We start from the raw sequence: 72089 nt of genomic DNA, 5'->3' as shown, positions 1-72089 counted from the left end.
TGGCTCTGCCAGAAGGTACTGAAGATTTTGTAGTCTTTAGTGACGCGTACCACTCCGGTTTGGGATGCGTACTAATGCAACGCAAGAAGGTAATTGTTTACGCCTCTCGTCAATTGAAAATACACGAAAAGAATTACACGACTCACGATTTAGAGTTAGGCGCCATAATCTTTGCACTTAAGATTTGGAGGCACTATCTCTATGGAGTACGATTTACTGTGTACACTGATCATAAGAGTTTGAAACACATCTTTGATCAAAAAGAGCTCAACATGCGCCAACGGCGATGGATGGAGACTCTTAACGACTATGATTGTGAGATTGTGTATCATGAAGGCAAGGCCAACGTCTTGGCCGATGCCTTAAGTCGCAAAGAGCATGAAAAACCCAAAAGGGTTCGAGCTTTGCGCCTAGAACTTTAAATTGATCTCTTTGAGCAAATCAAATCCGCGCAAACGCAAGCAATCAATGAAAATCAAATCTCTGATGAAAAACGCAATACCATTGACTCGCTAGTCAAGGGTGACGATGGTATCCTAAGACTCGGTAATAGGATTTGGGTACCAATCGTTGGAGATTTGCGTGAGAAAATCTTGAATGAAGCTCACAAGTCGAAATACATGATGCATCCCGGAAGTGATAAGATGTACCACAACCAAAAAGCGAACTATTGGTGAAATGGGATGAAAAGAGATGTCGCTTCGCATGTTGCGAAATGTTTGAATTGTTTGAAAGTCAAGGCCGAACATCAAAGGCCTTCGGGATTGCTACAGCAACCCAAACTTCCCATATGGAAGTGGGAGTTAATTACTATGGAATTTATTATAAAACTCCCGAAGACGACTCGACAACATAATGCTATTTGGGTGATTGTGGATCGCTTAACAAAATCCGCACACTTCATACCCATCAATGAGTCGTATTCTATGGATAGATTAGCGCGAATCTATGTAAACACCATTGTCTCTTTGCATGGAGTACCGATGTCTATAATATCTGATCGAGATAGTCGTTTTACGTCTCATTTCTGGAAAAGCTTCCAACAAGCTCTCGGTACAAGGTTGACCTTAGCACTGCTTATCATCCACAAACCGATGGGCAAAGCGAAAGGACGATTCAAACGTTGGAAGACATGCTCAGCGCTTGTGTGATCGATCTAGGTGGAAGTTGGGATGACCACTTACCCGTAATGGAATTCTCGTATCATGATAGTTATCACGCAAGTATTCAAACCGCACCGTTCGAGGCGTTGTATGGAAGAAAATGTAGAACGCCCGTGTGTTGGTCTGAAACCGGAGATAATCAATTGTCTGGACCCGAGATAGTCCAAGAAACAACCGACAAAGTCATTCAAATCCGAGAACGACTTAAGACGGCACGTGATCGTCAAAAGAGTTACGCCGATGTCCTTCATTAGCCGTTAGAGTTCAATGTCGGCGACAAAGTTTTATTGAAAGTCTCGCCTTGGAAAGGCGTTGTTCGCTTTGGTAAGAAAGGAAAATTAAGTCATCGATTCGTTGGACCTTTTGAGGTACTCGAACGAATCGGCACTGTTGCATACCGGTTGTGAATGCCTGAGGAAATGCAAGGGATACACGATGTATTCCACGTCTCGAATCTACGTAAGTGTTTGACCGATGAATCCTTGGCTATGCCATTAAAAGACGTTGAAATAAATGAGAACAAAAAATTCGTAGAACGTCCAATTCAAATTGAAGATTCGAAAACAAAGAAGTTAAAGAAAAGAACTATGAAAATAGTGAAAGTTAAATGGGAGTCGCGTAGAGGGCCCGAATATACTTGGGAACTCGAATCGGAAATGAGAAAGAAATACCCCCACTTGTTCGAGTAAAGCAATCTCGAGGACGAGATTTGTTTCAAGGTGGGGAGGATGTAACAACATAAAAATTTCGAATTCAAAGTATCAACTTTCTAAAGTATAGGGACTAAAATTGCCAAATTCCAAAGTTGAGGGTTTAATTTGAAAATTTTGTTTTCCTGACCCATCGCGCTACGCGATGAGTCAGAGGAGACACCCAACGCGTATCGTGATGGGGAGTCTGACACAGTGTGACACGTGTGCCACGTGGCACACGGTGGCACTATGTGCTGCCACGTGGAGCGGTGACCGCCACGTGTCGACACGTGGCAGACCTATCCTCTGCGTCATCAAGCCTATATCCCGATACGCGATAGGCCTGCTCAAGGACCTATCGCGTAGCGCGATGGGAGCCAATATTTTTCCTATAAGTAGCGGCCAAGGGCTGCTCATTTTCATCATCCCAAACTCAGTTTTCACTTCTCTCTAGTCTCTCTCTAAAAACCCGACAATTATATAAACGATTTGCCTTGATAAGTGTGCCACGATCCTTTGTTTGTGTACACCGTTTCCTCGAAGTTTGTGCCACCCTCCACCCTCAATCATCAAGAAGGCGTTGGTATGGCAATGAGTCCCGAAAGACGTGCCGACGTGTGTTGAAGTTGGCATATCAAAGTTGATCGAGAAAAGTAAAGCGGCGTCGGAGTGCTGCTCAATTCTCTAGGGTTTCTATACGCCACTTAAGGTTAGGCGTAATATCGAATTCAATATAATTTAATATTATATTCAAGGCTTAAGCCTTAAGTCGAGGATATACTCGATACCTCGATAAAAGAAAAGAAAAGAAAACATAACAAAGAAATGATTAAAAGATTGATTATGAATATTGTTGAATACGTATATATGTGTGTAAGTATATATGTAAATATTCTTTGTTATGAAATATTATTTAATGAATAAAGAGTATTCTTAAATAATAAAAGAAAAAGAATACGTTTCTTGGAGAAGAAGAAACGTCGGGTTTCGATATAAACTAAAGGTTTATAATTTACTTTTAAACTAAAGGTTTTTAAGTAAACAAAGAATTGAACTAAAGGTTCAATCGAGGATTGAGATATAAGACTAAAGGTCTTAAGCCGGATCGTGTATCCGACTAACAAATATTTATACTCGTACTATAGGTGCGAGATAAAGAAAGGAAAAGACCCTTGGACGGTGAGTGAAACCGATCCTAAAGAGACAAGGTGAATACGCCCCCAAACTTTTACTTATTTAAAATGAGTCAAACTTGTTATTTGAGATTGTTTACAAGGAACTATGTGTTCCTAAAACCGTTATGAATAAGGGTATAAACCTAGCCCTCAGACTGTGGTATACGTATGTCTGGATCCTTGCATAGGTGGTACTATGCGATGTATGGGCATGATCGCACCACCCTTGGTCGTAGGACGCTCTCCTGCAGGGAGTACGACCTTATGTGTATATTTACGGGTACTTAACTAAGTCGAACGCTGCGGTGTTTGCTGAGGTGACCTAGAGTAGAGGCTCATATTTATAATGTGTTATTTGACTTTTTTATTCCTAAGCCACGTTGGGCCGAGGAAGGCGTAGTCTCGAGGGGTAATAAAGTAAAAGAGTTATTTTTACGTCAGCGTGCTCACCAGCATTCGTTGCTGACGTATTTACTTACATTTTGCAGGTGAACAAAGTTAGAGCTTGGCATGACGAAGTACTATGATATCCGATGACTCGGATTCTTTTTGTGAACTTAATGTTTTAAGGTGGTGGTTTTGTAAATATAAACAAATAACCTTTTGTTAACTTAAACGGGTGTTTATAATCCCGTCTTTTGAATATATATAAATGTTACATTTTCGATCCTTAAAGTTATATGAGACTTCCGCAAACTAACGCAACTCTGATTTATTTACAAACACGATACCAAGTTGTGGGTCGCACTCCTTGGGCCCTGGATGGGGGTGTGACAATCGGGTTTTTTTAAACGGCCATTTTTTTAATAATTCAAACGAGTCTGAATACGACGAAACGGGCCGTTTTTCAGTAAACTTTTCGTCCGAATACGACGAAACGGGCCGTTTTTTAGTAAACTTTTCGTTCAAAAACGACGAAACGGCCCGTTTTTTAACAAACTTTTCGTTCAAAAACGACAAAACGGGCCGTTTTTTAGTAAACTTTTCACTAATAAAAGACGAAACAGGTCGTTTTTTAGTAAACTTTTCACTAAAAAATGACGAAACGGCCCGTTTTTTATTGTAGTTTTAGCTCAAAAACGACGAAAACAGGTCGTTTTTTATGTTAATTTTAGCTCAAAAATGACAAAACGGGTCGTTTTCTAGTAAACTATACCCCCGAAAACACCGAACCGACTCGTTTTTTAGTTATCCCCAAACCCGAGCCCGAACACACAATGAACACAACCATTCTTTTATATATATTACACAATACATAAACACATAAACACATACACAAAACATAAACACAATACATAAATACAATACATAAACACCATGCATAAACACATATATCAAAACACCCGTATTATAATCTTCGGGATTTTACGCGCCGAACTCGACCTCGAACACCCCGAACACTACGGTAGGAGAAGATGGTCGACATTCCACGTTCTACGGAATGCCAACTGGACTAGACCGGCGACATTAACAACAACGCGAACGGAAATTCGACGAATCCAAAATCGGATTCGGAGACTAATTACAAGTGGGACTCCGATTAAACATGTGAACCGAATAATGAACACGAAAACCATTGTACGGCGGTGGATGGCGGCGTGGCGTCGGTGGTGGCGTCGGATGTGGATGGGGATGGCGGCTAGGCGTCGGTGGTGGCGGCGTGGGTCGGTGTTGATGATGGAGATGGAGATGGAGAGAGATGGCCTCGGTGATGGTGACGGGCGTCGGTGATGGTGATGGTGACGGACGACGGTGATGGTGTTGGTGATGGGTGATGGTGTCGTGTATATATAAAGATAGTGGGGAAATTGTGAGGAAATTGTGGAGATTGAGTTGGGTAAGAAACGAAGGAAGGAAAGAGGAAGGAAGGAGGGTAGAGAAGGGGGAAGAGTATGGAGGAAGGAGGAAAAAGATAATACCCGGTGGTCGGACTGTCATTTTTCCCGGCAAGCTGGTTTTTTCAAGCTTTTAAAAAATATAACTAACAGAGTGGCACAGATGTGACCGGCCAAAATTATATTTGTAAAAAGTCTAAAATACCCTTCAAATCAACGGACTTTAACGAAAATATTTAATGGAAGGAGTCAGATTGACCCGCCCAAATATCACAATGGTCCAAAGTTCGCAAAATCTTTTTCAGTGTTTAACCTGTCGAATTGGTCCATATACCAGGGAGACAAAATGCAGATTTCTCGCTAAAAATTATTGTCTTTTTCTACCAAACCTATTTGAATATATTAAAAAACAAAGCAAAAAAACACAACCTGAATATTGTCAACATTATCACATCTATCATATGCAAAACACACTTTTTCGACAACTATCTACCAACACTGACGTTTATTTTTGAAAGGAGGATATTAGACATTGAATAGATATGCTAGAAGGGTGACTTAGCGAAGCGGCAAGAAATACAATCTTTTTTTCCTAACGGTTAACGAATATTTCAAATAAGCTATAAGCTAAATTCACCACATCAAGATACATTCGTTTTTAGATATGTGGAAAACCCTCAGCTAAGGCCAACGCCCGTGAACCCTCATCCGAAGGCACAATAATGCGGTGAGGTAAAACACGTTCAATTCAATGATCCAACTAGTGAACAACACTTACTCGCCTAGTTTGTCGTCACCACCTGATGCCTTCAAAACTAAATGATGAAGGCACGAATCAAACTTAGGTCACATAATCTCTTTCTTACCGCTTTATTCCAAGCTCATGAGAAAAAATTACAATACTTGCATGGTGATTTATAATATTGTATTTCAATAAAAGAAAGAATAAAGCATTACCAATTAAAATAAGGAGTTGGGGCCAATCATAATAAATTGAATAGATATACTAGAAGGGTAACTTAGCGAAGCCGCAAGAAATAAACATTTGTGTCGGTGATTTATAATATTGTATTTGAATGATAAAAAAATAACTAGAAAAGTTATATAATACTAGGCCATCAGAATAAATAGGCCTAGGAGTGGGTGGGCTAGCCCACTCTTGGAGCCGACCCTGATAACATGTCAACCTTTTTTCTTTTGTTAGCATCTAAATCATAAAATAAAAGGAAAACTTTTTAGCAACGTTTCTTCTGATGTTTGAGAAGACAAGTGTTGTATTAATTATTAATAATGCATGTGATTCACTTATGTTGACATCTCACATATGTAATCCGGTCGATAGGTTTGATTTACATGATATATCTTAATCTCTAATCGATGTCTTTTATCAAAGGTTCATGCATGCATGTCAGTAGCATCTTTAATGTGTATCATGCTTTTACGTCTCTTTAGCGTCTCCCCGTGCCAAGTTGCCCAAACCCACACATGACTTGTTGTCAGTAGATATAACATATTTGACGTATACGTCTAAACTACTTTAAATGATTGAACGTATCTACATAGAGCTGCAGATGTATAGGAGCATTTACAAAGCTAAACTATCATGAACCGCCATCTTAGCTGCCACATCATAATTCATATTCCATATCTACCTAGAAACCACCCATTTCTCCTGCATCACTATAAAAATTTCAAACACTATTAAAAAAATATTATCATGTATAAACATATTTGATAGAGAGGAATGGGCTATGGAGTGAGCAATTGCAAAAGATGTTTGAAGGTGGTTTGTGATCTTGAATGGGTATTACCAAATAGTGTTGTGGATCCTCTAAGCTAATTAAAGCACCACAATGGCTTCGAAGTCCAAGGTGTGGATACATGTAGCATTGGGGCGGAGAAATGCTATATAAATTCCATCATTGTGTAGTCAAGTCTTTCAATAAAAATTTGCAGAATTGAAAGAGCATACACAATGGCGATGACCATAGTGGGCCCCTTGCCATTCTCACTCACATAAACATATATATTATATGTATTTATACAAATTTAATATTTTTTTATTGTGTTTCGTAAAAGTTTGTTGTTGTAAAAGATAATACAAGTTTTTAAGAAAAATTTAAAATATGATGTGAAACTGATATGACGGTTTGTAAACGCCCGGCATTGCTGATGCTCCGAGTGATTTTAGAATATTTTCTATACGGTTGTCTGAGACTTATATATCAAGTATAAAATATCAAAAATTTCACTAATATTGTCGGACAACAAAACCCGCAAGATCGCGACTTGCTAACAAGAATTTGACCAATCAAATCCTATGCATGAAGACCTCTGGTTTGTTTATTATTTTATTGTTAATGAATAATAGTGTTACGAATTTTAATTTCAATCACAAATTCATAGATAAAAATTAACAATATAACATTTATTAAAGCTTTTGATAAAAGCTATAGCCATTTCCTTTGGTAAATTGTGGAAATATAAATTAACTTTTTGCTTTTTCACTAATCCTTCGCCTTCTGTCCTTACGCGCCATTTAAAAAATTAGCTTTCTAATCGTGGGTCATATGGCACAACACATCACGTCTGTTTCGTTTTCTTCTGTGCCATTCTCTTATGTGTTATTTTACAACGAGACACAATAAAAAAACATTGTCTCTTACACCATCCTTTTATTTCCCACCATTCTCCCATGCCATTTTTTGGTCTTACATTAAAAGAAGACGTGTTAATATGTGATTAAATGGCAATTTAACAAATTCTACGGCTATTTTGATAGCAATTTTAGTCACCATGCATATTATGGTTATTTTCGCTATTTTAAATATTTGACATGTTCTTTAACTGATCAATCTTTCATAGTACAACTTATCATGCTTGTGAATTGTTTTTGACGGTTTGCTTTTGGTATATGTAACTATATGCTTAATTTGGCATGTCGTAAACAAGTTGACATATAGCGATCACAAATCTTTGAAAGACGGTAATATTATATTTCGCTAAAAAGCAGTCCCAAACTGGACACCTGAGTTGAGATCAAAATGTTCATCGCTAAGTTGCAATGTATTTTCAGGTCACAAAGTTGTCACAAATTGAGATATGATTGTTTGTCGCTAAAAGTCTTATAAAGATTAATTTTAAGATAAATAAAAAAAATATATAACCGGGTATAATTTTCTATGCTCGGCTTAATTTCTTTAGATATATCAATAGGAAATAAAGTCGTCTTCCACCAATAAAATTGAGGCACCACTTTGAAGACTTGCGAAGTTACGTGCTTCCTTTTGATTGTCATCATCCCATGCAAAATTAAATATATATTTTTTTTTAACAATCAACGAATAAAATCAAGCTAACTTAGATAACACAATGATATATAAAAAAACAATCCAATATTATCATACTTCACTTCTCTCTAATTCTAGTTAAGCTAAAGCCCATTAACATATAAAATTAAATATGATCAACCCATAACACATTTGAAAACTAATTAAAATACAAACGACCATGTGACCAACATAAATTAGTTTGTGGCATTTCTCAAATGAGTATCTACGGAGATACGTACACTCTAAATTGACATAGAAGTTTCTTTCCATACCATAACAATTCAGGGCCGGCCCGGGGGTGTGCGAGCCGCACCTTCGGGAGGGACACGTAATTTTTGGAGGCCAAAACTTTTTTATTTTTATGTATATATATATTTGTAGGTGAAAGATCTTGAATCAAACGACACCGTCAGTAGGTCGATTTGATAGTTAATTGTGGTGTTTAAAGCTCACCGGAAAATTAGCCTCGTTGGAAAAATATGCCGGAAATTCAACAAGTTTTAAGGTTGAAGATGACTCAGATTTCTAAGGAAGGGCAAAAATGGCCCTATACTTTTATAATTTAATCTGTTATTTACACACTCACCCCTTTTATTTTGTTTTAATAATACATCACCTTTAACTCAATAACTTTTGATTCAACAACATACCATTTCGGCAATTAATCTATCAATGTTTCGAAAATTGGGGTATTACATTAATACTATATTTTTGTTATGTTTATTGTTATAACATTAATTGTCGTTTATAAATATTAGCTTATATTTTTCATTTTTCGTTAAGGCCTGTGGGCTTTTTTTTTCAGATCGTATTTAAATTTCGGAGACGCCTCTGCATAATATGTTAAAAATCATAAAAGGTTAAAAACATATAATGGCTGTATACATGTTACTTTAAATTTGAAGTAGAGAATCGTTTTGTAATCACCGGTGTTTCTCTCTTATTACTTTTGATTATCTTTTATGCACTATCTAAATTTATCTTTTATGCACTATCTAAAGTGTATGTATTATATGGTTCTTAACATATTATTGCTCTAAAACACATAAAAATTTAAGCTGTGAAAGCCGTGTAAATTTTCAAAACCTTTTGTACATTAAACGGTTATATATCATTCTCAAAACGTTCTTAGCATACATCTAAATTCTATAAACGGAGTAGTACTTTCAAAATCATTGTATGAACAAGCTACGTTGTGGATTTTTTCAAAAGTCGTGGTTTCAAAGTTCATAATATTAATTTCTGACCTAACACTATTAATTTTCTAAAATGGCAACCGATTTATATCTGTTAGCCTCTTTATAATTGCAAATTTGAAATAAACTATTAAACACTAGGATAGTGGCTTGTGTATCATACGGACGAAAATTAATAAATTCGTCTTGTAAAGGTAAAAATTCTAGATTGCTTATTTGAATAAATATAAAATTATGAATTTATGTGTAAAGATGATTTAGGTGGTTGATTAATATTATGTTTTTTCGTAATTAGAATAAGTTGGATGAATAGAAAATTATGAGAATTGTAGGTTCACTATTTAACAATTTAACGTACTTGCTAGTAAATTTGTTAGGTGCATAAGATTAGCATATCACATAATCGTTAGACGTAAAAATTTGTATGAGCAATTAAAATATAGTATTGTAAAATATTAAATTACAAAATATAGTGAAATCGTATAGTATAATGAAATTTATTGGTCGTATAATATATGAAATTGCATTTTGTAAAAATATATGAAAGCCGTCATGTTTGATCATATTTTGTGAAGAAGCTTGAAAATGAAGGAATAGCTTATCAATATCGATTGTCTTGTATGGTGAAATGACTTTTGATTTTCTATTTTGGCTATTTAGTAACATAAGTTATAATTATAAGTAATTAAAAATATAGGTTACATCCATGTTATTAACTGACTAATTATGAATGAAATGACAAACGAAGAAACATATTAAAACATATTTATTTTTAATTCTAATTTAAATTATTTAAATAAATATTTTTAGAATTGGTAAGAGTCTATGTGGCTTTCTATGTGGAAATGCTAGAGTTGTAGCATGTGTTACTTTAATAGTATAGTAAGAGTTTTTTCCTTGTAATAGACAAATAAATGAAATTTATAAAATTCCTATTAGCAAGTAGCTAAAGAGAGAAAAAAAATGGAAAAATGCATCACTAATATGTATTTTAGCGGGATTACTCTGTTAAATGGTAACCAAGTTTCAGGATTTGTTCCAATCAAGTCACTGGTTTAAGTTTTTGTTCTAATTAGGTCACTTAACTTTTAAATTTGTTCCAATCATAGATATTTGACCTGAATAACAGGTAATCCAATTCATTAACACTAAGATTACCAAAATACCCTTTAATAATACAATTTCTAACATATTATATATATATATATATATATATATATATGTGTGTGTGTGTGTGTGTGTGTGTATAAATACATATATATTCAACCCTCTCTCGTCTCTACACTCTCACTCTGTTTCTTCACACCATCACCGGACCATAGCACCACAACACCGCCTTCCGTCGACATCCCCCGACCCTTTTTTCCTTGTACTTTGAAAGAAAACCAAAACCACCCGCGGGTGTAATGGGAGCAGCACAATCGGTGGTGTTTGGGTATACCCGCGGGTGTTTGCAGGTCGTCGGAAACCAAAACTAAAGGTGTAATACACGATCTGGTCGTCGGAAACCAGCTACGATATCAACACAAGATCGGAGCACGCGCCACAAGGTGGTGTTTAGGTGGCCGGAAAAACGAAATCCGCTCTTTTCCTCTCGTCATCCCCGCACAACCCCACCCCATCGGATCCTCGTTTTTGGAAGTGAACAAGGTGCAAAGTATTATGGCAACGGAGACGAATATCGGGATATAGATGGTGGCGAAGTTTAGGCATTGGACGGTGACTTGGTTCGAGGGTGGTGGCCGCAGTTACAGGTGGCCGGGGTTGGTGTCTGCAGTTCCTGGTGGCTGCGTTTACTCGATTTATCTTATTTGTTTTATTAATTTATATAAATCTTAAATAACCTGTTATCTCAGGTAAATTACTTTTAAAAACACTTAAGTAACATGTTATTCAGGTCAAATATCTATGATTGGAACAAATTTAAAAGTTAAGTGACTTGATTAGAACAAAAACTTAAACCAGTGACCTAATTGGAACAATCCTGAAACTTGGTTACCATTTTATAGAATAATCCCTATTTTAGCCAATCAACTATACGTATTCTATCTAGTATTCCACTAGAATGCCATAAAAATAATTAAGCATGTCATGCATATGCCTCAAAAGTCAAAATCAAAGATTGGCTATAGGGGATGTTTGAAGGGTGTGTGAGCAGCACCAACGGCCGGGACACATAAGTTTCGGGAGCACAAACTTTCTTATACATATTACCTATATATGTGCTTTGGTGTTTAAAATAAAGTTATTTGCAATGGTGTATGAGATAATTACATGCTAATAATGAATTCCGCTTATAATATATCAGTCAGTAAAAGTTTTATCCATGTACATTAACGAATAAAAAATTTTCGTTAAGGCCTACGGGCCTTTTTATTTTGGTTCGGCCGTGGTATTTAAATTCTCGGAGACGGCTCTGATTGGCTACCGTCAATGTACCGTGTTTACTAAAATTAGTAAAATCAAACCAATAGGTCATCTCCGAAGGCACCAATGATGAAGGGAGGTTCACCTCAATACGTCTTCTTCGAATTACTTACTGCTACCTTACACATCTCCAAGACGTGATAAGTATTTTCAGGATGTTTCAAACAAACCAATAGAAAGTTTTAACTTTGTAGGAATTTGGTTCAAAGGCACTCTCTAGGCCAAAAGATTTACTTTCTTAGGCATACACCGGGTCGAAGTGATACTGTTCGGATAACTTGTAAAACCATAACGTTTGGAACCGACATAACCGAGAACTTGCTTTCCATATCCAACAACCATTTAAACCCATTTGAATCATCATTTAATGCAACATGTTGAACTATATGGCATAAGACTATCAGGTGTGCTTATCATTTTGCCTCTCAACCTACAGTACCATATCATACCTCACTCTATTCCACTTTTATTAACAATATCAAGGAAATGGTCATTAATTCATCACTCACATCTCTTTTCAAACAAGAAAATAATAATAATTATATAACTAAAATTAACTTAGTTTAATTATTTTAAAATTATTAATATAACTAAATTTAAAAAGAAAAACTAAATATTGGATATATTTATAATATTACATTACACTTATCAAATCAAATTAAAAAAAACATTCCGTTTAAATACTAATTAAAAACATAATATTATTATTAATATAATAAAAATACAAAGAAATGAACACATAAACATTTTTTTTTTTTAAATTAGCCCTTCAAAAACAAAAACATAAACAATTAAACATAATATTATTATATATACAATTTTTTATTTAACCCCTCATCTTCTTAATCCCTCACCTACTTCTTCTTCTGCAACTTCTCGTCCCCATCTTCCTCTCAACTTCTTTTTCTCCCTAATTCTCTTTGCCTCTTGTAACTCACCAAAACCCCTAATCTTATGTTTTGAAATACATTAAAGAAAAAGCTTTAAAGCCTTCACCGCCGGTGTTTTCATCGTGAAGAATTCACCGTTTTCTTTACCCCTTGGTGGCACCAACGGGGGAGGGGTGGTGTTTACCGCTGGCACCGCTGGCCACGTGTGCTGGTTGGACGGCAAATCGGCACCCACTTCTTATAGTCTAATTACTCAAAATAATTGTGCTTCTTCCCCCCTTCCCTAATTAAGGGCCGCCTCCGAGAAAGCAAAAAAAAAAGGTCGAAGGTGAAAAGTTTTTGGACCTTAATTAAAAGGAGTATTTTGTTGAATGACCATTCGTAGTCCACCGCATTGCGGCGTTTAGAAGGTAAAAACGCCGGAGGCACACCACCCCCTCCCCTTTCCCGGCGTTATGGGGTGTTTTTTTTAACAGGCATCTTGTACAAAAAGCTTTCATGGCACAAACTTTTAAACAAAATCAACAATTTAACCGTTGAAAACAGTCATAATACCGTTTTAAAAAAACAATTTTTTTTATATATAATCATCTTTATCCCGAATCAAAACTCACCAAATTTATAAACCTTTTATTCTCAAACTCTATATTTCCTCACACCAAATTCCATATAAAACTTAATATGTGGATTCTCCCACTTCTATATATAACCAATTTTTTGGGGCCCGACCAACAAGCCGAAGACGACGCGGAGGAAGAGGCGGTTACGAGTGCGATTGTGCTCACGACAACTTATATGAATTCTATTAGCTCTCCTCCACCCACCGTTTCAAAAAGAACATATATCGAACGAGACCGTATTTGCGCCAACGACCAGTTGATGACGGATTACTTCAACGCCTCGCCGAAATACAAGAACCCGAAGACTTTAGGCGTTGTTTTCGGATGTCTGAGAATTTATTTATGCGCTTCACCAATGATTTGGAGCTTGAGCTTGATTACTTTCAGCAAAAACCGGACAGTTGAGGGACGCTAGGATTCACAGCTATTCAGAAGGTTTAAGGTTACGCCAGTTGTGACATTCGCCAATTTAGGGTCCGATTCGTATTCGTTATCGCATTCGTTTATCTTATAAACCGATCCGTTTTGTAAATAGAAACTTATGATATAATCAAAATGATGGATTTTATGTTACAATATTGTTTTATACTTGTTGGGTCTTAAAAACATCCTTTTCGGTCCTCAAAATGCCTTTAAAACGCTTTAAAACCAACTCCAGGGGTCAAAGCTGTCAAAAAGCAAAATTGGTGAGGCTGCCCAGCACCCCATCGCGCCACGCGATGGGTGAGGCTAAAGCCCCGTCGCGTATCGCGACAGGCATCAGACCAGAATGTTGTTTGTGTTTTATCCAAATACGAATTTTACCCACTAAATCTGTTGTTTAACCCTCTTGATCTTATCCTATAAATACATGACCCTCTCCTACATTAATCCATGCTCACACTTCATCCTCTCTCTCAAATTCTTAAGATTTAAAGCTTGTTCTTCATGTTCTTGGCAGTTTGACTTTCAAAAGTCAAACTGACCATAGTCTTTCTTTTTAATTAGCTTATATAGTCTTATTAATACTTGAATATGGTTATACAACTTATATATACTATACACCCATTTTTACCTTTGGTGGTCACTTCCCCGGTCTCTGTCGGTGGAGTGTCGGGCCTCGTAAGGCAAGGCTACATGGAGGACTTTCGTAGTCCTTGATATATATATATATATATATATATATATATATATAACTTGTTTATACATATTAACCATGCTTAACTTCTGCTCATTTTAGTTTCTATATCGTATTTATGAAGTTCCGTGGTTATGGGTTTGTAGTGACTAGCCTCGGTTTAACCGTAAATAGCTCTAAACCGTAAACCGAACTTTGTTTTCTAGTTTTGTTAAATAGTTGTTTAAACATGCTTCTTGTTGGATTTAAGTTTCTAAAATCATTTTTATAAGTTCTATGGTTATGGGTTTGTAGAATCTTACCTTGGTCTTAACCCGAAACAGGATCCGAACCGAAAAACCAAACTTTCATTTAAAGACTTTATTGTTAACTTTTTGGTTGTAAAACTTATCATAATTTATAAATTATTATACAAGTTCTTTGATATTTGGGCATGTGGCAACCATCCATGAACTTATTGTGATATGGAAACCGAACCAAATCGAACTAAACCGATTTTCACTTGCTTAAGACACACAAGTATGTTTCTAGCTATCAAGACTTGTATATTCCTTTAAAAATAGTTTATAAACTGATTTTAAATGTTTTCTCAAAGTACTTGGAATTTTGAATCCAACTTGATCTTATAACAAAGTCTGGACCGAAAAAACCGAACACTCGCTTAACGGACGTTGTTAGTTCTAAAATAATAGAACTACATACTTGGTTAAGTCTTATTAAATTTTAATGAGTTATCTCATGACATTCATTATTTTGGAAAGTTGACTTTAGGTTTGACCAATTATCAAGACCCGAACCAACAACCCGAAACACTTGTTAAAACCCGTTTTAGTATCTATATTATAAAGGGACTTTCATTCTTGTATTTTTACCCACCTTATTACTTAACATAGGTTGAGTAAAATTAAGGGCTATATACTTTAACCTGGTTTCGAGCAAACTTATATTTTTAAAGACTATTATTATAATTTATTAAATATTTACATTTTAAACCTTAAACTTTAAATTGTTTGCATTTCTTATCATTTGTTAAAGACTTTATAGACAACCTTTCTAATACAAGACTTCCTTTCATCTAGACCTTGCTCGTTAAACCTTATCCTTCCGGTTACTCATCATTTTACCAATCAAGTTTATTACTTGAATGTGAGTACTTTCATCCCCCGTTTTCCATCTTTCGTTTTGGGGGTGATATTGCATACTTATTCAAATTAATGTTTTATACTTGAGTCTTAAACCACAAACTTGATTCTATACTTTACTTAAATAAATGCTCGATTTGGTGTTATATGCTTACATGCTTACATGCTAATGTGTTTACCGCTTTTGATTGGTTGATTCATAAATCCTTAGCTATTTGATATTCTCTTATAGCAAGGTGTCGTTAATGTATTCTTATTAACGATTTCATACAAAATCCTAGTCTATTCGGTATTCTCTTATAGCAAGGTGTCGTTAATGTATTCTTATTAACGATTTCATACAAAATCCTAGACTATTTGGTACTCTCTTATAGCAAGGTGTCGCTAATGTATTCTTATTAGCGATTTCATTTATCCTAATAGTTTCTATTATTTATCGCTTTGTATACAAGTTGTGGCATTTCCTATTATATAATTATTGTTCAAAACTATGAAATTGCTCACCAACCTTTGTGTTGACAAATTCTATATTATGCAATGTTACATGTTTGAATTTAGGTTGACTCGAGAACTTGAAGGAAAATGTTGTCAAGACTATTAGGATATTAGCGAAACGAACGATATATTATTTGCTATGTTTGAATTTGGTTATTGTATGAACAAGTTATGTGACGTGTTATCATTTTATGAATTTAAATGAGTTGATTAAATATTGTCACTTTAATAGTGTCTTGTGTTTTGGGCATTCCGTTGCACCCCGGCATGTTCCGCCGCTTTTGGTCGGGGTGTGACATCAGCCATAAGCGTGCTCACCTACGGAAACACGTCCGACATCAGCGACGAGTATTTAAAGATGGCCAATAAAACAACTCGGGACACCTTGGAGTATTTTTGTTACGATAGATTTCATTTTTTTAAAATAATTATATCACTTATTTACTTTAATTAATTATTTGATAAATTGTAAAAAATATAGGAATATTAAAACTATATGGACCAAATTATCTAAGAGAGCCCAACTGGAACGATCTACAACGACTTTTCGAGGCACATGCAAGGGTGCATGGTTAACCGGGCATGATCGGGAGTGTAGATTGTATGCATTGGGAATGGGCTAATTTTCCAACTACATGGCGAGATCAATACACCCGAGGTGACCAAAAGGGACCAACGGTCAGTCTTCAAGCGATTACTTCATACGACCTTTGGATTTGGTCGGCATTCTTTGGTGTTCCCGGTTCCAACAATGACTTAACCGTCTTAGAACATTCGCTTGTGTTGAAGAGTTACATCTCTGAGACTTTTTCCGTCGCTTCATTTTGGGCTAACGATAACTTCTACGATCATGGGTACTATCTGGCGATGGAATATATCCAGAGTATGCGATTATCGTGAAAACATTTAGAGACCCGTTGGATGAAAAAAAACAGCATTTTAAGAAATTACAAGAGTCTGCGAGAAAATATATTGAGAGGTGTTTTGGGTTCTTCAAAAACGCTGGTGTTTTGTTAAAAATCCTTGTTATCTATGGTCTTTAGAAAGAATGAAATGTAACATCCCCAAAATTTTGGTCCAAATTTGACAACTTATTAAAGTTGCAGGATCAAAATTATTATTCAAAATAAGCAATGAGAAAATTTAAATAAGGAAATAAAAAATTATTAATAAGGAAATAAAAACATAAAGAAAATCCATCTTATGTAAAGGATATGGAATAAAGAAAACCCATCCCACATGGAAGATGTAAAAAAGTTGAAACATTCCACTTGGGTATAATAAGGAACATGGAATCCATCCCACGTGGAAAGTGGTAAAGAAATGGAAGCTCTTTATATGAAAGAAAGTTTCCATAGTAATATTCTTTAATGCTAAGCATGCACCAAGTGGTTCTAGCGGAGCACCCGATGCGCACGCTGACGTGCTCGGGCGAGGACGAGGACGATGACGATGAAGATGGCGATGGCGGCAGTGAAGGGAGTTGGGCGCAATGTGGCGCTTTGAAGGCGCACTTTGCCCTTCTCACGCTCGCATTGCCGCAACTCGATGACATGGTCTGACGAATCATGACGCGTGTCCACCACGTGGAAGACTTCACACACTCTGAATTACAAGAGTCATCTCGATACGCGATGACCATAAGAAAGGGTCCATCGCGTATCATGATGGAGTCCGATTTAAGCTATAAATAGAGGGGGTCACGGCTCATTCATCACTCTCTCTCTAGAATTACTTTCTCTCTCACATCGGTTTCTGTGCCCCGACCCAACAAATCATAACCTCGTAATACGTGCCAATTACCCGACGTTCCTCGAACTACGTGCCGACAAATCCCAACGACCGGCAAACCTTGTTTTATGTGCCGATCTCGTAAAGTGTGCCAAGCTCTGAAGTTCCACTAATTAAAGCCCTAGTACGCGACATAGAGTAGAAGTGTTGCTCGTACAAGATTAGGAATATAAACTCCGTATACCCGCGTAAGGTAGGGGTTCTGCCTAAGTTATTATTTTATTATATTTTAAGGCATAGACCCTAGTCAGGGGTATAGCCTATATCTTGATCAAGAATTATAAATACAAAGATTAAGTTAAAATAATGTTTCTTTAAAAAGTAAGAAAGACGGAATTTTACATACATGAGGATATAGTTAGTATATTGTTTCTTCATTATTAAGAAACTTAAGATATTATACAAAGGATATAGATAATTGACGTTTCTTCTTGAAGAAGAAACATATCATAGACATTTCTTCTTGAAGAAGTAACATAGCACATGACTAGCAAATAAAGAGAAAGATATCTATAAATTTTATTCAAACAAAAAGATCAAACAAGGTTTTAAGCTATCAAAACCAGACTAAATGCCTGTAGCCGGATTAAGAGACGATCCGGGTATTTAAATAAACCAATTTTATTATAGGTCAATCATTCATTCATTCAAAGGTTTTCAAACGAGATCACCACATCATTAAGAACAAACAGTCACAGGTGAATACGTTAAAAATTTTTCAGTCAAGATAAACCTTATCTTAACAAAGTCAGTCAAATATTTTAAGAGATTGCATGATCTCTAACATAAAGATTTAAGGTATTACGTGATCCCTAATTTACAAGATAGAATATAAAAGCAACTCAGATCAAGTACACATATGTTTGGATCCAAAAATAATTAATCTAATCTTTCAATCAAGACTACGTGGCCGCAGACTAGAGATCATAATAAAAGTTCTCCAATGGGCGTCAGTTCCCGGAGAACCGTAATTGTGTGCGTATGACAATGGCACAAATCCCAGAAATAAGAGACGTTTCTGCTGAGATTGTCCAAGAAAACTATCTTGTCAGTCAATGAAAGATTTATTAAATGTTTTTTTTAGAGTCAACGATTCACCAGCATATCGCTGGCGTATTTTTCCCTCATGTTACAGGAAATAAAAGTTAGCACAGGTAGCAAGGAATTATAGCCACTCATGGAGATAGATGCTCGCAAGGTAGAGATGACTCAGCTTTTAATTATTAAAATATTGCAAACAATATTTAAACAAGGTTTATAAATTGAACACTTGGGTATTTATTATCTGAGAAGCTTTCCAAATAAATTAAATATTTTGTTTTTTTAAATATAGGTTTATAAATAAACTAATGTTTCAAAAAGATATATTAATGTTTTATTTTTAAACAAAAGACTTCCGCTAAATAACCACAACTCTGATAAACAGGTACCAACTATTGGTCACACACCTAGGCCCTAAGTCAGGGTATGACAGGTTGGTATCAGAGCCATAGATCTTAGCGAATTAGGTATTTGATTATACCTAGGCTTTGATCAAATTCGAGTTTATAATAGTCATTAGTATTCAATTAAGAATATTAAAATAATCATTAAGTGATTATAAATTAATACAGATAAGATATAACAAGTACAAATAAGATAGGAAAACACACTCCTATTCCTAATACAACCTCGTACAGATGTTCGATTGTCAATCTAGCTAAGAATCAGTTCAGCTTCGATCTGGTAAAGGAAAAGGATATATGGGAACCTCTTTTCTCCCAATTCCTATATCTAGCGACGAAGATTCGTATCAGACACCAACGGAAGAAAATTCGAATTCATTTGATTCTAACATCCCACTAGCTCTGATTATTCCAAGTTGGAACGCATATGGAATCGGATCAAGTAGATCCAAGAAACCAATGATGTCAAAAGGAAAAGAAGTAATGACTTATTCAAAAGAAAATCCTCAGGGACATGAATATATTAATTATTCTAAAATACAAGGTCCTTACTTTGCTCACACTGAAGGTGAACGTCAGAACATGGAAATGTATAACATTAAGGATGATTCAATTCATTATGAAATCAATGTCAGAAAACTATTTGAAGCAATGCTCAAGGAAGAAATGGATGCCGAAGAAAGGCGAAAAGAAACGGAGAAAGAAGAAAACACTGAGAAAGAAAACAAGTTCGGGAAATTGATTATTCGATGGAAGAAATAAGAATTTTAGTAGTTGTAAACAATGCAATTGTAATAAATGTCGTGCAATCTTGTAACAACATAAATAAAAGATATATTTAAATTTTCTCGAAATTAGTAATGTATCTTTTAAAGAATTGAGTCAAGAGATTGCACAAACTCTCAAGATAATTCTTTCAGTACATCTGGAAGTAAGAGAATATTATCTTGAAAATTTAAGGAAAGGTTCAGGTGAACAAAATCCAAAAAAGATGACTAACCCCAAGTCAAACTACATGAAAGAATTAAAAGAAACAGACCTAGAAAGAGAAGTATAGAAACTCTCGTGGTCTATATGTACAAAAGGTATGTACTAACCATTTCAAGAATATACAACAAGAAAGTATTGATGCCTCACAATAGACGACTAAATTGTGCTATGTACGAAACGAAAAAGCTAAAAAAATAGAATTATATCCCTTCGAAATACAACAAACTTAAACAAATCAATCTTTTGTACTTATATGAATTGTTCAATGTCACACATTTGTTGCAAAACATTCTATCATTAGTATAAAGATAAGAAATTTCGTTCATACTAAATTAAATTTTGCTCACAGATTGTCGAGCCCAAACAATCAAGAGAATAATTACGAAGCTTCAATTCGAAGAAGCAACAAAGATATGACAAAACCTGCACAGGAGATTCCTGATAAGTATCTGGTCAAAATTCAAGAAATGATTCATAACGCAATGACTCCTCTTATCGATGCATGAAAGAAGGGTCACACAAAAGTAAAATACAGCATTCAAACAAATCTTCTAGAACTCATCCATATCGAAATCCTTCTCATCATGAAGAAAGTGTTCACAGCTCCAACGCTGAGAGCAAATTCAATCATAAATTCAAGAAACAATTAGTAATCCAAGGTTGTAGTTTCAAGAACTTTAAAGCCTATGGATCAAAAGAATTCTATGGCGATAAAGGTGTCATATCAAATTTACGATGGCTTGAAGAAATCGAGTCCATTGTTATCATCAGCCAATGTACTGAGATTCAAAAGATTCATTACTCCTCTCAATACTTTAAAGGCGAAGCTTTAGAATGACGGAACACCCTAATCGTGTCAAAGGGTAGAGAAACTATGTATCAATTGTAGTGGGAAGCATTCAAAGAACTTGTGCTACAAAAGTTTTGCCCCACGCAAGAAACCGATCTTATTCAAACTAAGTTTTTGAACCACAAGGTGGAAGGCACTAATCTCAAAGAATACAATACTAAGTTTCATGAGTATTGTAGATTGGTACCACACTTGGTAACACTCTAATCCAATAAAGTAACTCGCTATATTTGGGGTTTACCTAGAGAAATTAGAGACATGGTGAGTTCTCATTTGCCTCAAACCGCTGATTCAGCCATGGAATTAGCCGGTTATCTTATGAATGGTCTTATCAGATGTCAAGAGGAAGATTAGAATGGCAAAGGAAAGAAAGAAGAAACCGAGGAAAAGAAAATGAAGAAATGCAAAGAAAAGAAGGAAGGGCCTTTTTAAATTCACAAGACCAATCTCTCAGAGTTGTGGCAGAAGACATCATGGAAAATGTTTAAAACCAACCAAAAATATTCCATTAGTAACATGCACCTTTTGAAAGAAGCTCGGTCATTTGGAAGACATATGCAAAAGGAAAACAGTTGTATGTTTTAGCTATGGAGAAAATGGACACTTCAGCTCAGAATGTTCGAATAAGACAAGAAACGCAAGTGGAAGCGGTGCTAAGAAAGGAAAGGGGAAGATAAATATGTTAAACATACAAGGAGCATCTGACAATTAAGAATAGAAGTAGACAAGAGTATGCCAAATGAATGTTCAAGATCCAAAGGCATTAGAAATAACTAATAGTTTAGTTAGCTCATGTAAACGGTTAGTAATCTCGTTTTAAACGAGAAATTTTGTAAACATATAAGGGTATTTAAATCCCTAATGTATATAAAGAAAGATATTAGCATACAGATTGTGTCTTTACACAGGAATGCTTATATACAAATGAAAAGAGAGAGTTAAATTTCGAATATTTTCGAAATACAAGAAACTATGTTATTTAATCATCATCTATAGAAAGATGAAATAAAGAGAAAAAAGTAAACTAAGACATAAGAATATGTATACTCCAAGAAAAAATCAATTATCCGAACTTTGAAAGTTTAAAGGTATAATTGACGGAAATAAACGATAGGAATCCATCAAGAACATAAAGAAAAGGATATCATTACTCGAGTATGGAAATCTTGAATGAATCAAAAGGATTCTATAGACAGAATCCAAGATGCAATATAGTTAACATCAGTAAATGTTTAGAATACAAAAGGTAAGGTAAATACATAATTGACCAATGTGCTTAGCAATTTACAATTACTTATGACATTCTGAACTATTAACTAAAAACATCATCCAAAGATGTGAGTTAACAACAAATCAGGAATTGCAATCATTCAAACAATTCGAGTTAAACTCAAGAAACGGAACATAAAGAATCTAATAGCAAATAGATAAGCAAGGAATCACTCACAACGAATCTCGAGGATGAGATTCATTCAAGGTGGGGAGGATGTAACATCCCCAAAATTTTGGTCCAAATTTGACAACTTTGTAAAGTTGAAGGACCAAAATTATTCTTCAAAATAAGAAATGAGAAAATTTAAATAAGGAAATAAAAACATAAACAGAATACATCTTATGTAAAGGATAAACAAAATACATCTTATGTAAAGGATATGGAATAAAGAAAACCCATCCCACATGGAAGGATGTAAGAAATTTGAACCATTCCACTTGGGTATAAATAAGGAAGATGGAATCCATCCCACATGGAAAGTGTTAAAAAAATGGAAGCTCTTTATAAGAAAGAAAGTTTTCATAGTAATATTGTTTTATGCTAAGCATGCACCAAGTGGTCCTAGCGGAGGGTGCGGAGCACCCAACGCGCACGCGCATGGGCGAGGGCAAGGACGAGGACGTGGACGAAGGCGACAGGCGCGGGGCGCAATGTGGCGCACTTCGCACGCTCGCATCGCCGCGAGCCGCTTGAGAGCCGCTTTAGTATTTTTTGACATTGTGAATAAGACTTAGATATGACAAGTTATCAAAGTAAATGGATTAAAAATGAAAAATTAAGATATATTAACCCATCGCGATACACGATGGGCATAGCTAAGGAGCCATCGCGATACGCGATATGCATCTCACAAAATGTGACATTTGTCAACTTTTCGTATTTGATTTGTATTTGAATTTGTTAAACCGACCCGTTTAGTCGTTTCAGTATATTCATATTTGAAAGTTATTTATTTATATCAATTTCTGTGATTAAAGTTTGTTTCCGTTCATTATTTATTCGTAGTGTTCATCTCCGAGCTATAAAAGTTTTTAAAATAATCAATCTCCAACCTATTGGGTATAAAATATAAACAATCTAAAGATATTAAAGTATACCAAGTTTTGATTAAGTTATATATAATTATAAAATTCAAGTTTCAATATGTAAACAAAGTTAAAAACAAATTATAAAGGTTTGATAAGTACATGGGTTAAAAGTGTAAAATTTCATTTAAAATATATATAATAATATAACCCAGCCCAACCCCCCCCCCCCCCCCCCCCGCACTCTCTCTCCTTCGCGGTTTTCCGGCCACAGTTCCGACAACTGGATTTCCGGCTTCGGCGATGTATAAAACAACATAATAAGGTTCGTTTTGATCCGTTAATCACCTCAAACGTTGTCTCCACTAATACTGAATATTATTACGTAATTTATTTCGCCATTTACGATCCAATTAACTCGTATTAAACAACAAGCCGATCGGATTAATAACAAGAGTTAAACCCAAATTGATCCAATTGACGCTATAAAAAGGACACTAATCATCGTCCACATGTTCGGCAACCATTATATTATACAAACGAACCCTTGGTAACCACTAATTCATTCACCCACATCCGATTCCGGCCAAGCTCCGTTCGTCGTCCTTCCGGCACCATCCAAGTTATTATTACATGGTTTTGATTCGTTTTAACCCAACTAATAAAACCCCTAACATAAATTGGGCAAACAATCCACGGATTAAGCGAATTGTACATCTAGGGTTTAGAGGAAGAAGAAAAAGTTGAAAGTTAGATTATAATAATTAGTTTCCATCTTCTAAACACAAATCATGTTTGGTCCAGTGGTTGGTTGTGTTTGCTTTGGTCATGAAGACCCGGGTTCAAACCCGGGTCATTGCTGATTCATTTTGTATTTTTTACAAACCATTTTAATAGTTTTATTAAATCAAATATATGTTATAAATCAATTTAAATCATTTCTAAATAAAATGACAATTGTTTTAGATGGTTTTCAATCTTTTTCGTCCAAGAATCCAACTTTTACAAACCTGAACCAATCATTACAACACGTAAAATAACTATATAAATATGTATATATATAATCTAATATCGTGTAATTTTAACTCTAAACCGAAAAACGTTCATAACAAATAAACATACCGGTAGCACTAAAATTCCGTAAACATTATTATATTCATTGTTCATCTTATAAATAATATTATAATAATAACTTGTTAAAATCCGTTAGACCTAATTACTAAAATACGTTAACATGTGTAGAGGTATATATACAAACAATAATATATGAACTTTAAAACCGATATGTTATTTCCATAAATTAATTATTAATTCTCGTGTTCTTATTATTTTAGCTCGTGAGATTCGATCGTTCGATTTCATATAACGCGCTTACCGTTTTATTTTCTAGTTATCATCCAATTGAAAAGGTGAGTTTCTCACCCCCCCCTTTTTACCCATTTTCACTATTTCGGGGTAACATATATATCCTATCAACAATTCAATTTCTTTTATTTATTATTTACAAACTACAATTAGTTACATGGACTTGTGTGTTTACTTGTTACTTGCTCAAATATTACGTGCATGGATTTCTTCGATAAGTATGATCATACGCCACCCTTTGCACTCAGAACCGTGTTTCGAGTGGAAAAGGGACCTCGATCTGAGTACGTTGGTGCACAATCCCAGCTGGAAAAGACCTTCATTTATTCTTTACACTCAGGACCTTTGATTCGAGTGTAAAGAACCCTTACTTGCTTTTCACAAGTTTTCATGGAATTGTATGGTTTTTATGTAGTATTTAAACTGTGTAAACTCACCAACTATTAAATTAGTTGATATTATTTTATATATATGTTACAGGTACAATTATTAGAGGATGAAATGGATGAAGACACTAGACCTAGGATATTTTAAATAAGAATGAAACGTTTATTTTTCATTGTAATTTCCTTGTTTGAAACAACTTGTGTACTTGATGCTTTTGAATGAATTAATGATATTATTGTCACTTAATAGTGTCATATGTGTTTTGGGCATTCTTTACGTCGCACCTGGGCGTATTTTACTTTAGCCGGGGTGTTACACCAAATCCCAGAAAGGACGGTGTCGCGATACGCGACGGTCCAAGACTTTAAGCCATCGTGATACGCGATGACGTGGTCTGGCGAATCATTGAAGGTTCCCAGCCGAATCTACACGGAATATCTCTCTCTACGTAGGTGCGGAATCCCTACGTAGCGTAGAAGACGATACGAGTTAACACGATCGAACACACGTTACAATAAGCAAAGACACGTTGTATATTGCAACTGGAAACACGTGATATCAATCACTGATTACACAACTCGTTACAACTCGATAACTGATTGAATTAATCTATCTGCCGTAACCTAGCTGATTATATAGGCGACAACTTCGCCTAGCATGTTCAGGCGAAGTTGTCCCTAACTTCGCTTGTTCCACAAGTTCGCCTATAACAAGCGAACTTGTGAGAACTTCGCTTTCATACATAACACAAATCCAAACGACTCGATTACAGACACTATATACTGAACTACTGACATCATGTACCAACAGACTCCCCCTTGGCAGTAGCTTCATATCTTTATCTTCAAGCACGTGTCATATAATCTTCAACAATCTTGTATCTTCATCTTTAGCATGAACTCCTTCACCTACACAAACTGATACAATTCTTTGATATTTCTTCGCTTCGTCTTTCCAAGCACGAATATAAAATATCTTCTTCTCATTCAGCACCTGCAGATCAGCTTGAGACAAGTTCACTAGATGCATCGGATCATAGACTCTCAGCAGCTCTTGTTCATCTTCGTCCTCCATTACTGCTTCAGCTGTCTCACAATCTACATACCACCACTTCAGATCTTTCAGCACATCCTTGGGCATTTGTTTCATCGGCACTTCTTTCAAACACCGGATCGGTTTATACTTCATAATCATCCAAGGCTTGCCATCTGCTCTCAATCCTCTATCTTTGTCTTCAATAAGTTTTCCCTTCTGTGGTTTCAACAGCTCGAACTTCTTCTCTTTTATACTTTCCTTCCAAACAATCTTCCCAATGACTCTAGCCATATTATCATCACTCCTGTTTATTAACCCCAATCTGGCTAAGTCTTTCACTTCACATTCTGGCAATGTATTCAACGATCTCAACAGCCTCTTGAAGTACTGAACACCATCATACCTTTTAATCACAAAGAGCCTTAACTGCTCATCATATAACCAGCATATAATCCCCTTTCTCGCTTCAGCATAGCCTCTAATGTTGTAACTCTTCTTAAACATAGTAGGGACCGCCGGTTTCTTCATTTTTACAAACAATTGAGCATAGCCTTCTTTCCATCTTGGCTGCACTTCCCATTCCGTCTCATCATTTCCCATATCTTTACCCATATCTACATCCGAAATTTCATGCTCCACATTCTCCTCTACTATCTCTCCCTCTTCTATCTCATTATAATAACTATCTCTGCACCAATCTTCTCTATCTCTTCAACTGGTAATACGTCATCATCACCTATAAACTCATCATCCATCTCCTCAACATCCACTACCACCACATCATCACCACCAGCTGCACTTGTCGACTCCCCCTGAGATGTGGAAGTCCCAAGAGCTTGTACAGTTCTTGGCAACTCACCACCTGCACCTTTCGATGCATTGGGATCATCGTCTCTATCATTTCGCTTCTTAGTCCTCAGCTCATCGCCTTTACAGCTCGTCTCCCCCTGAGATGCCAAGAACTCCTTCAAAGCATCAATAATTTTGCCATGTTCTACCAGCAGGGACGACTGTACCTGATTCTCTACAACAAGGCGTTGAATAGCATGGGTTTGGATAAGATTCACCCTTGATTGTTCTGCCACGACCCGTTCAAGTGCTGCTATTCGTTCAGAGTCTGATAGGGTTGCATCGAAATCAAACCTCAGATGTGATATATCTTGAGTGTACTGAGGAGGGATTTCCGATGTAACCGGGACCTCAGAAGTAGGCGTTAACGTAACTGTAGGTGGCAACGTAACTGGTAATCCTGCAGTTGCTACAACCGTCGACTCAATAAATCGTGCCACGACCTCCGTTGGAGTAAGAGTTGGAGGTGGCAACGATACAATGTCCGGAGCCGAAAGTTGGAATGTAGTGGGTGGGAGGCCAAATGTAGATGATGTAGCAACCACGGGAACATCCGTAGCGCTTGGCCTTGTAACTTGTAATGTTGAAGGGACCATTGTCATACCGGACAGTGCGGGTGGAGTGAAACGTACCACCCTTGAGCTCTCACCAGCTCCCGAACCTGCACCTATCCGTTCCCTTCTTGATCTGCGAACCAACTGATGTACCTCTTCCTCATAGTCTGACTCGCTGTCATCATCAGTTCTCTTCCTTTTCCCATGAGTTCGTTCTTGAGTTACCAAAATTCGTCTCGCTTCGGCCAACTCATCATCAGAATCAGAATCAGCTACCGTTGTAGCTGGCCTAGTAATATTCACACTCGAAACTCTTTCAACCGAGACCTGTACTTGTTCTTCAGGGTCAACCCTCTCCATATCAAAGAATCCTTGACCACCAAATTCAGCATCAAGGTCTACATTCTCCTCCGGTGACACAACAGGAGCAGCAGGTATAACTTGAGGTGCTCCTGCCTGTTGTGGTGCCGGGTCCCGAAACTCATCCCCACGAGCAGGCACATACTCCTGGTTGATAAAGTACCCAAATAATGGAGTATGTCGAGGACGGAGCTCAGGTTTGCTCCTCGCACTGGAGGATCTGCATTGGGCGAAGATCCGTTTACTCACACTTTACACGTATCTGATTGGGCGGCGCTGAGGTAGCGTTGGAGCAACATGATTCAAGATCATATGAATGAATCTTGGATACATAATAAATCTCTCACGCGCCACCGCTCTTTTCTGTCGATCTATCTTGTAGAAGACCATCTGACTAAAGCTGTAACGCTTATTATAAGTCAGAGCAGTCATCGCCGACTGCATGGTCGCGCCCATGCCATCAGTACCCGCCTTTCTCCCTGACATGCACACGATCATGACATGCATGAGAAAGCGCCACTGATCTAGTAAGAACCCCTTCCTTCTCTGCGTATCCCCCAAGGGACCAGAATATCCCATTCTCAGAAACGCTCCGTCACCGAATGGAGCTACAAAGTCTGTTGTGTCGTCTCTTGTCTCATCTCCAAAACGCAAAGCCGCCCGGATCTGTTCAGATGAGAACTGAACAATCTGATTGTTGACCGTTGCTCGCATCACCGGGGGCTTTACGCGACAGTCATATTCCACGGTCTGCCAAAAATCCTCAATGTTGGCAAGGATATCGGCAGTGTTGTGGTAATCGCGTGGAATATACGCGAGCGGAGTAAGAATGTGATGATTTCGCGGAAATCATCTACACCACTCGCGTTCGGGTCTAATGTTATGTACATGTTATGACCCGGGAAGAACTGTCTTTGGTTATCTCCTCCATCATCACCGCCTGCACCGCCTGCTCCAGCTACAGCAGCCATATCTGCAACAAACAGGCTAAGTTAGATAAACGTCAAGGCAAATCACAAGTTTGCCTGTTACCATGAGCGAAGTTGTGAGTTATTCTGTGTAGGCGAAGTTAAAGGTGGGGCGAAGTTGGGAAACAACTTCGCTTCAACTTGAACTTCGTCTAATAAATGTTAAATAAAAGCGCCAGGCGAAGTTAATGATAACTTCGCCTAACCACACCATCGCCTCATATACCGTTGCATAATTAATTATCAGGCGAAGTTAAACCTCAGGCGAAGTTACGGATAACTTCGCCTAAACTGTAACTTCGCCGAATACGAATTGGCGACAGATAGACGAGTCAAACGAATTGATTTGGACAATTTTGGAGATTTCGGTCAGTTAACACATGTTTTTGAGACGATCTATAAGATTAATATGATTACTACAACGTGAAAGTAAGTTTGAAAATCGGGTGTTAAGGTTTCGAAATACGGAGGTTATGAAACAGGTCGAAACGACCGATAATTAACGTCAATGATGTCGATTAAAAGATGTAAAAACCCTACACACCTTTAACACGGAATGAACTCGAGAAAAATATGACACAGATTGAGTCGATAGTTAAGTTCGCTTAGGGATACGAAGATAAGTTCGCTGGGTTTTTGAAATAATGAACAGTTTGACCTTAAAAATCCTTTATATAGGGTCAGAGTTATTCTGGCGAAGTTATGGATAACTTCGCCTATTGCAGGCCAAGTTATGCACAACTTCGCTGATATTGGAATTTTGCAAAACAAACCCCATAATTTGAACAATTTGCAATTAAGTTTTAAAACATCCTTTAAAGAATTAAATGATACGATCAAGACCAAGTAACCAGGTATAAAATCATACAACTACAAAAGTAGAATAAAACTTAGAAATAAAGTACACGGGATCAAATTTCAGTCTCGACAGGGACTACCATGTTTTAGAAAAGATCCGAACAGGAATCATACTAATTTATGTGACTGTCACACAGATCCGTGTTCAGCTGTATTATGACATAAAGAAACAGGGTGTAAGCAGGTAATTAACTTTTAGAATGGTTTTCATCGTTTCTGTGATACGGGTTAGGTTCAATTAAGCTCAAAACTTAAGTGGGCAACAACTCAGAGATTATAATGCCTCCTATCTATTCTCAAAGCGTATTTGGCTTTCCCCGAGTTGACCTCGACCCGTAGTGTCTGATTAAATAGTAAGTACTCTTCGATCTTTAGACTCTTCTTCCCGTGCTCTTTCTTACACCTTGATTGAGAAGTATTAATATTATGAACTCTAGAATGTCTCAATAACTCACACATTTTTTTTAAGTATTTACACAACTTCAGAGTAGTAAACAACTGCAAGTCCCGAATCTGGATCACTGCAGTTTCTTGACACGCTATCTTCACGGGAATCAGAACACTCACGGGCTCGTGTATGACTGGGTAATTGCTTTTCTGCCTATCATTCGGAAAGATATATATGGAGACATGCACAACTGTTAAGGAGTTTCCACGTAAAATCGAGTAGATTTAGTTAGTATCAATTCTACTTTTACGCACCATAAAAAAGCTACCATGACATACAATGACTGTTCTAAAGTCTTTTAGGCCTAATAACTTCACTAGTTAAGCACACAGAATCAATATATCTATCACTTTCCAAGGTTGGATCAATTTTCTATTAAACATAGTAAAGGAACTTCTTACAAAGTAGTAGACTTGAAAAATAATTCCATCTCCCGAAAAAAATTTTTTTTAACTTCAATCGCCCCGATCAAATTGAAGTTTTCAGGTAAACGGCTATCCTGAAGATCCATTGGATCAGCTGGACCGACCACATACAAGTATGTGTCCTTCTAACTGAGTATGATCGACTAATTTTCAGCGAAAGAATAAAAACACATCATAAACCGCCCCGGTCACTTTCAGTCATCTGGTTAATGGCTATCCTCATAGTCTACAAGTAGAAATGAGGACTAAACATATCCGAAGATATGTCCTTCAAACTGAGGCAACCGACATAATTCTAAGCGATAGTGATTTTTTTTTTTTTTTTTTAAACAAAAACACAAAACACGGTTACTCGGGATTGATCATCCCATTTAGCTCAACAAGGTTTTGAAAACGATTTTTGTCAAACGCTTTAGTAAACAAGTCAGCGAAATTATCTAATGTATCAACCTTTTCGAGCACAATCAGTTTCTTCTCAGCACAATCCCGTATAAAATGATGACGGATGTCAATGTGTTTAGTTTTGTTATGCTGTACGGGATTGTTAGTTACTGAGATAGCAGCAGTGTTATCTATGCAAATAGGAGTATGAGTGAAATTCAGACCATAATCTCGCAACTGTTGTTGAATCATTGCTGTTGAATCCAAAGAACCTGGGAGCAGCAGTTGGATGCTGCCATGTATTCTGCTTCACAGGTTGAAATGGCGACTGAGGTCTGCTTCTTGCATTGCCATGACACTAATCTGCCTCCAAGAAACTGACATCCACCTGTCGTTGACTTCCGATTCTGATTGCACCCTCCATAATCAGAATCCGTGTAGGCGACCAACTCCAAGTCTCCTCCTTTCGTGTACCACAACCCCAGCTTAGGTTTGCCCTTGAGATAGCGCAATATCCTCTTCGCACCCTTCAAGTGAGATTCCTTTGGGTTTGCTTGAAAGCGAGCACAAAGACAAACTGCAAACATAATATCAGGTCTAGAAGCAGTTAAGTACATTAAAGAACCTATTATTGCCCGATATTGGGTTGGGTCCACGTCTGCATCGTTGTCTGAATCAGCACCCAATTTATGGTTGACGCAGACTGGAGTATCGTATGGAGTGCTGTCCTCCATCTTGAAGCGTTTGAGAAAATCATGGACATACTTAGTCTGATGAATGAACATCCCATCTTTCTTCTGATCAACCTGCAGCCCTAAAAAGAAAGTTAGTTCACCCATAGCACTCATTTCAAATCTCTTTTTCATGACGGCCTCAAACTCCTGACACATGGCGACTTTTGATGCAGCAAAGATGATGTCGTCCACGTAGACTTGCACTAGTAGAAAGTCGCTTCCTTTTCTCTTGAAGAACAGTGTGCTATCAATCTTTCCTCTTTCAAAACCATTCTCAAGCAAGTAGTCGGATAGTGTTGAGTACCAGGCCCGAGGGGCCTGATGTAGCCCATACAGTGCTTTACTTAGCTTGTATACATGATCAGGAAAGTCTGGGTCAGGAAAACCCGGAGGTTGCTCAACGTACACAACCTCATCGACTTTACCGTTAAGGAACGCACTCTTCACGTCTAACTGAAATACCTTCATCTCCTTGTGTGCAGCAAATGCCAAAAACAATCGAATGGCTTCCAATCTCGCCACAGGAGCAAACACCTCATTGTAATCGATCCCCTCTTGCTGATTAAAACCTTTTACAACCAGCCTCGCCTTGTTCCTGATAATTATCCCTTTCTCATCTCTCTTGCATTTGAAAACCCATTTGGTGCCAATCGCATGCACATTCTTCGGTTTTGCAACCAAATTCCATACCTCCATTTTCTTGAACTGGGCTAACTCTTCTTGCATGGCTTCGACCCACGAGCTGTCCATGAGAGCCATTTGATAGTTCTTTGGTTCAATCTGGCTGATGAAGCAGGTGTACAAGCATTCGTTGATTATGCCCGTATCTTTAATGCTTGTGTAAACACAGGTGTGCTCATTCAAGCTTTGTCTTGTTTGTACACCGTCGGATAGATCACCTATCACGTTCTCCAAAGGGTGATTTTTGTGAACTCTCATAGTCGGAACCGCACTGACTTCCAGATTGTCTTCCAGGTTCGAAGGTAGCTCATCAATGGGTAATTGTTGTTGAGAGTGAAACGGATTGAAAAATTCCTCTTCTGTAGAGGCAGCAGGGGTATCGACAGCATTTGACGAGAAAGGCTGACATTCATCATACAGCGGTCTTTTCACAACATTGTCTTCCTCATCGTAAAGCATCTTCGTAGCTATTCTTTCATCAACTTCTGCACAATCCAAATAAGGTATGTTAAAAGATTTAAAAAGTCTATCATAGTCGAAAACCCCAGCGGGTCCCGTGCTTGGTTTTGGTGACTTGTAACTTGTGATATCAGTGTTACACACCACCTCAACCTTGCTGGTCGATGTATTAAAGACTCGTCTGTTGGGAGTCCCAACAACGTATCCGACTAAAATTTCTTCGTCGGCTACTTCACCAAATTTAGAATTTGTCTTTAATATCGAACACGGGGACCCGAATGGTTCGAGACCACTCAAGTTGGGCTTTCTCCCATGCATAAGTTCATAACACGTTTTATTCAGTCTTTTAACAGTTAAAACTCTATTAAGGATATAACAGGCTGTTGCAACAGCTTCAGCCCAGAACACCACAGGAAGTTTTGAATCAGCCAGCATGGTTCTGGCTCCTTCAATTAACGTTCTGTTCTTCCTCTCAGCCACTCCATTTTGTTGCGGAGTATACGGAGCGCTGTACTGGTGTTCTATCCCTTTCTGTAAGCAGAAGATCTCCATCTCATAATTTTTGAACTCTGTCCCATTGTCACTCCTGATGTATTTAACCCTTTTCCCCATGATATTCTCAACCTTGGTAATCAAATTCTTTACCATCTGAACCGTTTCATCCTTTGACTTCAGGAAATATACCCAAGAATATCGAGAGAAATCATCAGTTATCACCAAGCAGTATGATGTTCCTCCTAGACTTTTTACATTCACAGGACCGAAGAGATCCATGTGAAGTAGGTCTAGGGTACTGACTATAGAATTAACCTTCTTGGTGTGATGGGATTTCTTGTGTTGCTTTCCCTTTTTGCACGATAAGCATTGGTCTTCAAAGTTGAAGTTCTTCAAGGGAACACCCAGCACCAGCCCATTCTTGACAATGTAGTTCATTTTCCGAAGATGAATATGCCCCATTCTTCTATGCCATAACTCGGACTCCGATTCAGTTGCTTTTGACAGAAGACACGATTCTTCTGTTGCCATCTCAGTTGACCTCATGTCCATAATATACGTATTCTTTTCTCTTGGAGCCTTCATAACTATCCAATCCTCTGGTATCTTGAAACCAGGATATAGCACAATCGCTTCATTCTTGGTAAAGTGCACGGTGTAATCTTTGTCACAAATCTGCGATACACTCAGCAGATTATGCTTCAGTTCTTCAACAAAATTCACTTTCTCTAAGGTCATCTTTCCATTAGTCACCGTCCCAATTCCTGTAATCCTTCCACCGCTCTATCCAACAAAACTCACTCTTCCTCCCTGAACAGGTTTTCATTCGTGTAACAAATTCTTGTTACCCGTCATGTGCCGGGAACAGCCGGTATCCACAACCCATTGATTGTTTGCAGCCCTGTTCAACTGTTCCTGCACGATTAAAGCAGATGATTAAAATCTGGGGACCCAAGACCAATACATCCCGTACCTTGGCTGTCCAAAGTTAGTATTATTATAATTTCTGTAAGTCCTCAAAGGATACCTTCTTGTAAATTGACTATGAGGCCATCCAAACCTTCGAGAATTAAATGAATTATTACTTATGGTTTGGTTGTTAGTAGTGAAAAACTGAGATCGTTTTCTTTGAAAACCAGGATTAGTCCAATTTCTGAACTTTGATGAGTTTTCATTTTTACCATTATAGTGATTACTGTTAGTTCTGTTCTCAGTTTTCGAAGGCCTCACACCTCTGAATCTCTGCTTCAGAGGGCAATCAACAATTAAGTATCCTAATTGATTACATCTGAAACAACTCATGTGTTCAACTTTCTTTTCAATAGTTGTTTTAGATGTTGAGGCTGCATTACTGCCCGTTTGTCTCACATATGGTGGGACATACGGGTTTAGTGGAGATTTCTTTTCAGTTGTTTTACGTTTCTCTCCACTTTTTGGTAACACTGCCTTTTCTTTTGTCTCTCTCGACTCGGATGACTTGTCCGAGTTTGATGAGACATGACTAGGAACAGAAATTTTAACACTCGAAACAGGCTTACTTGTTTCGCCTTTACTAACTTCTGGTTCTTTAATAGTAACCTTAACCGGAACTGTCTGACCAAAATCAACATCAACAGATTTCTGATTATTAGGATCATAGGTATAGTTATGATTGTAAGGTTGTGGAACTTCATGATATCCAATTCCTCCCCTTTTAACTGGGAACCTTGATCACTAACGAGGTGATCAATATAGCGGAGGAATTTCTGAATTGCTCAAGCTTTCTGTTAAGTTCCACCACTTTCACCTGGTGATCAGCTATCTGTTTATCCCTTTCAGCTATTAGTTTGGTTTTCTCTTCTAAAACTTCATAGCTAAGATCAATTACTTGAATTTTTTCAGCTAGATTTGCTTTAAGACTTCTAAAACTTTTCTCACTAGCTTTTATTTTTACCTTATAACTGTTTTCTCTAGCTTTAGTGAAATGATGATCTTCTTTTAATGTTTTAAATTGAGCATCCAAACTAACAAAATGATCGGTTATAGTTGTCAATTGTTCAGACAGATTTTCACATTTAGTACAAGGGAATATGGTACTTACCTCGGTGAGCTGGTCTTTCACTTCGGCCATGTAAGCTTCATTTTCGCCAGTCACTTTCTCACTATCTGCAGTTTCGATGTTAGCCAAATTGGCCTGTTCGAACACTTCTTCAACATGCAGATTCCAGTTGTATTCTCTATTTTGTCTTGATATCATGGCTCTATTCTCATTACCTCCACCACTCTGTTGTGTAGACCTGTTTTGACTGCGTTCTACACGTTCATTTGTGCACTCCTTCGCAAAGTGGCCATTCTGTTGACAGTTGTAACACCTAAACTTCGACTTGTCAAACACTGGTCTTTCACCCACAAACTTCCTACATGTCTTCTTCATAAACCGTTTAACCCTTTTCACAATCATCGCCATCTGCCACTGCAGATCCATCTCTTCCAGATCATCAGCATCGATCTGATCATAGTCTTCGTCCAAAGTTGCAGGATCAACAATCTTACCCTGGATGTAATTTTCATACGAAGCAATGAAGGATGCATAGAGAGCAAACTGCTGTTCAGCAGATTTAACACTCATGGGCATCTTTGAGTAGTTGTTGTTTGAAGCACTTGGGGAAAAACTACTCTTGGTTGCTTGAGGTTTAGAAGAATTTGATCCACTAGCTACAAAGCACACATCACCATTCATGTTGAGAGATACATGACCTTCATGTGTTGAGTTAGCGCCCGACTCTCCCTTTGAGTAGTAAGCAGACAATTCAGACTTCGAACTTGAACTTGAATTAACCTTTGCACCATACATACCTGGATCTTGAACATGATCAGTTGGTGTCTCTTTACGAACCATGTTAAGTTCAAAAGTTCTTAGTTTGTTGACTGCTGTTTCCAAGTCATAGTCGGCAAACTCTTTGTCTTCTCTCATCAAGACAGTGTACATCTCCCATTTCGGTGGTAGAGCATCAAGAAGCTTTTCAACGATCTCATCTTCTTTGTAAGCAATGGAATAATTGCTAAGTTCAGTCATCAAGTGATAATATCTTGTGATAATATCATCAAGTGATTCATTCTTCAGATACTTGAACACCGAGAATTGGGTTTTAAGTAGTTTAATCTTTGAAGCACGAATCCCCACATTACCCTCAAATCGGTTTTCAAGCGCTTCCCAAAGCTCTCTAGCAGTTTTATACTTTCTGAAGGTGTGAAGAATCTCTTGTGGAAGAGCCATTGTTATCGCTGCATGAGCTTTGCTTTCAGCCTCATACATTTTCTTCTCTTCCTCTTCCATCTTGTTGTATTTCTTGATCTGATCACGACCCTCATACTCAGCAGTTGGTGGAATGTATCTATCTTGAATGCACACCCACATTTTAGCATCTTGGTACTTGACATATTGTTCAAACCGATCCTTCCATGCTACAAAATCGGTTCCTTTCAGCATCTTCGGTGCCTTAGTAGCTGAACCCGCTTCCACTTCCATCTTTACCATTTTCGTAATGTTTATTGAAGTCATCTTTCACGAAACACAAAGAAACCCGAAAAAACAAAAATTTTATTCTTAACAGTACTGTAGGCGAAGTTGTGGATAACTTCGCTTAAGTCTTAACTTCGCTGATTCTTAACTTCGCTCTCTTTCTTAAATTCGCCTGATTTGGCGAAGTTGTGGATAACTTCGCTTAAGTTAAGCGAACTTGTGAGGTGGGTGAAGTTGTGGGTAACTTCGCTTAGGCGAACTTGTGAGGTAGGCGAAGTTGTGGATAACTTCGCTTAACCTTATATCTTCGCCGAAACCCTACAAACAGTAGCGGCAACTTTGCCTGATGAACACGATGGTTTTGCAGGTTTGATTTCTGGATTTTGCGAGGTTTGTGAAGGTGTAATGGGTTGTTTATGATGGTGGGAGGTGAGTAGGACACAAAAACTCGGTAAACTCGTCCCGCGAATAGCCGAACGGAACGATTTCTACACCCGCGTGATAATCCCGAACCACACAATCACGAGCAAAAGCTCTGATACCAATGGAAGGTTACCAGCCGGATCTACACGGAATATCTCGCTCTACGTAGGTGCGGAATCCCTACGTAAGACGTTACGAGCGTAGAAGACGATACGAGTTAACACGATCGAACACACGTTACAAAAAGCAAAGACACGTTGTATATTGCAACTGGAAACACGTGATATCAATCACTGATTACACAACTCGTTACAACTCGATAACTGATTGAATTAATCTATCTGCCGTAACCTAGCTGATTATATAGGCGACAACTTCGCCTAGCATGTTCAGGCAAAGTTGTCCCTAACTTCGCTTGTTCCACAAGTTCGCCTATAACAAGCGAACTTGTGAGAACTTCGCTTACATACATAACAGAAATCCAAACGACTCGATTACAGACACTATATACTGAACTACTGACATCATTTACCAACAATCATGACGCATATCCACCACGTGGCAGACGTCACAAGCGACGTGGCACTCTCTGAATTACATGAGTCATCACGATACGCGATGACCATAAGAAGGGTCCATTGCGTATCGCGATGAAGCCCAATTTCAGCTAAAAATAGGGGGTCACGGCTCATTCATCACACACCAAAACCACACTCTCTCTAGAATAACTTTCTCTCTCTACCTTGGTTTCCGTGCCCCCGCTCGATAAATCATAACCTTGTTATCCGTGCTAAATACCCGATGTTTCCTCGAAGTATGTGCCGACAAATCCCAACGACCGGCAAACCTTGTTTTGTGTGCCGACCTCGTAAAGTGTGCCAAGCTCCGAAGTTCCACTAATTAAAGCCCAGTAAACGACATAGAGTAGAACTGATGCTCGTACAAGATTAGGCATATAAACTCCGTATACCCACGTAAGGTAGGGGTTCTGCCTAAGTTATTATTTTATTATATTTTAAGGCTTAGACTATAGTTAGGGGTATAGCCTAGACCTTGATCAAGAATTATAAATACAAAGATAAGTTAAAATAATGTTTCTTTAAAAAGTAAGAAAGATGGAAGTTTATATACATAGGATATAGTTAGTATATTATTTCTTCATTATTTAGAAACATTAGATATTATACAAATGATATAGATAATTGACGTTTCTTCTTGAAGATGAAACATATATATCATTGACATTTCTTCTTGAAGAAGAAACATAGCACATGATTGGCAAATAAAGAGTAAGATTTCATATCTAAATATTTTATTCAAACAAAAAGATCAATCAAGGTTTAAGCTATCAAAACCAGACTAAAGGTCTGTAGCCGGATTACGAGACGATCCAGGTATTGACATAAACCTATTTAATTATAGGTCAATCATTCATTTATTCAAAGGCTTTCAAACGAGATCACCACATCATTCAGAACAGACAGTCACAGGTGAATATATTAAACTTTTTCATTCAAGATAAACGGGTTGTTTATCTTAACAAAGTCAGTCAAATATTTTAAGAGATTACATGATCTCTAACATAAAGATTTAACGGATTACGTGATCCCTAATTTACAAGATAAAATACAAAAGCAACTCAGACCGAGTACACATGTGTCTGGGTCCAAACATAATTAATCTAGTCTTCAATCAAGGCTACGTGGACGCAGACTATAAGTCATAATAAAAGTTTTCCAATGGGCGTCATTTCCCAGAGAACTGTAATTGTTTGTGTATGGCAGTGGCACAAATCCCAGAAATAAGAGACGTTTCTGCTGAGATTGTTCAAGAAAACTATCTTGTCAGTCAATGAAAGATTTATTAAATGTTTTCTATAGAGTCAACGATTCACCTGCATATCGCTGGCGTATTTTTCTCTCATGTTACAGGAAATAAAAGTTAGCACAGGTAGCAAGTAATTATAGTCAACCATGGAGATAGATGCTCGCAAGGTAGAGATTGCTTAGTTTTTAATTATTAAAATATTACAAACAATATTTAAACAAGGTTTAGAAATTAAACACTTAGGTATTTATTATCCTAGAAACTTTCAAAATATAATAAATATTTTATTATATTAAATAAATGTTTTTAAGTAAACTAATGTTTCAAAAAGATATATTAATATTTTATTTTTAAACAAAAGACTTCCGCTAAATAACCTTAAATCTGATATATTTACAAAACATGTACCAATTATTAGTCACACGCCTAGGCCCTAAGTTGGGGAAGTGATATGAGGCATCTAGTATAAACTTGTGATATATAAGAAATTACGAAAAATCTAAAATGAGTCACTACGTTTTCCTCCAGAAAACCAGTATGTAAGTAAGTTCGTGTTTTCTCCCCGAAAACAAGTATATGAAAAGGTTTTGTGTTTTCTCCCCAAAAACAAGTATGAAAAGTATGAACTCACCTGTTGACGCGTGTAATAGCCTTTCCTCAAAAACAAAAGAATGCACTTGACTTGCTAAATGTTACCTAGTACAAGTGTTTAAGTTATGAGAGTGCGATCATGCAACTAGACAACTCAAGTGTATAACAACACATAGTCATATGGTTCACGTAATGACTCACAATGAAACAAGTTTGACCCGATGACCCGTTGGTGATTATATTACTTTGATGAGTGAAAACATGTTCTAAAACAATTCATATATCTAGTATTAGCCAAATAAACATGCATCTCATCAAATAACACATGAACAAATTCTGGATTTATAAGACAGATTTTAACATGCAAAGGTGTATTTTATTAAATAAGAAAATAATAGAAATAAATTATAAAATATTTACCACAGTAGAATAAATGTCTTATATTTCTAAATATATTTATTTTATATTTTTCCAATGCACACAAAAATCACAAAAGTTCATCCAAACCAGAAAGGCGCGTGCAGCTATTTCAGTGCGCAACACTAAGTTTTTATTTGGTTAAAAATCAATACTTAACCAAATTAATCAATACAAATTGGGTTAGAATCCTAACTAAAAATTTGAAGTTTCAGAAGTAAAACCAACCCATTTGACTTTTCCATAAAAGAGTTATGATATCGGGAATACAGACCAGAATTTGACTCCTTACGTCAGCCTTAACACATAGTTTTGTAAAATCATAAAACCTATTCAAAACCCGTCCAAAAATTACAAACTATATCTTTATGGAAACTAGACTCAAAGTAAAACATCATGGAATCAAGAATCGATCAAAAATAATGATTTAAAATCAAGTTACAGACCAGTCAATAAACAATAACGAATCTGTCAGCAAACTGTTGTCATCAAAACTCAATCGCTAACATGTTTATGACATCCCTAGGGTTCTAATTAATCAATTAGCATCATAATCATCAATAATACAGACATTGAACATATAGGGTTTCATTATAACTCATTAAAACATGAAATTAATGCATAAAAACTTACCAACTAGTGTTAGGAATGCTGAGAATCACTCAAATACACCACTAATTGCATGACCCAAGGTTGAATTGAAGATGGTAGAGATGGTTTGTGAGTTGCGATCGATGAGAGGGAGCAGGGAGGAAGAGTCGACGGTTTGGGGTGGGTATTAGGGTTGGATTATTTATTTTAATATTATATTAAATTATATTTACAAGAATGGTTCTTCCAGAATCAGTTTTGGCTTTAAACGAACTTTATAACACCACAACTGCATTATAACGAATCATTACAAATAAAATTCTAACCCAAGTTCATAAAACTAAAGCTTCGTTGTTTTATCATAAATATTACCTTTTAAAAGGTGAAAACATACAAATTACGCGCAATCGATCGCAATTTCATGAAACAAGCTATGAACTAAACACATAATCATTTAGCATTTAATTTCACATAGATAATATTATAAACATATGCTCGAGATATTATTTTAATATTTTCACCAACGTTTGGGGTCAGACCCTCGTGATTCAGTAATTCCCTAATTACTGGTACGTGAATGTTTGTTCAATAACCGACACACTTAATTAACCCTAATAAGTGAAATGCATGAATGAGTATCTGAGATAACGGAGCTTGTATTAACGGTGTTAACTAGAAATTACCGGGTGTCACATAATTCCTCTGCTGGTGACTACAAACCATTTACCTCCACTCATCTTCACAACAAGAAACGTAAGAACCTTGCTTCAACCAATCCTACCCACCTGCAAGTCTCCTCAAACAAGAAACCTTACCTTGGTCCTTTCCGTAATGCTTCGTTTGTAATCATCATCACTCAGTTAAATCCCTATGCCGTCGTTGCACCCAATGTATCCGTTATGGCCATCTTACTAACACCAATCATCTGCGTAATGCGTGCCCTCAACTTACCCAAGCTCATCAAGCTCAATCCACGACTACACCATACTACTTGACCAGTGTTTACCAAGCTCAAACCCATAAACCTCATGTCCCTCAAGCTCCTCCCATCAATCAAGTTCAACCTTACTTAAACCAACTCTACCAAACCTCACAACCACAAGCTCAAGTTTACCAAACATATTTCCACCAAACAAGTTTCTTGCAAACCGTTCAAGCTCCAGTTTTCCAAGAAATGCCAAATCAACCTACCAAAATTGCTCCTACTCCTGCAACTCCTCATTGTGCCTCAAGTCATGCCAATTAAGCAACTCAACGATCAAGAAGACCTTTGCTGTTCCCTTTACCTATCTTTCCATATTTTGTCTTTTCTTAATTACGTATTGTAACGCCTCTTTATGGCCTTGAATTATTTCCAATTTGAACTATTTAACTTCTATCTATTAAATAAAGTTTCTTTTGATTAAATAGATTGTTTATTGAAGCCTACTTCTATCTTATTTCTTTACCTTAATTAACCTTAACTATTTATAAGATACCCCCTTCTTAAACTTTAAATACTTATATCTTTACGTTTAAAAGTCGTCTTAAAGTTTATTGGCTTTATCAAAATGTATTGTAACTTTTGAAATTAATTTATACATTGGTGACTTTCTAATGTTCTAAATTAAAACTCCTTAAAACTTTTGTTTCATCAAAGTCATGTTTTAATCAAGGGTTTTGTAAATCCACACGATGGGACGAATCATGTGGACCATCCGACGATGAAAATAATTATGGTCCGGAACATATTTATCAAAGTCCTCGCATGGAAATCATGATGCGTAAGATTGTGTGTCATAATATAGAATTGGAGGTAGTTGGAATAACGGTACAAATGTAAAGATGATAAGGACATCGTGGATACGCCGCTGGTACATCCTATATATAAGTGCCCTTATCGGATTTCATTTAGAGAGTTGTTTTAACTATTCAAAGTTCTGTGTCATAATAAATTTTTAAATTTTATTTTAAATTTTCCTTTCTTCAAAAAAATTAAATTGGGTTGTTATAGTATTCTTTCGAGACGAAATTCCCTAAAGTAGGGGAGACTGTAACAACTCGGGTTTTAATTTATTATTTTAATAACCGTAACCCAACCCGTTTCTATCTTCGGGAAATTTAAACGATTAATATCGCGTTTACCGAATAATTATTAATTTATTATGAATTTCTTATCATACTTATTTAATATTAAAAAATGTATATAAATAACTTTTAAAGATATACATTTTTACCCTAAACTAAACTTTAATCTCTAATTGTTTCCACCTCCATAGTTCAAGGGCTTAAGTGCCAATATCCTTTGTTTTAACCCAGAAACCCAATGACCCTTTTACCAAACCCGTATCCAGATCCGTTACCCGAACCAAACTCAAACCCAATTTCGTTATCTTGAACCCGACTTCAAATTGTGATGTCTTGGGCAACAATTCTAGCACCCAACATAAAAATTGAATCAACTTTTACGTTATACTTGCCTATTTCGGCTCAACCGTCCATATAATTGGGTAAACTCGATCACAATGATTCATTTACCATGTTTGACCTAGCCGACACCTCATGAGATGTATTATACAAGCTACGAACGTGTATAAATTATATCATCTTGCAAAAACAACCCTCTCCCTTTCGCCAAGCAAAACCCTATACTTAATTATGTTGTAACAGTCTTTAATTCGTGTTCTTAATCCCTTCGTTGGCCGGCTTTGTTCGACACTTTTGTCCCGCGAATCATCATCATAATAGGTAATTGTTTATATGGTTAGGATCGCCGTGTTTCACTGATCACAAGCCCTATGGTTAATTGAGCGAAAACTTATCAAATTCATCAATTTGATTCTAGGGTTCTTGTAGCTTGTTTTGAGTTCATGTCTTGTTGTATTTAATCTATTTTTCTTATGCGTTAACCAACATGGAGCCTAGTTCAGTTGGTTTGTGGGTGTTGGTTAAGGCGTTTGAGCAGTAGCAGACGCGAGATCAAATCCCACCAGCCCCGTTTTTGATCTAAATTATTTTTATAATTGTTTATATAATTATATTAGGGTATTAAATCATCTAATTAATATTATAAATATCATAAAAACTTGTAATTAATTATTATTTTGCATGATGGTACCTTGATAGCTGTGAGCAATCAGTTCATGCCCCAACATTTCCGCCGTAGGTTGGGGTGTGAAAGTAACCAGATCTAGTTATATGATATATGTATGCGTATAATAATCTTAATTATGTTAACAAAGTGTTGAGTAATCAGTTAGACAGAGTAACGGCAAGGAAAGACATAATTATAAACACTTAAATTAATGTGCAGGCTAATCAACCTATATATAGAAGACGAATGCCATTTGTTACACATTCTGTAAGGAATGGCCTTCTTTCGTCTTCATTACATAAGTAACAAAATGGTATAGAGAACGACTCATTCGCAATACCCCATTCGTCAACATTCCAAGACGAATGGATACATAAAAATAACGATTAATGTCCATTCGTTAAACATACTTAACGAATGGACAGTGATAAATACAATTGGTCTTATTCGTTAAATATCCTTAACGAATGAGCCATAACAATAACGAATGGGACTTATAAATTACTAAAATTCCCTTACACTAAAATAATAATAAATTACAAACGATTACAAAGACTCGAGACGACCAAAACCATGCACTAACACAAACCATTGAAGATGCTTATGATTCATTTTCGAATGCTTCGTTGTTTTCAGCTGACAACATTGATCCAACTTCGATTGTGCCTATAGTGAATCTTCAGGCAGAACCTAGTGTGATCGAGTCTATTCCCACACCACCCTAATCAAACAATAATGTAGAAGTTGCTGTTGAAGAGACTGTTGGAAATGAAAATCCCACTCATGCTTCCGACAACACTGATTTTTCTCTAGCTCTTGCAATCGTTATTTCATTTATGGAGAATCTCTAGGAGGGTCCCATTGACCCTAAACATATGGTTGGTCAGACATACATCATTAGCAAGCCACAAATGTTCTCATCAATGCTCCAAGCATCTTCTATCCTGTTGAAAGCCTAACTATGGAACTTCAAGTAGATCCCATTGAACAAGTTGATTGATGAGTGTATGTTTGGTTGTGACTAAATGGGTTGAAAAAGTTACATGAGCCCACAAAACCAATTACAAGTAAAAGAAATTAGTGGCCCACTTTGAGAACTTGAAGGGACCCGTATGTAATAGCTATCAAATGGGTTGAGCAATCGGATTACAAAAGTTTGTGTAAAGGCAGTAGAGTTTTGGAGGAGGGGTTTTTACACAAAACATACAAACATTTTTCTCTACAACTCTTTGGAGATGCAACGCTATACCCCCTTGTGACCACTTTAGTTGTATGGTTTTGTGTAAACTAACTTTGATCAGATTTTTTGTGCTTTAATGGTTAAGAACTTAGTTGAATATGTTATTTGATCTTGTTTGTTTTATCAATTGATTGTTTAAACATTTTATGTTAAACAACATTTAGGACTAGGTTCTTGTGTAATTGAACCAATAATCGTTAGTTATTGCTAAATACTTGATTTTCATAATATAAAACTTGCAATTGGGTGGATCGTTTTCAGTTGTGTCCGCAATTCCGATAGGGTTTTGTTTGTCATCACAACCAAACTACTAGGTCTAGTAATTACTGTGTAATCAATTTAATTTGAATATGTGATAAGTTTGTTATCGCATTACCTGCACCTGAAGTGAATCACCTTTTCTCATAACTGTTTAAAACCAATAAAAGTAATCGTGTGTTCTCAAAACATCTTTCAAAACTATTTGACATCGACTGTCCGCATAATTGATTATTTTAAGTCATGAGTTTTACTTGCACTTTCATTTGATTCCCTGAGGAGACGACCTTAGTTACACACACTAGTTATAGGTATTTAAGCTTTTAAACTACTTGTTTTTATTAGATCACGACATTTACATTAAAATGGCGTCGTTTAGGGGTGGGGGGGGGGGGTCAACGCGCAAATTCTAGTTTAATTTATTTTTTGTTTTTATTTGTTTCTTCGTTTATTTTACGCGTGGTTTTCATGTTTTTGTGTGTGCAGATAATCTTACAAGTTCATGCATACGAGGTATTCCAAAGGTAAATAGCAGCTTCGGTATGATCCAGAAATTGAAAATACAACAAAGAGGAATCGAGCAGCTTAGAGAACAAATTTTAACCGAAAACAAGAACCCACAACATCGAAACCAAAAGAAGAAGAAATGTAATCAAAAAAATCAAGACCCGCTTCTCTACCGACCTGACAACCAACATCAACCACTAATCAAGAACAACTAGTCCCTCAAAAGGAACCACCACCAACCAAAAGTGGAACGTTAACCGTAACCGAAATCAAGTGAACTGTGGAGGTGGTAATCAAGACTGAAGGCAAATAAAATGTGATGATAACCGATTAATACGATCTGAACCATCGAACCGTCAAGGGTTGTTCCAGTTTGCAGGGAAAGAGAATGTGATTGATCTGGGTATTGAGAGAGTCGGGAATTTGTATGAGTTTGAGGATAGGGATGCTGAATATGAAGATTAAGAAGAGTTCGAGGACTTTCTAGGGGTCAGTACTATGAGAGGGATCAACAAAAGTACCAGAATAATCGAGTACCTAAAATGAATCGTTAGTAGAATCAGCAACCGAGAAATCGACAAGGACAAAGACGTCAGGTTGTTAGGGAGACAAAGGTTTCATTATGTGAGTTTGATGATGGTATCCCGAGAGCTTATATCCCACCACCAGTTAGAGGGGTATAGAGTCATTTTATCCCACATGTCGCAAGAAACCTTTTACCAATCATTGTACCAGTTAGAGATGGTAGAACACTCTTAGTGAGACAAACCAGTTTAACTGGGGTACCCACGTTTCATGGGAAGCCTCAGAGGAACCTTACCTGCCCTTGAGTGATTTTAACTCGATCTGTGCAACTATCTAGAGTCAAAGGTTTATTGTATATGAAGTAAATTTGGTAGTTTTCAGTTCAGTCTGAAGGACGTGGCAAAACAGTAGTTTTTGTCATTACCATCAGCCAGTAGTTACACATGGCGCGATTTGGCACAACAGTTTTTAGACGAATATTATACACCAAATAGAACTAACGCCATTCGGAACTTTCAGCAGCATACGTGTGAGACCTTCTATGAGTCATTTCAGATATTCAAATTGTTATTAAGGACTTGCCCTCATCATTGAATTCTCCTATGGGAGTCGATTAAGGCATTCCATGACAGCCAATCCACGATTAAAGAATATTTTATAACGAGTGATGAAAATATGTATTTGAGACATCTGGAAATACATTTGGAAAATATTTTCCAGCGAGTGATGAAATTCACATGGAGCCGGATGAACTTTATTGTCAGGAATGAGAGCGATTTCAGAATCTATTATCTCGTTGTTCGCAGAATGGTCTCACACCATAGGCTCTTGTTGAGAAGTTTTACGGTGGGCTGAATTATGAAACTCAAACTCATTTTGACACTGCTGCGGGGGATAATTTGATGGATAGTAAGAATGTCACGAAATGTAATGAAATGTTTGAAAGTGTTGCACAATAAGAGTATGCCAAAAGGCAACGTCATGGGAATTCCATTCCCGACACTAGTACACCCTCATCTCGAGGCGTGCACCAGGTTAATATGGACACTAGTAATGTTGCTGCTTTGGAGAGTTTAACTAGAGGGGTGAAGGAACTCAAAGCCAAAGTTGACAAGTGTGAAGTATGCAAGGGAGGTCATGGTACTTTGGAGTGCCTGTTGATTAATCAAGAAGTAGATTTTGTTGCTGGCCCGAACAGGTTTCTAAATGCTTATAAGATAACAACAACTCAAACTGGAACAACTAAAACAACCCGAATCAAAGTAATTCATATTGGCATCAGTCCGGTGTACCGACTGGTTTCCAAGCTGCTTATTGGCATCAGTCCGGTGCATCGACTGGTTTCCAAGCTGCTTATTGGCATCAGTCCGGTGCACCGACTGGTTTCCAAGCTGCTTATAACCTGGAACAAGATTAGTATAATGTGAGTTAGAATGTTCAGTGTTCTAGTAATGGGTAAGGTGTGAGTACTGAGCAGGATTTAAGTGGTGGAATGGGAAGGCTAGAGGAGATTATAAAACAAATACTTGTTAGAGATCAGGCCACGTAGAAAACTTTAACCGATCCTGATTTCTTTTTGAGGAAATCATCAGTTTTCCATCCTTGATATTCAGAGGTCCGTTGGTGTTATAGCCCGTCGTTTAGAAAAGAGGCCTCTAGATCATTTTTCAGGTATTCCTCAAACTAATCCGGCTGCTCAATTGGAAGCCATCTCCAATCGTAGTGTTAGGGTTTTTGGTCGGGAGAGAGTTAGTAGAGAGGTTGAGAAAGTTGGGGAAAATGAGTTGGTAGATGAGGAGATAGAGATGGAGGCACCGGGGGGGGGGGGGTGCAACCTAGACTAAGTCCAGCAAGTTTCGCACTAACCAGTGTGCTTGTAGCGGAAGGGACTTCAGAGAAGATACCGAGAGAGGTTAGGCCATCATCTCTTGTGTCCCCTTTCCCGCTCGCCTAACACATTAAAATTATACGAGGGAGTACATGCAGTTTCTTGATATGTTTTGCCAGTTGAATATTAATCTCACGTTCATTAAATTCATCCAGCATATGCCTGATATGAACTGGGAGAGTTCTACGGTAGTTCTTAATAGGTTACCAAAAAAGTTTCCCGACCCCGGCGTTTTCACCATTCCAGACGGTCTCATTGATCCACGTCATCCAGTTTACAAGATAGAAACATTTGTTTCGGGCATGGATCCATGCCTTGATGATTTACGTTCGGCCAGAGTTATTGTGGAGAAGGAGCGAGAGGTTTCGCGTTTTCGATTGATGGTGAAGCGTAATAGAGAAAGTCGTGGTGGTAAGCGAAAGTTTGAGAAGGTTTGTGGATTTAGAAAGAAGAAAAGCAGGATTAATGAATGGTCGGAAGGTGATTCAAAGAGGGCACTGGATTTTTACCGAGGTAGAGGAAGCTCCACCCGGACAACCACATGATTCACATACCTTGAGTTCTTGAGTGAAAACTCAAGTGTAGAGTTTGTATATTTTATTTTATTTTTATTTTTATTTTCTTTTATTTTTGTTTGAGTCATTAAAAATAGTTTTTTTGTAGTTTTTGTTTTGTGTCGTTGAGTCATTTCAAGGAATCATTGCCATTTTGGAGAGAGGAATCTACGAGAAGTTGGAGTTCCAGGTATGTTTCGCACGTAAAGATAATATAAAATGGGTTTTGGAAGTCTTGGTAATTTTTTGAAAATTTTTCTAAGGCATTTAGGTTTCCGAAACTCGAAACTTTCAAGAAATAATGGCTCATCGCGCCGTGCGACGAGAAGTGGAAACGTAGCCGCGCAGCGTGGCCATGAATTAGACAGACAAAACACGTCGTGTAGTGCAACCAGGTGATGAGCCCTAGTCGCGTGGTGCAACCACTTTCAGATCCCATATTTTTATTTTTTTTCTTATGTTATTCCTTGTGTTATCATTTAGGTGTGATTTCTTGTATTTAGTTTGGTATTTTGAGTCGTGTTTTACGATCTAGTTCTTCGAGTTCTGTGTAAGTCATTGAGTTCCTAATGTAGTTTTTTTGTAGTTTTTCTTTGTTTTTTTTATATTTTTTTTGTTTTGCAAGATTGACGAAAGATTGAGTGAGCTAGAGACACAATACCCACGAAGAGTATATTGAAAAAGACAAGTGTGGGGATGGAGTAGCAGCTGAGCCGTATACTTTATGTTTATTTATTTACTGTTGATTTGAGATTTTTTATATATTGGTTGTTTTGGTGAAGTACTTTTAATGCATAATATCTATCAATTTGATAAGATATATTTTTAGATATGTTTTATTGAATTTTTGGCGAGAAGGAGAAACTATTTGCTGAGCATGTTCGTAGTTGGAGTGCATTCATGGAAGAAGACTTTAGCATCGGGTTTCATGCACATATTACCAGCTAAGTCTTTTCCATTATCTATCTTATTTTAATTTTTATTTTATTTTTGTTTTTAACTAGCATTGTTATCCGCGCGTTGCAGTGGAGCTATTTTGATTTGGTTACAAATATCATTCTATTTTATGCTATTTAGGTTTACATCAAATTTGGTTACAAATTCACATCTATGCATTTGAAAAAGTAGCCACAATCAAAATTAAATAGTTGATAACATATATATTAACCTTTTTTAAGTCAACTATTCAAAGGATCTGTATCAAATAATATCATTTTTAAATGTTGATAGTTGGTATCACATTCAAATTTAGTTATACATGTATAATTGTGTCAATAATTGTTTCTGAAATATTTTTATGAGCTTTTAAACGTTTTTTTTTCGATAGATTAAAAGAGTCATGTCGTTATTCATTGGGTTAAATTGTCTTAATTTATATATTGGTCATATTAATCAAACATAAAACCTAAAAATATATACCTTTTTGTGTGTGAAACTTGGATAAATTGATTATGGATAATTTGATGATATGAAGTATTATTATTTTTTTCAATTACAAAAATGCATTTTTAGTTAAAAACATTTTTTTGACAACTTAAAACTGTAAACAATTAAAAAACTGTGAGTTAACACCCAAAAAAATTTACTTTAAATTTTACTAAATAATGTTTCAATTGATTTATGTTATATTTGCTGCAATCACACAAAAGCCAACTTTTGAATTTTACTAAAAACAATCAACATGATTAACAATTAACAAATAACTAATATTAGTTGTAAGCAAGAAAATCAAATAGATTATGCATACATGTCATAAAAATAATTAACAAAAAACAGTTAGTCTTAAAATTAATTGAATTTGAAACCCATGACAGTCGGTACTTTACGGCCAGTTTTCCGCCTCCCGGATTCATGAGGACCATCGTCGCGCCGTTGTTTGTTTGAAGGACCACCGCTGAATACCAGAATCGTTAGATACAGTCCGTTGCCGGTGCTCGTGCCAACTTTTAGGTTCAAATCGATGATTTTTGCAGTCTGCAAATCGGATATATGTAGCCCCTCCGGATTCAAACTATTGGAACCGGTTAGTACGTCAGACGCAATTGATTAAGCAGAGAAATTTGGGATTCATTTTTGATTTTTCTCTTGACAGTTTCTCACCGGAGAGGGGGTTTTATACCATGCTGTAACGGTTATCGGCGGTTATCCGATGAAACGACATAACGTTTCAACTATTAGACGCGACACTTTTTATCAGCCGGCAACGGTTATTTACCTATTTATATTGGCGGTTTTCCAGTGGAGTGACGGAACGACGCGACGCTAACGCATTCATATTCATCTCAAACGGTACTTACTGAATTCTATATTAGAAAATAGGAATAATCCCTAATAATAGTATTGCTAAAGGATGGCAACGTGCCATTTTGATTACTTTTTTAGTATTTTTTTATATATAATGAATTTCATAAATAGGAATTATTTTTTTTGGGAAAAAAAAAGATTAATAGTATGTATGACATGAATTCTAAATGTAGTATAGATAATTTTTAGGGTTTTAGTTTTTGTAGTTCGACTTTATTTTTGTTTTTAATTTTTTTTTTAATTCGTTCTTATCCTTGCATCGAGGACAATGCAAAATTTAAGTGTGGAGATAGTATATTTTAGTTGTAGTTTAAATTTAACTTTAATAAAAGAATAAAACAAATAATTAAAAATGGAAAAATTAAGTTTTGAAAAATATCCATTGAAAATAGTAGTTTTTGCATTAAAATTGGAAGATGATAATTATTGGAAATTGGTTTTTCAAACTACTAATAATAAGATATAATATAAAAGAAAACACACTTAACTTGGAGTGTGTCGGTAGACTAAGTCTTGAGAATGAAAGGGCATGATAAATGGGCGACGAATAGATATAATCTTTAGTGGGTAAAGCGTTTTGTACGTGGAAAATAAGTATTGAAAGGTCGGGCCATACTCAAGCCTCAATTTTTGGTGTGAATATATTATGAATTTAAATTTTAATATGTTATCATATGATGCTTGGGTAGGTTTAACGTTAGAGTATGCCAAGTAGCCGGTGATATAAATCTTAAACCGTTTAGTTTTAGTGTTTTACAATTAATTGGCGTATGGTATTATAACCTTAAATCTTGTATTGATGGGATGCCTCGGATCCGGAGACTATGGGTTGTATGCGGTGGTATTTACATTTCCTAAGTGGATTTGTGAATAAAAAAGCTAAAAAAGAGCAAACCCACAGTTTTCTGCCAAACATAAGTCATTAAACTTGATCATTACGTACTTAAAGTACAAATACACTACTTGCTTGATCATCCACGTTGTTAGCCATGTAGGGTCCCTTTACTCGCGTCTCATTACTATTAAGAAACGGACCACAAGGGACACTCCACATGTAAACCCTACAGATGAATTCGTGAATACTCTCCTATGGTGATGGGTTCAGGGTATTTCTTGATAACGGGGGTATGTCATGTTGTAGGGAACACTAGCTAATTAAATAATTATACCATAATTGTATCTAATGGTTGCTTTGGTAAACTTTGAAGCTTGAATTTAGGTGGATTAACAATACCCTTGATCGTCTTAACTATCATGAAAAATAAAGAGCAACAAAATTTTAAATATGCTAATTTTGAATTTTTAGTGAAGTTGGGGTGGTCTGGTCCGGTAAAAACCGAAAATATACGGGTCTTACTGTTTAAACCACAGAGTTATATAAAATAAAGAAATTGTTGGATCTTATTTGTTCCGGTAAAGATCAATGAATGGGTTTAAGTGGATAACAATATCAGTTATCGCAGTTTTTGGAGTTTTTTTGAACTTTAAAATAATCTATACGTTTTTAAGACTATATTTTCCGATTTTGATTTCATTGCATTAGACTTTTTCAGGAACGAAAAAAGAGTAATTGTGGGGATATTTGACATAATGATAAATATATATATTTCTCTTGTATATTTTATATAATATTTTATTAGTTTTTAGTTATGATTTGTACAGTACTAATGTATTTGTGTTTTGTAGGTTTCGAAAGTTGATTGTAGTTGAAAAGGGCAAAAAACAAGTCAAAATAAGCCTAAACGAGAAACCGGAACGCATCAGGAAAGGAATCAGGAAAAAAAATGGTCGGACCGGCCGGTCCGACCGGCCCCATTAAAGTACACCGTGCGGCCAGGGGCAAACCTTATATTTCACAATTCCGCCACCCATCGCGATACGCGATGGGGCCTTCAAGGGTCCATCGCCTATCGCAATGGACCAAAAGTCAATGAAGTCATTAACCAAATCCATGCGATGGCCCTTTACATTCCCATCACGTATTGCGATGGGACTCATCACCAACAAACTTTATTTTCTTGTCTTGTAATGTGTGCTGGACTTCCCAGGTCTTCATTCCGTGCTCGTAAAGGTCCAAAATAGCGCTTTGATCAACTATGACCTGAAACATAACAAACACGTACGAAGTATCGAAGTTCGTGAAATAAACCACTAAAAACAAATAATTATTGATCTAATATATACATATACAAAGTGACCGGCCATCACATCCTCACACTTATATTTTGCTTTCCCTAAAGCGAAACTCTAAAGTAAACATCAACCTACATCATAGGTATACCAATTATCGCTATTAATACTAGTAAGGTTTAAGGTCGTACCCAGTTTCCCAGACTTACACTTTCTAGATTGACAACCCATAAATATAATTATTGATGTTATAAAAACATTAGAGCTACATGTTTATACCCCTCACACTGTCAACCCTCCTCTCGTTTTAATATCTGGACTAGCAAAAGATGTGCTAGTATAAATCTTTGCCCCTAAATATCAAATATGAACCATAACTTAATAATCTTGCAGGTTAGTCATATCTCCACCCATTACCCACCGGTTGTATAAGGACTCGGACTAAGGTTTTGTTGACGCTTAGGTTTGGGTGCAGATTAGGCATATTTAGTGACTAAAGTGGATGAAACCCAGTTTTACAAATACACAATTAAATAATAAAATACAAACAAACTGCTATTTACAATGACTAAACTTAAACTGATAATCTTTTTTTTATACCATACTGATAAACAATACACTGAAACAAATATATACAACTGTGACATTCACATATTTCCGACTCTTTTAAATATACACAACTCGATAACGAACTGATTTCATCACACATGGTTAAAATAAACTAAAGGCTAAGGTTGAAATGGTGTGTAATGTTCGGCTTAGAAAATTGAAAGAAATAAGGTCCAAATGGGATCCGAGGGGGATAATGTCGGGTAAGGAATTTTATTTAGTGGGAAAATATGCGTATAGGTTTTCTAAAGTCCTAATCTTCATACTGGTGGTGGTATTAAGATCTCGATAATCATATAACAAGCAAGTTCTAATTCAGTGAAACATATCGGTTACCCTCAAAATCATAAATGGCATGTTTGATATTTATTATATCATATGTGTATTATGTATAGGGGGCTATCTCACAAAATGTATGGAAATACGGGATGCCGATATGAAACATGTATACCCGTCCACTTGACTCGTTATCCCCGCCTAAACGACCCCATTTTCAGCTTCTATTTTTTCAGAAATATTGTTAAGAGAACTCTCGAGAAGCTAAAAAAACAACTATGACCAGAAACCTATAACTTGGCATTAATGACAATAATTAGAAGTGAACAACTATCGTTTCTGAACACTCTTCGAGCCACTATCGGGCTAAAAAATTCAATTTCCCCCATCCCCGTACTTGAGGTTGACATTGTCCTCAATGTTAGAGAATATGAATCGTTTAAAGAACGTTTGATGGACGAGGTTGAAATTGACTGTTTAACAATTTTAAAACCTGGCCTCTAATGTGATGGTTATGACATTAAAATATACAATTACACTTCTAACACTCAAACTAAAATAACAAAAAATTTATGAAACTGTAATCACCTTATACGAATGATAATGCATGCTCAACATGGCTCGTAAACTCTCGTGAACACTCGTCTCCCCCAAATACCATAACCGAATATGCAAAATATTGAGATGTGTATAAGCAAGCTTCTCACAAGTGTAAGACATAGGTCTTTCAAGAATTTTGCAAGAAAATAATTTTAATTAATTAATTTTATAAGACGATTACCAAGCCAATTATTAAGTTTCATAAAAACTTGTGTTGAACGAGTTAAAGTGTTAAAAGACCTAACTCACTTCCTTAATCAAGATTGAATTTAGCGTACGCAACAAGCCTTTAAACTCCCTTGTAGCCCGGGTGCTTGAGTGAGGTCTCTGAGGGATTATAGTAAACTACACCCACAAAGTTCAAATACATCATAGTATACAAAAATCAAACACATCAGACATCAAACAAAAGATATATACACATATATTACCCAACCAGTTACCTATACAAATTTTCCATATATAATATTATTTATGTACAAACCATATTGATAAAAACAAAATAAAGGGAAAATAAAACCAAAAACCATAACCAGTAGTCTGCTGCAATCATCAATCACTACTTCTCCATAGGAGCTACATCAGCTCTAACAACTTGCTCAGCACCTCTACCAGCCTGTGCTGCATCACCACTAGCTCCCTTAGCCTGACTGCCAACCTGCGGTTCAGGAATCTAAAGTGAAACGAGAATGGGTACCTGCAAATGTGTGAACGAAGTACGGAAATAATCATCATGTCAGTCCAGGTGGGCCCGAGTCTCCTCCTACATAACCAACATATGCTGATATATAATATTATTTAAGTACATGCCATGTTGATAAAAAGAAAATAAAGGGAAAATAAAACCAAACACCGTAACCGATAGTCTGAGGCAATCATCAATCACTACTCCTCCATCGGAGCTACATCAGCTCCAACAACTTGCTCCGCACCTCCACCTAGCTCCCTCAGCCTGACCGCCGACTTGGGGCCATGAATCTGAAGTGAAACAAGAATGGGTACCAGCAAATGTGTGAAAAAATAACGGAAATAATCATCATGTCGGCCTAGGTGGGCCCGAGTATCCTTCTTCATAGCCAGCTGATGCTGATATATCATGTCTAGTATGACTGGTTGTTGTGGTGGCTGCCTCAATGGAAACTGCTGGTGTGTCCACATCAACCTCGAAAAAAGAACATGCTGCATGTGTGTGGGAATCCCCCTTTGTAAAGCATTAGCAGCATCTTTCCCCGGAGGTGGTGGAGCCAGTGGGCCTCGTCGGACCGGGATTAAAGCTGGTGGATCGTGTAACTCACAAATCCCGACACTCCGGGCATCCTTCAATATATAAGGCTCAGTCACGGGCCGTGGGGTAAAATAATTAACTAGATACCTTGCAAATACCCCCAAACGCTCCAGCATACGCTTTATATATGGACTTATTACCGTGCCGAAGCAACCTCCAATCGACGACCCCAAACAAAAAAAATCAACAAATCCATGGCTATATTGACCTCCCTCTGGCCAATGATAGATAAGAAACATAAAAGATCAAGGTTGCAGCACTTGTCATGGACTGAATGTCGGCCCACAATAGTGCAAGCAACCACCCTGTGATTATACCAATCTACGGGATCCCGTATCGATGACTCAACAACTGTGCAGGAGTGGGCCCTATCCACAAACTGCTCCCAAAACTGAGCTAACTTAGCCTTAGTCAACCAAAACTTATCTATCACGTTGAGCCCACAACATATACCCCGTGATGCTCTGAATAAACTCTGGAGTCTGAACCTCCTCACGTGTATAAAAACTTGTGGCCACGTCAAAATTCTAGTACTAACATCTCATAGGTGTGCCGACCCAGGGCAAATGACACTGCGTGTGGCTCTGAATAGTCAGTGGGCGTATGTCAGAATGTAGAATAAAACTCACGTGTGAGCTCGACGTACTGAATCGAGTCACACGCAAGCTTCTAAGCCCACCAATCTATCACCATCTCTCTAATCCGATCCTCTATCCCCAATGAAAGCATCGATGCCCAATCTAAACTCTTGTGCCGGAGAAGATGCATCGGCTAAATCCGCGTATACATGGTGTTCTCGTCTGAAAGTGCCAAAAAACGAAGCACCATGTGACGAGTACACAGGCCTTCCCTGACTATGTCCGCTTTAACCGTTTCCTTAGTGATCGAGATCTCGTCACCATCGTATCTGATCTCATGGGGTGGTCGTGGTGGCTATTGAATGAACTACGGGGCCTCAAGAGTACCCCAAGGAGCATCAACTGGACCACCGCTGCCCGTTCCCTCTGGTCTCGGCCTTGATCTCTACCGCAAAATACAACCGTTCAATTAGACATGTCGACGATAAGCTGTGGCGACAACCGTATAGCATATTGGTCGCGGTCGTCCCACAACAATAAAATAATAACAAAATATTAAACTAGAATAAAAGAAAAAAATGAAAAATTCGGGGATACCCTGTACACATATTCATAAAACCATATTGTCCTGCCCGAATGGAGATTGAGTATGGGCGGGTCAATTAATATTCGTTTAAAACTCGAACTCACAACTTATATCCCCCGAAGACTCAGTTAACAAATAAAACACACATAAACTGACAACTCGGAAAAACAAACTAACAACTTACTAACCAACTCAAAAAATGTGCCAACAAAGTCAACATGTCGGTATAAGATATGATATGACGAGTTGGGTTTATTCTTTAAATATATCATAAATACTATGAAAGCAGGTTCAACATTACTCGTTTATTATCGAAAATTCACCATCAATTAGAATAATATTAAAATAATTATTTATGTGTCGAACTTAGAGATCAATCTGTCACATCATTCGTTAAGCATATCCAAACATAATAACTAGAATATTAACACCTACCCCCATAAACCAGGCAACAAATATGTTCAAGAAAAAACTGATTTTACCCAAGTTTCAAAGCATAACAACAAACATACGTTAAAACCAACCCCCGACCCAATCCGCATAACTCATTTAGATCAAACCAACTAGTCTAACAATAATCATAACACCCTCATGACTAACCCAGATCCCAAACATGACCAACCGAAACACAAAATCATGTACATAACACATACCCCGATATTAGAGTTAAAGAAGATACAGAATAGTGATGGTGGTGGGTTTTCTGGTAGCTGAGGTGGATGTTGAAGGTGAAGACGATGAAAGATGGTGGTTGTTGGTGGCTAACGGGGCAGTAAAGGTGATGTTATGGTGGTGACGGGAGATGGTGAAAGTGGTTGATGGTGGTAGTTTATGGTAATGGTTGATGATGGTGGTAAAATATCCCTACACAAGCGTAATTTTGGCAACTATATTAGAATAAATAACCACTGATGTTTATAATTTCTATCTATAGATAAATATAATCCTAAGGAATAAAGCAAGCTGAATACGAAGATAAACAGTGAAAACTATCAAGACACACCCCATGGTGAATCAAGACATGGCCACGCATAAAGCATATGAAGCAAAGACAGAAATCAAGAGGTCAAGACCTGACCTTGTTAACCAAGACACACCCCATGTTATCAAAGGCAAGAGAAAAAGACAAAATAGAAGGTTCTAAAGCAAAACACGGTCATGCCTTCCCAAAATACGGCCATGTCTTCATAACAAGAGAAAGAGATAAAATAGAAGATTTTGGACTGTTGTGGAACTCAACACAGCCGTGCCTTGATTAGCACGATCGTGTTACCCTTGATCTGTAAGATCTGACATGACTTTTAATGCAACCGGACAAAATTAGCGACACGGCCGTGCCTTGAGGGTCTGATCAGCCTATAAATTGAATGCTCTTCTCCATCATTAATGGACTTGAACACTCCTTGGAGGAGCATTCAATACTCTCCAACCACTTCCTTTCACCACCATTGTCACACCCCGACCAAAGGCGGCGGAACATGCCGAGATGTAACGATTGCCCATAAGCGCATGACACTATTTAAGACGGCAATATTTAACAAACTCATTTCATTTCACATCATCAAATGTCACATAACAATATTCATAAGAAAAATATAACAAAATATAACAAATCAGAAATTGTTGGTTTTGCTAATATCCTAAAGCTATTTGTGATGTTTTCTTCAAGCTCCACAATCAACCTAACTACAAACATGCAACATATCATAAAATAAAGTTTATCAACACAAAGTCTGGTGAGCAATTCATAGTTTTGAGCATATATGTATATAATAAGAAAAGCCACAACCTTGTATACGAAACAATAAATAATAGCAATAACTTGGATAAAAAGATATTGCTAAACACATTAGCGACACCTAGCTATAAGGGGATGCCAAATAGTCTAGGATTTTATAGTTATCGTTAATAAGCATACATTAACAAAACATTGCTATAAGGGGTTGCCAAATAGACTAGGATTTATAGTTCCACTAACCAAAAGCGATAAACACATAGGCATATAATCATGTAAGCATAGAATACCAAATCGAGCAATTATTTAAGTAAAGTATACAATAACGTTTGTGGTTTAAGACTAAAGTATAAAGCATTAGGTTTGAATAATTATGAAATGTCACCCCCAAAACAAAAGATGGAAACGGGGTATGAAAGTACTCACGTTCAAGTAATAAACTTGAGAGATCGGTAATTTGGAGGTTAACTGGAATGACGAGTCTAACGAGCAAAGCCTAGATAAAAGAAAGTCTTGAATTAAAAGGTTGTCTTGAAGGTCTTTAAATAAAATAAATGTTGAGAATATAAACAATTAAAGTTCAATGTTCAAAATGTAACTATTTACGAATTTATAATAATAACCCTTTAAAAATGTAAGTTTGCTCGAAACCGGGTTAAAGTATCTAACCTTAATATTTACTCAACCTATGTTAAGAAATAAGGTGGGTAAAAATGCAGGAATGCAAGTCCCTTTAGAATAAAGATACTAAAACGGGTTTTAACGAGTGTTCGGGTTGTTGGTTCGGGTCTTGATAATTGGTCAAACCCAAAGTCAACTTTCCAAAATATTAAATGTTATGAGATAACTCATAAAAATTAAGTAAGACTTAACCAAGTATGTAGTTCTATTGTTTTAGAACTAACAACGTACGTTAAGCGAGTGTTTGGTTTTATCGGTCCAAACTTTGTTATGAGATCAAGTTGGATCCAACATTTTCAAGTACTTAAGAAAATAATTAAAATCAGTTTATAAACTATTTTTAATGAAATATACAAGTCTTGATAGCTAAAAACACACTTGTGTGTCTTAACCGAGTGAAAATCAGTTTAGTTCGGTTTGGTTCGGTTTCCATCTCACAATAAGTTCATAGATGGTTTCCACATGCCCAAATATCCATGAACTTGTATAATAATGTACAAATGAAAATACTTAAGTTTTACAACCAAAAAGTTAACAATAAAGTCTTTAAACGAAAGTTTGGTTTTCGGTTCGGATCTAGTTTCTGGTTAAGATCGAGGTTAGAATCTACAAAACCCATAACCATAGAACTCATAAAAATGACTTTATTAACTGAGATCTAACAGTAAACATGTTTAAATAAGTATTTAACAAAAACTAGTAAGCAAAGTTGGGTTTACGGTCTAGAGCTATTTACGGTTAAACCGAAGCATATACTCTTAGAACCCATAACCATGGAACATGTAAATAAACTAAAATGAGCAGAAGTTAAGCATGGTTAGTAAGCAAAAATAAAGTTAGATTGTTAGGTGTGGAAAATATATAACAAAGACCACGAAAGTCCTACATGTAGCCTTGCCTTACAAGGTCCGAAACCTCACCGATCGAGACCGAAGAAGTAACTACCAAAGGTATCAAGGGGTGTATTTATATATATGTTGTATAACCATAAACAAGTATTAATAAGACTACATAAGTTAATTAGAAAGAAAGATTAAACTCAGTTGACTTTTGGAAGTCAAACCTTCAAGAACAACTAAGAAAATAACCTTGAATCTAGGAAGTTTGAGAGAGAATTTAGAGATGTAGCAGGGGAAAATGAGGCATCGCGCCAAAACGAATTAAGTCACATGTTTACATAAAAACACCCAAAAACGAGTTGCTGATCTGATGGTCATCGCGCCACGTGATGGGGGCTTGGCCATCCTCATCGCGCCACGCTATGGGCTGGTCACTAGATTATCCCAAAGTTTCAAAATTGACAGTTTTGGCCCCCGGAGTTCGTTTTAAGTGATTTTAACGCGTGTTAAGGACCGAAAATGATGTTTTCAAGACCCAACAAGTGTAAAACAATATTGTAACATAAAATCCATCATTTTAATTATAACATAAACTTCGGTTTACAAAATGGGTCGGTTTACATAATGAAAGATTACAAAACGAATACAAATCGAGATCCGAATTTGACGAATGTCACAATATCCCCTACTTTAGGAAATTTCGTCTCGAAATTAAGATGAAGATGATGATGAAAAAAAATGTGGGTACTTCTCTTTCATTGTGTCTTATCGTTTCCAAGTGAATTCCGCATCACGCCGTGATTCCCATTGAACTTTGACTCACCGAAAACGACTACGCTTGGTTTTCTTCTCGTTGCAATCCATGATCTCAATGATCTCAACGGGTCGATCAACCATGACCATCGACTCATCGACATGTTTCGTCGAGAGGTATATGGAGATTACCCTCGGCTAAGCACTTTTTAAGATTCAAAACATGAAATGTCGGATGAACACCGGCAAGTTCTTGCGGTAGTTCGAGTCGATAAGCTATCTTCCCAACACGCTCAAGGATTTTGAAAGGACCAGCGAAACGAGAAGCTAGCTTACCTTTCTTTCTGAAACGGACTACCCCCTTCCAAGGAGATACTTTTTGAAGGACAAGGTCATCAACATTAAATTCGATCGGTTTTCGCTGTTTGTCGATGTAACTCTTTTGATGACTTCTAGCGGCTAGGATGTTTCTACGGATTTGATCAATGACGTCGGTGGCTTCTTGGACCATTTCGGGTCCCGTGATTTGAGCTTCACCAATTTCGTTCCAATTAATCGGGGAACGACTTTTACGACCGTAAAGAGTTTCGAAAGGAGCCATCTCAATGCTAGAATGATAGCTATTGTTATATGAAAACTCGATGAACGTAATGTGAGAATCCCAATTCACACCCAAATTAAGAACACACGCTCGTAGCATATCCTCGAGGGTTTGAATCATGCGTTCAGATTGCCCTTCCGTTTGAGGATGATAAGCGGTGCTAAGATCGAGACGTGTTCCCAAGGCTTCTGCAGTGAACGCCAAAAATGAGAGGTAAAACGAGCATCGCGATCAGAAATGATAGTCAATGGTAAACCGTGTCGGCACACAATTTCCCGAACATAGATTTGAACAAGCTGCTCGACAGAATACTTTTCGCGGATCGGAATGAAATGAGCCGACTTGGTTAAACGATCGATGATCACCCAAATTCTATCGTTGCCTTTTTGGGTGTTGGGAAATTTGGTGATAAAGTCCATAGCAATGTCTTCTCATATCCAAACGGGAATCGGTGATTGCTCGAGTAGACCAAAAGGTCTTTGATGTTCGGCTTTGACTTTTTAGCAAGTAAGACATTTAGATACAAACAACGCTACGTCCTTTTTCATACCCGACCACCAAAAGGTAGAACGAAGATCTAAATACATCTTATCCGCACCAGGATGAACAGAATATCGCAAATTGTGAGCTTCGTCGAGTATACAAGTACGATGGACGTCGGGATCAGAAACCCACAAACGATTGAGAAAGTATAAAGACTATCGGGTTTGGTTTCGAGTTTAAGTTCGGCTCCACATGAAATTTCGTCGTACATGTTACCTTCTTCAACGGAGGTATGTTGAGCTTGAAAGATACGGATTTGAAGATATTTTTGAACAACAATACTTAAGAGCAGAACGGATTTAACCCTAACCTTTCGACTTAGGGCGTCAGCGACAACATTCGCTTTACCGGGGTGGTAGCGAATCTCACAATCGTAATCACTAAGTAATTTAGCCCATTTTCGTTGTCTCATGTTGAGATATTTTTGGTCAAAAATATGTTGAAGGCTTTTATGATCGGTAAAAACCACACATTTCGTACCATAAAGGTAATGTCTCCAGATTTTTTGAGCGAAAACGACAACACCAAGTTCGAGATCGTGAGTCGTATAGTTCTTCTCGTTGACCTTTAGTTGACTTGATGCGTAAGCGATGACTTGACCTCGTTGCATGAGGACACAACCAAGGCCTTGATAGGAGGCATCACAAAATACAATGAAATTGTCGTTTCCATCAGGAAGGGTTAGAACGGGAGCATTGCAAAGCATGTTCTTGAGAGTTTGAAAAGCTTCCTCCTGCTTCGAACCCCAATCGAATGGTTTCCCTTTATGAGTGAGGGAGGTAAGAGGCAAAGAGATCTTAGAAAAGTTTCGAATGAAACGCTGATAATATCCGGCCAAACTGAGGAAGGATCGAATTTCCGTGGGAGTCGTTGGAGTTTTCCAATCCTTAATGTCCTCAATTTTAGCGGGATCTACATGAATACCTTTGTCGTTTACGATGTGTCCCAAAAATTGAAATTCCTTTAGCCAAAATTCACATTTTGAGAACTTGGCATAAAGTCGTTCGTTTCTAAGGAGCTCAAGAATGGAACGCAAATGATGTTCATGTTCGGCTTTGGATTTAGAAAAGATAAGGATGTCATCAATAAAGACAATAACGAATTTATCAAGGAATGGTTTGCAAACGCGTTTCATGAGGTCCATAAATACCGCGGGTGCATTTGTTAACCCGAAGGCATGATCGAAAATTTGAAATGTCCATATCAAGTATGGAAAGCGGTTTTAGGAATGTCTTCTTCGCGAACACGCAATTGATGATAACCCGATCGAAGATCGATTTTTGAGAAACACATTGCGCCTTGAAGTTGGTAGAATAGTTCGTTGATTCTTGGCAAGGGATAACGATTTTTGATAGTGAGTTTGTTAAGCTCTCGGTAATCGATGCACATACGAAACGAACCATCCTTCTTTTTCACGAAGAAAACCGGAGCGCCCCAAGGAGAAGAGCTTGGACGAATGAAACCTTTATCGGAAAGTTCGTCGAGTTGGTTTGACAATTCTTGCATTTCCGACGGGGCTAGACGATAAGGAGCCTTGGCCACGGGCATTGCGCCGGGCACAAGATCGATTCGGAATTCAATCGGACGAACGGGCGGAAGACCGGTGGCATCATCGGGAAAGACGTCGAGGAAATCACGAAAAATTGAGATATCTTGTATTTTCTTTTCCTTTTTGTCTTTTATCACCACGAGAGTTAAAAATGAAACGTACTTTTGGCGTAAGTACTTTTACGATTGGGAGCACGACATGAGATTAAGTCTTTTAGAAGTTGTGTTGCCAAAGACTTTAAGAATTTTACCGTTGTCGAACGGAATGCGAATGAACTTATCGAAACAAACGACTTCGGCACGGTGCAAAGATAACCAATCCATGCCTACTACAACATCGAAACTTCCCATTTGCATCGGGATGAGATCGATGGAGAATTTATGCTTGGAAAGGATGAGAGAACAATCGCGGACGACATAATTGATGCTAATGGAATTGCCATTGGCAACTTCAACAGACAACGGTCGGGAAAGCTTGGTTCGAGGCATAGAAAGTTTCAATTCAAATTTCAAAGAAATAAAACTTCTATCGGCACCAGTATCAAATAAAATAGAAGCCAAATGATGGTTCACCAAAAACATACCGTTCACAACATCGTTTGCCACTTGAGCTTGATTAGCGTTCATCATAAAAGCTCGCCCTTGATTTCCATGGTTGACTTGAGGTGATTGCGGTGGAGGAGGAGGTGGTGCTTGTATGGCTTGGATGGGTTGGATAACTGGTGCATTGAGTTGGGGAAGTTGAGGTTGATAGGTTTGGACTTGGTAGGCTTGGGGTTTGGTAGTAAGGTACGGTCATGGTTTGGTTAGCAAAAGCGAGGAGAGGGAAATTGTTGCGGAAATGGTTGGGATCGCCACAATTGAAGAAAGCTCGGGGTTGTTGGGGTTGGTTTGGTGGGTAGGGTGCATATCGGTTTTGGGAATTTTAGGGAATGGTTCTTAGTTGGTTAGGTTGGGTTCGTTTGGCTGATCGGCAGGTGGTGTTGAGATGACCAAGTCGGTTACAAATGGTACAATGGCGACAAGGCATGTTTGGTGGGTGGGGAAGTTGGCAATTGTTGCATAGCGGGGAGGTACCAACATAGGGTTTTCGGGTTTGAGGAGGGGTTTGGTTTTGTTGTTGTGGTTGGGGTTGAGTAACGGCATAGTTTCGGTAGTTGGTTTTGGGTTTCTTTTTGTTGTTGTTGCTGTTGTTGTTGTTGTTTTTGTGATGGGAAGAGTTGGAGTAGTTAATGGCTTGAGGTGCGGGTTCAACCTTGGCTTGAGGAGCGGGTTCGGGCTTCGCTTTCTTGTTTGGCTTCTTGAGGGTTAGGGTACCCGCCTTCACATGATTCTCCGATAGCGCACCAGATAGAGTGATGGCATCCTCAAGATTCACGGGTTTGCTAGTCATGACCAAGTCCCGGATTTTCATTGGTAAACCCCCAATGTATTTGTCAAGCTCACGCTCATCCGGGGTAACCAAATGAGGGACGAGAATGCTCAACTCGTGGAAACGGAGTGAGTAGGCGGCATTATCACCACTATCTTGCTTGAGGTTCCAAAATTCCTCGTCAAGCTTTTAAAGTTCGTGTTTGGGACAGAACTTCTTCATCATAAGTGCCTTGAAGTCAGTCCATGGAAGAGCCATAGCCGCTTACGACCCTTGGAGGTGCATAACACTACCCCACCATGTTAGAGCGGTTTTTCTAAACATGCTTGAAGCGAAATTTGTCTTTTTTGCTCCGGGGCACTCGCTGTATCTAAACACATTCTCTATGGAATCAAACCATCGCAACAAGGTAGTCACACAGTTCGTACCCAAGAACTCGGTTGGGTTGGCACTAGTAAATTGCTTGTATGGGTAGGTACGGGTTTGGGTTCAACGGGTGCAACAACGGGTGGAGGAAGTTGGGTATCTTGGATTTGGGTTACATGTTCGGGAATCACAGTGGCCATTTTGTTAATGCACGGTTTTGCGTCTCGAGCCTTTGTATTTATCGTTTTGTATTTATTAATGAAAAGATATTATTATAATAGTCTAGCTCGTTAATGTATGTCTAGTTCGTTAAGGATGTTTAACGAACTAGACAGTTAAGTTAAGTTTCCTCCCATTCGTTAAGGATGTTTATCGAATGGGAAGTAGTTTGTTTTGTTTATTCTCTTTCGTTATGGAATGTTGACGAATGGGGCATAACGAATACAATCAGTTGATTCGTTATGTCTTGTTTAGTTATATGTAATGTAACGAAGTGGACTCTAATTTGTTATGGGTTGTGTAACGAATTGGATCCATCTTCTATACATAGAGGGTTTGTCCTCTAATAATTTAAGTTTTGGAATAAACATATCAACACTCGGTCCATTTTCTCTCCCGATCCAAACTTCGTTAAGCTATTACATAATACACCTAATACTAATAATATATCAGATATATATACACATATAATCTATACCCGCTAACAGTGATCAATGAACTAGATCCGGTTAATCGTATTTAGATCTTAGATCTTAGATCTGAGGTTCTGACAAGTGGTATCAGAGCTTTCGATGATCGAATTGCTCTTGATCTGGTGTTACAGATTGTTAATTGAAGTGTTATCAATTTCAGTTTGTGTTTATTTAGTTTATTTGAATTTGATTGAATTAATACTTGATTTAGGTGTTAATGGATTGATTTGAGGTGGATCTGTGTTGAGTAAGGTATAAGGAGTGTTTGTATGAATGGAACTGGTAATTGGATTGGATTTGAGTTGATTTTGGTTTGGATCTGAATTTGTCACCTTGAATCATTGATTCATTACTTGGATTCGTTAAGATTGAATCATTGATTCGTTACTTTGATTCGTTATTGTCAGTTCTGATTCATTACTCTTATTCTTAGGATTGATTCGTCCACTTGACCTGATTCGTTGACTCAGTTCGTTAGATTCGTTACCAATTAATCATAAGCTAATTCGTGTAATACTGTTTTTTGTTCGTTACTTAGATAACAATCAATTCGTACAATTGATTCGTTATTTTCAGTTCGTTACAACTACTGTTCCCAGTTCGTTAGAACTTTTTCATTTTTAGTCCTTGAAGTTTGATTGATTGTTACTTATAAAGATGGCTGGTTTGTATGCATTAGCTTCTCAAAACTTACTCATAGCAACAAATGTTACAATTGGACACTGAAATTGGATCTCATTCCAAGTGTCCTCGACTGATGAAATTTAGTGACTTTGCTAAATGGGAACCTCGTTTTCGTGTTCATCTGGTTTCTGTTCATCCTGGTTGTTCCTATTGTCTTGATGAAGTGTATACTGTACCAATGATTGGAGATGAAACAACTGGATTCACTCCTAAACCTATTACACAATATTCTCAAGAGGAGAAAAAGGCGTTAGAAAGAGCGAAACAAAAGCTTACTCGACTCTTACTATGGCTTTACCAGATAATCTATTCCATCAAGTGGGAAGCATCAAGATTAGTGCTTCTTTGTTTCAACACATCCGAATGAGAAGTATGGGTAATACTGCGGAAGTAAGAAAGTAATGTTAAAGTTTCAATTCAGAAATTTTAACCTACTCAAAGGTGAAACTGCTAAAGAAAAGACAACTCGTTTCAATCATTTAGTTGTTGAGATGGAAAAGTTAAAGATTGAAACTTCTGAATCAGACAAGTTAGACATGATTAAAGGTGCTTTACCGAGTTCATACTCAACATTCTTAATGGTGTTGAAAGAGAATAATTATTTCAATAATGAAGATTTGACTGCTTCTGAGGTTATGCAAAAGATTGAAGCTCGGGAATATGATCTAAAGTGTCAAAAGTCATCTAAGGAAAGTTAAGATCAGGCCTTTTATGGTGGAAGTATGCCTTTGAGTTCAACAATATCTCCGATAACTGCATTCCTCACTCCGAATGCAAGTGCAAATGCTACAACAATTTATAGTGATCCACGTGCATGCTTTTTAACTGATGGAAGTTCTGGGTCCACCGAATGTGGACATGAAGAAGACTGAACAAAATTTTGCCTTTTTGTGTGCCTTCATGACTTCTTATGAGAATCTGGTTAGTAGTAAAATGGCCACAAGTGAGTTGACTGATGAAGATTATAACCAAATTGATCTTGATGGATTTAAAATGGAATATGGAAATGATTGTTAGAAAAGTGAAAAGGTTCATGCAAAGGACTGGCAAAGATCTTCCATCATTAAACAAGAAGGTTGGATTCGATAAACTGAAAGTTAAGTGTTATAACTGCCAAGAATTTGGACATTTTGCCAAGAAGTGTGACAAACCGAAGAAGGGGTACACTGGTCCTCGAAATCAAGATCAAAGTTCTTCTGTGAAATGAGGTAATGATGCTGATACGTCTTTTGGAAAGAAACCATTTGCTTCTGGGTCACAAGCTTTGCTATCTGATGGAACTGATTGGTCACAAAGATTGTTGTGCAACGACAATCAAGCTAACTTGGTCGTGTTCGAGTCAAATGATAATTTTCTGACAATGATACTGAGTCTGATTCTAATGACTCATGTGAGAAGAAACCAACTGCTTTTGCTTGCATGACCAAAATTAACGAGGTTAGTTCTTCTGTTCCTAACTCTATTAATTTATCTGCTAATGTGTCTTGTGAGAAAAACAAGTCTAAGTTAAAATCATTGAAAAATCATAATGATTGTTTTGTAAGAGAAATTGATTCACTTAAGGATACTTATAGACAATCTTTAGAATCTCAAATGAGATCTAGGGAGAAAATTGAAGCATTGTCTGTAAGTAATCATGACCTTATGGCTGAATTGTCAGTAAAAATGACAATCAACGATAAAAAATTTCAGGAAATCTTGAAACATCGTTCTAAGATAAATGAGCTTGACAATGAAGTTCTTGAGTTGAAAAATAAGTTGGCAAATTTAGAAATTCATCATTTTTGCTAAATGAGATAATCGAAGTATCTGGTAAGCAAAAAGATTCTAAAAGAGGTGTAAGTTTTGTTGAAGTACCACCACCATTTCATAATGATTATACAGCAAATCCTTTTGCTAGAAAAGAAGAAGTGATTGTGAATGAATCTGTTATTTCAGAAAAACCTAAACAAGTAAAATCAGATAATGTTAAAGCCCAATCATCAACTCAAAAAGATCATGTTGAAAGCAACAAAGTTTTTGTTGAAAATGTTGTGAAAGTTATCATTGAAGATGTGTTTGAACCAGAAGTGATACACAAAAATCAGAACATTCCAAGTTTGAATCACATTTTATGTGAACCTCATGAATTTGAGGAGGATGTGTATGGTTCACACACAACTCAAGTGAAAAAGGAAGGACAAGTTAAGGTTAAACCAGTGAAGGCCAAGAAAGCAGAAAAACGACAATTTCTGATGAGGATTTGATGCATTTTATCAATCCTAGTGTTTCTAAGCCATCAACTACTCGTGTATTTAAGCTTAAAGTAATAAGCAGAATGCTCACTGAGAAAGACATTCCACTCGATATCATCAAACCCGAATTGATTGAAAGTGTCTTTCACAATGAAACTTCTAAGGTACAAGACCTTGAAAACAAGTTTGTGAAATCTAAGACATCAAAGTGGTAGATCCGTTGATAAAAGCGAAAAGTTTGTTAAAATATGCTAAAAATTTTCATTTTGTAAAGTCAAATGGAATTGATTCTTTACAAAGCTTTTCAAATAGTTCAAATTTGGATTTTTATATGAAACGAAAATCTATGACTTTTGATGACTTGGATAAGGTCCAATTGCTGGCGTTTTTCATCAATCTCCAACTGCACATGTTTCTGCTAAACCCTCACATGAACTTGTTGACATGAGAATATGCTTTCTCTGTGGTGAACACGGTCATGTTGTTAGAAACTGTGGATTGAAGAAAGCTCGACATCTTCATCCTTTTATCAAGGAACAATCCAAACCTGTTCCTTTGATCAATGAGATTTTGAAACGACCGACGTCGTTTGATGATGAAACTTATATTATGTTTTCTGATATGAATCCACGAAAGGTGATTCATGTTAATGAGAATGTACGTTATAATAAGCCCAAATTTGTATCCACTGAACCAATTTGCAAAAATGTGAATGCGAATATTGTTCAAGCTGCTTACTTACGATGAAAGTCGAAAAGACCTGTGTTATACTCAAAAGTGGCTAAACAACATTCAGATTCAATTAATGTTAAACTTCCAAGAGAAACTCAAGAGGTACCCAAGACTGAGGCCTGGGCCGCCTTTTTGAACTATTCATTTTCGTTTCATGTGTAGGGTTCATCCAAGACTATTTCTGATGAGAACTGGATAATGGACAGTGGATGTCCTCATCATATTACTGGCAATCTTGATCTCTTAACAACTGTTAGAAATATTCAAGGAGGGTATGTTGCTTTTGCTGGGAATTCTATGGGTATGATAACACAAGAAGGTGAAGTTTCGAATGGGCATATCACGTTTGAAAAAGTCAACTATTGTGATAACGTTGATCATAATTTATTAAGTGTGTCACAAATTTTGTAATAAGAAATACACTATTGTATTTAATGATAAAGAATGTCTGATTCTGAAACCGGGATACGTTATTCCCGAGGACATGGTTGTCATGTGATCCCCTCGATCGAATGATATTTATGTATTAAACATGTCTTCTAAAGCATCAACTTCTGTGGAAACGTGTTTTGTTTCTAAGGCAACTGAAAAGGACACGATTCCCTAGCACGGAAGGAGGGTCATATTCATGTTTGGAAGATGAGTTATTTAATGGCTAATGACTTGGTCGAAGGTGTTTCCTTGAAACATTTTAAATTATCTGACCACTGTGTTGCTTGCAAAAAGGGTAAATAGAAAAAGAAGTCCCGCCCATCTAAGTTAATCAATACCATTGACACTCCATTGGAACTACTTCATATGGATCTGTTCGGTCCTGTGAATCGTGCGAATATCGCTGGAGATTGAGATTTTTTGGTCGTCACTGATGACTATTCAAGATATTCATGGGTTTTATTTATGAGTTCAAAAGATCAAACACCCATTCTGGTTCAAAACTTAATCACTAATATTGAATCACTATACAAACTGAAAGTGAGACGTATTCGAAGTGATAATGCTACAGAGTTTAGAAACAACGTGTTGGATTTCTTTTGTGTTTAAAAGGGAATTCATCGAGAATATAGTTCTCCTTACGTACCACAACAGAATGTGGTGGTTGAAAGGAAAAAACAGAACATTGATTGAAGCAACAAGAACTATGCTTGCAGATTCTAAGCTTCCTGTTCAATTCTGGAATAAGGCTGTGAATACTGCTTGCTATACGCTCAATCGTGTTTTGACTGTGAAGAAGCTTCAAAAGACGAGTTATGAGCTTCTTAACAAGAGAAAACCTAATTTGAAGTACTTGGAACCATTTGGTTGTCCTTGTACTATGTTGGAGAAAGATGCAGGAAAATTTGAAGAAAAAACTATTGAAGGTTATTTCTTGGGTTACGCATCACCTAAAAAGAGAGTATTTAACTTTACCTTGGGTTGTGTAGAGGAATGGTATCATGTTGATTGTCAACGGTACACCACTACTTCCCAAGGAAAAGGTCCTGATTGGATGTTTGATTATGAGAGTTTATTTAATTCTTTTACTCAAATGGAGGATCAACCGGATGAAGATTTGGTTCGGGCGCATTTAGAAGATCAATTTTTACCTCCAAGATCTTTTAGTCATGTTTATGTTGACGCATCACAAGATGATCTTTCTTATACATCTGATGTGATTTCGATCTCATCTGATGATGGTCATTTTGTTGATTCTTCCTCGGCTCCATTCCCTGAAACACATGAGATTGGTGAATCGTCTCATGATGCTGAGGAGAATCTCAGTAACTTAACAGACAATGTTGTTGTTCCTGAGAATCCCACTCTTAGGATTCATAATTATCATCCAAAGGACAACATCTTTGGAGAACTTGATTTGGGTGTGCAAACACGTCATCAAGTTGCTTCTTCAAGTGAGAATATTGTATTGTGTGCTTATGCGGATCTAATTATCCGGACCGAGTTTACCTCTTAAACAAGGCCCTCTATGGTATACATCAAGCCACGAGAGCTTGGTATGGCACGCTTGCCGACCATCTGACTGATAACTGCTTCAAGCGAGGGACTGTCGATTGCACGTTTTTTCATAAGAATATTGGTAATGATCTTCTCCTC

The sequence above is a fragment of the Bidens hawaiensis genome, unplaced genomic scaffold (genome assembly GCF_021521415.1).
Source record: "Bidens hawaiensis isolate Kalapana, Puna unplaced genomic scaffold, B.hawaiensis_p1.1 tig00010562_1, whole genome shotgun sequence".
Lineage (NCBI taxonomy): Eukaryota > Viridiplantae > Streptophyta > Magnoliopsida > Asterales > Asteraceae > Bidens > Bidens hawaiensis.
The sequence above is the reverse complement of the archived record's forward strand: the minus strand, read 5'-3'. Positions refer to the sequence as shown.